This window comes from Apis laboriosa, unplaced genomic scaffold (genome assembly GCF_014066325.1).
Source record: "Apis laboriosa isolate Shangri-la unplaced genomic scaffold, ASM1406632v1 scaffold69_cov144, whole genome shotgun sequence".
In the NCBI taxonomy this organism is placed as follows: domain Eukaryota; kingdom Metazoa; phylum Arthropoda; class Insecta; order Hymenoptera; family Apidae; genus Apis; species Apis laboriosa.
The window spans coordinates 297,822-369,910 of record NW_025224165.1 but is presented as its reverse complement, the minus strand read 5'-3'; positions in this window follow the sequence as shown (position 1 = coordinate 369,910).

The following is a 72,089-nucleotide window of genomic DNA, read 5'->3' as shown; positions in this document are numbered from 1 at the left end:
CATGTTTATTAAATTTTTAATATATTAATAAAATTAAATTAATATTAAATTGATGAAACTAAAATTATTTTATTAAATAATATAATATAATAGAAATATATGTTCAAATTAATGAATATTTGATAATAAATTTATGGACCGACTGAAATATATATTCATTCCCGTAAAAGATATAACTGATATGAAACCGATATGAAATTTTTAATTAAAAAATAATATATTAACTCGAATGAAAGAATATATATGTAAAGATTAAACTCAATCACCATCCATATTTATTCAGAATTATATTTCGTTCAGAACCCATAAAACAAAATGCGATTTTCATTCATCAGATCTATAATAAATAAATTATTTTGAAGTTAAAAATTTTAAGTTTCAAAATAATATATATATTATTAAATTTTTAATCTTTTTTTACTCAATATATATGTTAAAATCTAAACTGAATGAGCTTACCCGAAAAATTACCTATTGTCATATAAAGAATTCTACAATCTTTTATATTATGAACTTTAAGTGAACGAATGATAGTTTACTTTAATTTTTCGCGGCTGATAATGATGATTGTAATGATTCTAATATACTCTGATGTAAACTATTGTTGAATTCTATCTGATCTATCTTCTATTTTATTCTAACTGATATAATCTAAATTCAATCTAAATCAAAATTGTCGCGGGCTTAGTTTTTTTCTCCAATCATTACTTTTCATAAAAATGCGAGGGATTAAAGGGATTAATTAAAAAGAGATTAGAGAGACCAATAGTCTCATTAGAGAAAAGTTTCGAAGGATGGGCCCTCGCGAGGTCACGTCGCAATCCTGGGAATCAGGATCTTTGTATTCAGTTTCATAATGATCCATCGCAAACCACTAGAAAACATGACTTGTGAAATGGCTATTGCAGTTATATCTATTTAAATTAAAGAAAATATTAGGAAGTTATATTCACTCATAAATTATTATTAGATTATTGAAAATAAACTCGAGTTGTTGAAAATAAAATTCAGACTGTCTGATCGTTTCACAAACCTTGAATTTATCCTTAACAATGTGCTATATTGAAGATATGTTATAAATTCAGTATAAACTTTCGATAATTAAAAGATAATTTAATAAAATATAAATCACAACTTTCATTTAAAAAAAACTTTAAAAAAAAAACTGAATGCCTTATATCGTATCTTTCAAGTATTTCGTAAAAGAATTAAATTATTTCGTAAAGTATTATTCAAGAAAATGCATTAAAGATGTATAGAAGAATGAATAAAATATTCAAAGTGCTATTAATTAAAAAATTGATTTTTTAATAATCAATTAGTATATATTCTAGAGATTTCGAATATATATATTTCGGAGATTTCGAACAATAATCAAAAAAACATTCCAAGAAATCAAATTGTCAAAAAGTTACAAAAATTTATTTCAAAGAAATGGATAAAATCACAAGAAATCATTCTAAACAATCATACAAATCATTCAGAAAAATCACACAGAATTAAGTTTATTCAAATCATGTAATTATTTTAATCAACAAAAATATAACAAAAATTATAACAAAAAAGAATTATCTTATAAATAATATATTTACAATTACATTACAATTATATTACAATTTATATTACAAATATAACTATATATAATATAAATATCTAAAGAGTAAAATATTAATGATTGAAATCAAGATCTACATACAATCTAGCTTTCTACAATCTATTTTCATCCACAAAATGTGACATGCTAAAAACTTACGTATGAAGACAGCACGTACATACCATTCATTATATTCTGTACAATATGTTTTCCCAATTTTTAATCTTTATTATAAAAATAAAATTAATATGTAATATATTAAAGTTGAAAAAGTCACTTTGTAGTATTAAAATTAATACTATAAATATCTTAAGAAATTTACATGCTATTTTATTATTTTTAGATATATTATAGTTTTTTTTTAAATCTATTGTTAGTAATATTAATTTTATATTTTAAATATTAATATTTAAAATTTAACAAATGATATAATTTATTAATTAATTTCTTATTTTTTTCAGATATAATTATATGTACAATATATATGCCAATGTTTGTGCTAAAACAATAATCATTTAATCTTTCTTAAAATTGTTACATCATTTGATGAATATTTTATACATCGCGATATCATCAATTTCAATAAAAGAGAGAATGGTATCCGATTAAGAAATTTCGATATAATAATGGAGAATGATATACGATATGTTATGCGACTGAAGTCGATGGGACAGCAACAGCTGTTAGAAATCGTCTGCGGAAATTGGAGTGAGAAAAGATATGTTGCGACCACTATAAGTTACTTCCAGAAGTCCCGTAAAAGATTGAACCGATATGAAATTTGATAACTTTGATTCCTGCTAAGTTAGTCCTTAAATATCTATCTCTTTATGATATATTTTTTTTCGTTTTTTCATGTTTTTATTTATCTTTTTCTTTGTATAATTTTTGTTTTATTTTTATATTTTATTTCTTTGAGTGATTAATCTTATTTAGCCATCTACTTTATATCAAATGAATAATAATATTAAAAATTAATTTTTGTAAATAATGTAAAATTGATTCTTAAAAGTTTTAGTTAAATTATATTTCTAACTAAAATCTGTTTTTTTTTTCTTGAAATATATGATTTCTTTTTATTGATCAGAATTATTGTAAATAAATAAGTTTTTTATTTATTCTATATTATTATGTATTAAATCTTATGTATCTCTAATGTATTAAATGTAAATGTATTAACCTTATGTATTCTTATGTATTAATACTAAAAAACTATAAATAATTTTGTCTGTAGTGGTAAAATAATGATTAATAGAAATAGAATATGTAAATTTCAAAATTCAATTTACACTAAGTAAATTTCAAAAAATCATAGTTATTAGAACATACTTTAAGAGAAGCATACATATTTACGAAAAAAACTCGGAGATTCCGAGCGGTAATCATAAAAATATATTCCAAGAAATCACTTTCTTTTATTTCTAAATGCACAAAATATTAATTTATACACATTTTATATTTTAGATCATATACTAATCTTGTATATACACATACATATATGTATATATATGTTCTCAAATAATTGAAGGAGTATGAAACATATGATATTTTACCCAAATTAAATAGTTGAAAAGATGCGGTTCCATCTTGGAATGATGGAATGAGCAAATGGATTGTCATTAAAGATGATGCGGTAGTATACGAGATCGCTATCTTTTATAAAGATTCACAAAATTATGAATACGTGAATCACTATTCGTATTCGATAGTCAGATAGAGATTTATATAATACTTATAAATATTATTTATATCTGAGGATCAAAATACGACTATATCATATATATAGTCAGAATGCAATGATAAACTCTACAAGTTGTCTTTGGATTAGAGTATGATGTTGATAAATTCTTAATTCATATCATTTTTTATTTGCAAAAGTTAAATTAAAATTAAATTAAAATTAAATTAAATTAAATAAAAATAAAAATTTTAGCTAATTTAAAAGAACGAAAAACATTATAAACATCTCTAAGTCTACAGAAAATCGAACTAAACTTAAAAAGAGTATCGTACAAAGACATATTCATTAAAGATCTATGCATTATCATCTCAAGTAGTGATCATATTAGTTGTCATTGAAACTGCCACTGGCTAAAGTGTATGCCTGAGTCATGTTGTAAATTGAAATATTAAAAATATTGCAAATATTATAAATTTTTCTTAAAAAACAATATTGTCCTAAGCATATAAAATATCATTTCTAGCATCATTACCTTAAGTTTTAGACTTGATAGTAACTAGCGCTCGACAATAATGAAGAAATATATATATATATATATATATATATTGTTTTTTTTTATATTTCTAATGAATATTAATTAATATAATAATCTATATTTTCTCTTCTATTCTTCTATTTTTCATTATATTAAAATAAATTTAATAATCATATTCTTTCTATTTATGCTCTAATTCTCTATTAAACTTTTTATATGAAACTCTCAATTATTTGCATATGTATAGCATTTTTAATATGTATAGATTATTTATTTCTTCTTTACAAAACAATTTCTTTTGAATTTTTAATCTATTTATAATTATATTTATTCTAAATGTTTTATTTATTATCTATTTTATTGAAAACAAATTATATTTTAAATTCTTAATAATAAACATATCAATTATTATTTCTTTATTTTTGATTTCTGCATTCAACTATATCTTTTTATATTATAACATCTTTCTTTCATTTATTATTATTTTTATTAATTTTAACAATTCTTCTATAACATCTTTTTTATGTATGGAGATAAATTTTCTTCCAAAGTGTGTAATTCTACATTTAAAATAAAGATTTCTTTATTTTTTCAACAAATAAAAAAATATATCGTATAAAATATTTTGAATAAGGAGTAAACTTCAACTAACTCTTCTATTCCTTTTGTTCATCTTTATATTTTATAATAACTATCCTTAGATTATCCTTATTTAGATTATCCTTAAAGATTATCCTTATCTATTTTCTTATCGATTTCCTCATTATGATAATTATTTTATATATCATATAATCATATGATTTATGACATATAAATGTTTTAAACATAATTTATTCCAACATAACAATTTTTTTTATTAATATTTAACTCTTCATGATTTTAAAAAATCTAATATGTATTCTCATTGTATGAATTCAATTGTTATTATCATATGCAACATTAAGTTTAATAAATAATATATTTTATTCATATTTTCTATTTTAACAATTGTTAAAGTTCTATTTTAAAAATTATTCCAAAATTGATTGACTTTGAATATTTGCACAAATAGAGTACTTGAACTGATAATATACTCGAAAGACTACCTATTATCATAAAACTATCATATACAATCATTTACATTATAAGTTTAGAATGACTGAATCGTGATTTATTTTAACTATTTGACTTTATTTAATTGGTTGATTAACAATTGACTGTAATGATTCTAATTGTATTTTGAACTATGTCGTTGCTGAATTCTATCTAATTTGAATTCTATTTTATTCTAACTAATCTGATTTAAAAAACTCGTGGACCTTAATTTTTCTTTCAATCATTATTTTCCGTGAAATATAAATTAAGAGAGTTAGAAGAACCAATCACGTCAGAGGACATGGTTTCGAAAGGTGCATCTTCACAGGATTGTAGTAGAGTACGTGAGAGATTCTTCAAGAGATCAAGATTCTTGTTTTTGCTTCATGGTGGTCAATCACAAGATACTAACTGCGCAAATGTGATTTAGCAATTGTTGCTATATTTTTATTTAAATTCTGGAAAACATTAGGAAATTGTATCCGCTCATAAATTATTGTTAGATTATTGAAAATACTCCAGATGTTGAAAATAAAATCTAGGCTATTTGATCGCTTCAAAAGTTTTGATCTATCCTTAATATTAGTTTAATTAAATTAGGATAATTTACGGAAAGCTGAAAAAATTTTATTGTTTTAAAATAACTACATTTATCCTGGAAAAAAACAATTTTAATATAATTATTTCAAAACAATATTACATCATTTTAAGCAAAAATAAATTAATAACAAGATTTTTCAAAAAACATTTATAATTAAATTTTCAAAAAGATTTTCAAAAAATATTTATAATTATATTATAATATATATATATATATATTATATTATAAATTAAAAAAACATAAATGAAGAAATATAAAGAAGTTTAATGTGATATATAGAAATCTGAATATAGAATTTAGTTCTAATTCATTACATTATAAATAAACATTCAACAAACATACAAATTTATAAATACATTCAAACATACAAATAAACATTCGGAGTTTTTTCAAGGAAAATATATATATATAATATATAATATAATATATAATATAATATATAATATATATATATATATATATATATATTTTATTAATATATATTTATATATATTTTCCTTGAAATATATATAATAAGATATACATATAGTATTATATTCTAAAGACCAATCGAGAAAAGTATGTAACTTCTTCATTAAATAGTATCATTTGCAAGCGAAATTTATCGAAACTTTAGACGTTTAATTTGCAAACCGTCATATTTTCATTTATATTCCAATTAAAGAGTTCACCTTAACTCACTATTTCAGCTGCGATATACAATGTTCTAGCTTTCTTTCTATGTCTATACAAATTAAATAAATCAAATTATAGGAATGTTAATACGACTATTAAAAATCTAAAAGTTAAATATAGAATGTATTATATGTGTGTTGAAATTGACAAACATAAACTAATTATAATATATAAAATTTCTATTATCTTCTAATTTTTATTCTATTACATCATAATGTTTATTAAACAACAGAATAATGAATAAATGATATTTCAAATAAGTAAAAATAATACATAATGAATCATAAAATAAAAACAAATTGTATTTGAATTTTAATTTTTTTTCATTCACAATAAAAATAAAAATGGGGAAAGTGCTATATAATATAAGATTAGTAATAATTTGTTTTTTTATATTTTTGTTTTTTTTTAAGTCCCGAAAATATTTACAAATATTTACATTATAATACATTATTATAAAACATTGCATATTATATGAATATGTTATATAAATTACATATTATTTGCACATTTTATCATTTTATCTATTTTTTATTTTTTAAATTGATTTTCTAAAGTGTAAAATCTCAAATTATGTGTATTATTAATTGCATCAAAATTTTTGAAAAATAAAATCTATAAATTAAAATTAAATTTAGAATATCTTAGTAAATGTATTAAGTATCTTTTAAATTAATTTTTCAATTAATTTAAAATGGTTTGTAAAATAAAATAAAAATAATTATTGCAAAATGTTTTTAAAATTTTATAAACATTATTTCAATATGTTCGTATTTAGAAATTTAATATTCATGTAAATAATATGATTTAAAATTATTGCATTAAAAGTTATATAATATATAAATATATACAATCAGATATATACAATACAAATATATGTACAATAATATTTTTTAAAAGATTTAATTTATTTGCATAATATAATTTTTTTTATTATTTATTCTTAATGAATTAAAAATTATGCATTTTAAATCAAATTATGTCATACAAAGCGTTAGAAAAAAAAGATCTAAGATTTTAGAAGTTCATCGAAACAAATAAAAAAATATCTAATTATCATTTGTCAACATAAAATTATTATTAATATTAATAAAAATTATTTCATAGTCACGTACATTTATAAGCAAATTATAAATTTTTCAGTATTCATTTATTAATTGCATTAATATGAATATTATTATTCTCGTTGTTATTAGCAATGTTTGCTTATTATTCAAATATGAGTCTTGCCAATTTATGATTAAGTTTCTATTGATAGTAATAATTGTGACAACTTTAACCTAATGTACTTCTAAATAAATCTGTGTTTTATTTATTTAATATATCACAAAAAAATTTATCCACAATTTTCTATTGATAGTAATAATTGTGACAACTTTAAGTTAATGTACTTCTAAATAAATCTGTGTTTTATTTATTTAATATATCACAAAAAAATTTATCCACAATTTTGAATATTTATAAATGATAAAAGTGAATTTTACATCGAAAAGATTGATAATATGGTTTAAATTAATTAAGCATTTTTTAGTGAATACTATAAATCCTTAAAATTTTAGATTTCCTTTTTATAAACACTCTATATATTATAAAATACTTTTAATAAAAAAAAGATTTTATTATGGATATGTACCAAATTATTCTAAATTGTTTTATTTAATATAAACATTTTAAACTTATATTTAAAAAATAAAATTAACATTAAAGTCTTTAACTTATAAAACAAAATATAATATATGATATAAAGAAAAGTATTTAATTCTTTTATTCCATTAATTGCAGCATTATTTATTTATTTTTAAAGCTACAAGAAATTTTAAATTGATTAAAAGTATAAAAAATTATGGTTATAAGGAAAAAAATATAAAAGAATAAAGAAAAAGCTATAATTGCAATATTTAAATTGTTTACAATAAAACATAATTATAATATAAATGTAAAAATTATTAATGAATATAATTCAATATAATTACTTCAGTTTTTTTATTTAATATTTAAACGATAATGATTGGTATATATATTTCAAACATATTTTTTAACATGATGGTGTTATTATCATGGATTTTATGCTCATAATCAGTGCAAAATAATTTATAAAATTATTTAATGAATAACACGAATAATCTGTAAAATTGTTTTGTGAAAAATATCTAAAATTTTTTTATTTATAAAAATATATATAAATATTTATAAATTTAATCAAAAGAATAAATTAAAATAAATTTTTCTAAAATATAATAATAAATGTGTTGATAGTGATTATATTAGAATATTAGATAGAATATTAGTAATTCATTTTAAATGTTAAAAATCACAAAAATCTATTTTTTAAAGAAAAAGAAATATATAAATATAGATAATAATTTTGAATAATTTAAAAAATTTTATTTTATGCTTTTAGTTGATAAATAACTAAGAAAAATATACTATAATATACTATAATAATATTGTAATCAATTCTTAAAATTATTATAACATATCAGTATCTTTATAGATATTACAAGTAATAGAAAAATAAAATAGGTTTTATTTGTTATATATGTAATTATTAATAGCTATTAATATATCATATATTATATAATATGATATATATAATATGATATATTATATATATCATATATAATATATCATTATTATTTAATATAGCTACTTCTAGAATAAAAAGAAATATCTATAGAATAATAGAAATTATAGAATATAGACTGAAAACGATAATAAGAAAGTCTAACTTAAATATTTCAAATTAATATAATATATAATCTATCAAAAATTTTAAAAAATAATAAATTTTGTTTTAAAAATTTGTTAACATATTTAACATGCACAATATATTTAATTCTGTGAAAAATTATATTTTTTTTTTCGATTCAAGAAGAACATAATTTAATATAATTCTTTTTATTTTTGTTAATATGATGTAATATTATTTATTCAAGATAAATTATAAAGATTTCTATTTTCAAGATTCCTATTAAAGATTATATATATTTCATATTTTAAGTGATTTTATTCTGTTGGTCAAGAAATATTTTTATTATTCCTATAATTCTTTCAACTATGCTACTCTTAGTTATTCGAGGAAAATAAGGAAAGGACGCACGATACTCCTACAGATGTAAAAGGATTTCAGAGGGATTTATATTTCGAATCTGAATCATTTTTCTTTCCGCTCTGACATTCGTGTCCTATATTTTCAAATGTGAGTTGTGACGTTCCAGTCGAGATATTGCATGAACGATCCAAGATACATTCTCTTTTCTCAACTAGGTTATTTCATGTATCTTTTAATATGTAAATCGATTTCCTTTGTGGCAAAAAGAATTGACATGACGCCTAGTCTCGTTCATAAAATTTATTGGACTTTGAATATATATGAGATTACAATCATTTGTTCTTTCACACAAATATTAGGATTATGAACTATGTAGTGTCAATTGATGATTAATTATTATATGTAGATATCTTCGATTCTAAGAACTTAAAATTCAGAAATATATTGTAAAGTGCTAATATATTTGAAAGTGCTGTAATAAAAGTATAATAAAAGTACTATAATAAATTTTCTTATAGAAAATTTTAAAAATCTTATTTTAAAAAAAATTTGAATTTTTCTTTGATTGTAAGACATAATATATATATTATTCAATAGTATTTATATTTAAATATTAAAAAATTTAAAAAATGATTACTATCAAATATAAAGAAGATTGTTTAATTCAATCATTTATTTTTAATAACATATATATTAGAAAATTTATTATATTTTATTATTTATTAAATTTTATATTGGTAACAACGTATATATTAGAAAAAAAAAATGCCGAAATATTATTTTTGCGGATGAAAAAAGATTTAATGTATGATTCAAATGGCTTCCTATTATTTCAATAATTCATAAAAAAGAAAACGAAATAACAACAAATAAATAAACAATTATGTTATAGAATTTAAAGTTCACTGAAATTTTATATGTGATTTTATTATTGAATATTGCCAGCAATATTACTATTTCGTAGATGGTACCTATTTGTTTTTCTTCATACTTCATACACATACTTCAAATGTTTTTGTAAATAGATACGCGCAATCACGTATAATTAATACACATAATTATTCATATATTGATCGTATAATATATTCATTCAGGTAAACCTATACATTTTTTATTTATTGTTTTCACTGCCCAATCAACAGGTTATAGGCCCAGATTGCGAAAGAAACAATAAATAATTAGGTAAAGTACAGTTAAATTGAAAAAGCAGATGGGTTAATTATCCGGCCTTGAGCAAACGTGAAATATAACTCTAATCGTGATGGAGTATAAAACTATCGTATTAATAAGCTGAAAGGATTGAAAAATTGAGCCTCATTTCAAAGTGCGCGTTACTTTGAAATCCTGCGGTGCATGGGAAATAGTTACAGGTAAATCAGTTCTTTCTGTACCAGAAGATGATGCGGCAAATCGAGCATGCGCTGCTTGGATAAAACTCGACAATAGAGTTCAACGCATAATCGCCACATCAGTGGATGAAAAACCACTTTTGCATATTATCAATTGTGAATCGGCTAAGGACATGTGGAAAAAGCTGGAATCTGTTTACGAACAAAAATCTGATACTATTCACATGCTGTTGTAGCAATGATACAATCGAGCGATGATGTCGCTATTCACATCGTAAAAATCGAAAATTTTGCACATCGGCTACAAACTATGGGTGAGAAAATTTCAAATCAAATAATTATTACTAAAATACTCATGACATTACCTCTATCATTCAAATATTTTATTAGTGAGTGGGAATCAACTCAACCCAACGAAAGAACTCTCACAAATCTTATTTCAAGGCTCACCATTGAGGAAACAAGGATAGGAACCGAAGAAAGGGCAGAGAACATTGATTTTATGATGCCAATAAGCATCAATACAAGAAAAATTTCAAAAAAGACAACGTTAAACCAGGCGTATGTCATTATTGCCATAAACCAGGGCATTGGATCAAGGAATATAGAAAAGCAGCAAAGGAAAAATACAAAGGAAGGAAAGAAGAGGCACTCATTGGAGACATGTCTGCAGAATATAATTTAGAAACATCCAATGATGCATGGCACATGGATTCGGGTGCGACTGAGCAAATCGTCACGAATGGTCCTCGTCATATAAAAAATTTGACACAATAGAGAATATTAATGCGTATTCAAAGGAAATTTCCACATAAAATTTTTTTCCATTATTTTTGGTTACTAAACTCATTAAACCAAACAAAGATTTTAAAATAATAAAAATGTCTCAAGAGATAGCAATCCTTGTGAAAGGAATTAACAACCTTTCATCAAAAATTAAGAAAAATCATATCTAATTAAATAATACTTCGTTATGAAAACGTTATATAACTTGAATACGACAAATAATAAATACGCATCATGCTTTGATCATCGAATACAATCACCTATCGTGATATTATGAGAGATCCAATTCTGGTATAGACACGTGCATCGCATTTATAATACAGTTTACTTATCGTTAAAAAAATATATCATTTATTATTTGACATCTGTCGAAAAGCACTTTTACATACTTATTAAGTTTTCATCTACTATCAATACCATCACGGACATGAACAATATCTAATATGTGAAAATAATTTTATTATTATATTATTTATTTCTTTTAATTTTTTTATCATTTAAGATTTTTTTTTGTTTGTTTTTTATTTTTATTTAGTTTTCAATACTATAAACTTTTTGTAATTTAACATAATTTTTTGACCGATATTAATAAAAAAAAATTCATATATACTTATAAGTAAATATTTTTTTAGAAAACATACATATATTTCATACAATATAAAATTAATATAAAATTTATTAATTTTGTACAATNTATATTATTTATATTATTATGTATTGTATATATATATTTTGTATTTATTATAATTTCATTTAATATTATAAAATTTCACTTTATTTATTATTATACTTATTTATACTTATTATTATTATGACGATTTATTTTCGACGATTTCAAAAAAAATTTTTCAGACTTGGAATACTAATAATGAAAAAAAAAAAAACGATAAAAAAAAATGATCAAGTGAGAGCGACAAATAAAAAAGAAAGTAAAGGCTAAATTAAAAGGATAAAAACAAAAAAAATTGGACTGGAAAACTATATAAGCATAGTGAACTCAAAGTAAATAAATAACCAATGATTCAGCATAGTCTATCAAACACATAATAATAAGCATATCATGGAAAAATGTGTTTGTCGATATAAATGATAATAAGTTATCATATCAAAATCCTCTGTTTCAGTTTTCCCATACAAAATTGCCGAAACAAGAAATGGATAAAATAAAATGTGACAAATCCATTGTTATATCATTTTAATTATATTTTCTACATCAATGAATAATTCGGAAACTACTTTATTTTTATTTTGGTTATTGTATATCCACATTCATATTGTTAATGCTATTTATTTTTAAACAAGACGAAATGCAAATTTTTTAGTTAACATTTAGATAATATTATTAATAACTTGTAAACAATATTATGTGCAATATTATTAGCAACATGATAATCTAAAAATGAGAATTAGATAATATAATTAGATTATATTTTTTTCTTTTATTTGTTATATTTCTAAATTTTTTTTCTTTTAGAAAGAATCTTGTTAAAAAACAATGAGAAATTAACTCAAAAAATTATATATTTATAATTATATTTAAAAAAAAAGTTTTTCTCATTGAAATTATAAATATATATTTATATTGAAAATATAATGTAAAATTTATATAGACTAAAGAATAGAAATTTTTTTAAAAATTTTCCAAAAAATAAGATTTATGATTATTATTTTTAATCCAATACTGATAAAAAAAAGAGGCTTTGTTTACTAGAATATCTTTCTGCATTTATTAAAAAATAATCATATACTATTACAATATACTTTATAAAGCTATCATCATATTAATTTCAATATTAATTATTTAAAATTTTAATTTTACAGAATAACATCAATTAATTTAATCAAATCTAATTAGTAGAATTGTTAAATATATTTGACTTTTTTATTTATTATTTTAAATATTTGGCTAATTTTTATAATATTTTTTTTGAAAAAAAAATTATCAAAATACATATATATATATATGCAGATATCCATTTTATTATAGTTATTATTAATAGTTATTATTATATGTATTATATTTAAAATTTTTTTATTGTTGCTTAAATAAATTCGTTTTGTTTTTGATTGATTTAAAATTATTAATTGAATAAGTTTAATAATTGAAATTATAGTTTTTTTCTGAAATATTATATTATATAAAATATATAAAATATTATATTCTAAAAAATATTTGCTAAATGCAATATTGCAAATATTTACAATCTATATGAAAAATGAATAATTATTTATTACTTTTAATGATAAATGCTGTCTCAAAGATGAACAAAAGTATAACATTAATTTCTGAAATGTTGAATATTTTAATACTTTCTGAAATGTTGAATTTTTTAATATTTTTATCATCTTATTGTACATATTGTACATATTGTACATTATATGCATATTATAATAATTATTAAAATAATAATTATTTCTATAATAAAAATTTTATCTAATGAAAAAATCTTTTTATCTAATAAAAAATTATTTCTTTCATGTCTGAAAAAATTTATAATATATAGAAAGAAAAGAATATAAGGAGAACATTTCAGAAAAAACTAATAAAAAAAAGATGAGATATATGATAATAATAATAAAGATTTCTTATCATCTATAATTTCAGGAATGGATAAAATTACAAATTCTTAAGAAAAAAAAAATTTCTAAATAGAATAGAAAGAATATATATTATAAGCAATTATATTATATTATAAGTAATGATCAATTTGGTCAAACATCTGATTCAATTAAAAAGATGTTCGAGATAAATGATATTGCCAATATTCTGATGATAAGAAATTCATCGTATTTAAACTGTTTTTGTTAAATTTTCTATTTGGTCAAGTAGTTTAATAATCCTTTCTGTTATATCTTCTTATTTTTCAAATGAATTAAAAAAAAATATTGGAAAAAAAATATAAATATAAAAAAAGAACAAATCCAATAAATTGAAAATTTATCAGGCTTCAAATAATTGAAACTACATAAAAATTAAATTTAAATTATTAATTAACTTAATAATAATTAACTTATATTTAATAATTATTAACTTAATAACAATTAATTTATAATTAAATTACTAATCAACATAATTTAACTTAATTTATGAGTATATATGTATGAGTATATATGTGTATTAAATATATATATGAAATCGATTTATATATTAACTAAATAACAATAAGCAAATAATAAAAATAAAAAAGTAAAATAATAAACAAATTTTCAATGAAAAAATGTTTAATTAATAGATTTTTATAAATCGCTTATATGCCAATAAAGGATAAGTTGATATAATTGTATAGCAAAAGTATAAAGGAAGATTTGTTAAACACAATATTGATATCGTTAATATCCCGTATTATTCGAATGAGTTTTCATATGCATCCAGTATCTGTATTCTGATACTATATTTTAATTTATATAATTGTATTATAAATACAGGTTTCACAAATGATGTAATCATTTATAACTTTATATTATTCTTTTGGAAATTTAAAACAAAGTTTTTTTAATTAATGTCAATNTATATAATATAATTTTTATTTTTATAAATTTTATTGAATTTTATTTTCAGTTCTAAATGTTCCAAAATCAATCGATATAATAAATGATTGTTATATGTTGTTAGACATATCACGAAATAAAACTGTCGGAAATTATCATTTCTTGGGAAGCACTTTCAAAATGCGATCATGATACATCGTCATCGTCAAATGTAACATTTGAAAAAAATGTCGCATCATTGACAAATAAATATCTTTTTCCTATTTTAAAAATATCTAATAATGATATATGTATAATTAATAGTCAATTTAATATTTAAAATTTCGACAATCATTAAAATATGTTTTAATTCTCGAACTACTATTATGAAATACATTTATTCTGAACAGTTATTATTGTCTTTGAGAAAACATGCAATCCGATTAGTTTACAAAATTTCTTCTTTTATAAAAGAGGAAAGATTAGGTGTTATACAAAATCCATAAGAAGAAAAATACAAAAGAAATCTACATGATAGAACGTCATGAATTATCCTCCAGAAAAAACAATAAAAAGTAATGAATGCGCGGATCGATATGATGTCGCAACAAGATATTATCGTCATATGTCGAGAGATACGATGAAGAAGATAAAGATAAAGAAAATTCTTTAGCTCGCAATATCGATTACTTGAAATCAAAATACAGGTAACTCTTTCGAATATCGAATAAAATATTATCGAAATCACATCATTTCTTTTTTTTTATATGTAATTAAGTACTTTCCTCTAGAAAGAATTCGTAATAGTAGACGAAAAAATTGATTCTTCGTCACTCGTAAAATTTCTATTTATTTGTTACATTCTATATATTTTCATGTAATCTATTCTAGCGTGTATTTAAATTTTTCAAATTTTTATTTGAATGGAACTTTTGAATGAATTGTTTTCACTTCTTTTTCAATTAATGATTAAATGAAAATAAAATATTGATAATAAATTTTTATAAAACAATTGATTAAAATCATATTTTAGCATAAAAAAATATTCGTTTTATATATAAATTATAATTGAATTAAATTTTTTATATATATTTTTTTTATTAATTAGATTTAATTTTTTATAACTGAGAAAAAATTAAAAATTTTAATTAAAATCAAAAAAAAGTATTATTTTACGCAATTAATTGACGTAGACTGGAAACTTAAAAAAGCATCGAATTTCATATAAATGTAGAAAAGAATAAAATTAAAGAAGAAATTTAAAAAATATAAAATTTTTTAAATACGATTTTTCAAATAATTATAAAAATTACATTTTAGTTTAGGAAATAAATGGAAATAGAATAAATAGCATTATATATACACATGCGGTATACATATATTACGTAATCGATACCAGAAAAGTAATTATTCTACTAAAAATAAATAAAAAATGTAGAATATAATTCCTTTATTTAAAACATTCCATTGTTTAAAAAAACAAGATTTGAAAACTTATTAAATAAATACACATAAAAATTACTAATTTTTTATTCAAGAAAATAATATAAAAAGTTATTTTACATACAAAAATAAGTAATCAAATTTGATTTAGCTATTGAAATCTGAAAATTTTTTATTTTATTTTATTGTTATTTGAAATCTTAATTAAAAATTCAATAATTTTTTTTTATAGATAAATTGATTGAAACGATTCCTAAATTTTTGTTCAGAATATGAAAAATTTAACAATGAAAAAATAAATAAAATATAAATATATATATAATAAATAAATAATTTAAAAATTTAATAAATTTTTTATTACACTTTGCACTATCATTATATTTAAATCGATATAGAAATTAGTTAATTTATTGATTTATTTTTATTTATTATTACAAAGATATGTATTCACAAAGATATTCTTTTTAATTAATTGTTTGAAATCATCAATGCATGAAATCATTCTTTATTTAAAAAATAAAAATGAAAAATATTAATTTGTATCAAGTTTCAATTCCAGTCAAAATTTTTTATGAAATGAATTTAAAATTGCCTTTAATACGGTATTTATTATATATTTTTTAGCAAAATTATATTAATTATCTGAAATGAAGATACACATTATATGGTTTTATTATTTGCGAACCACTTAATCTCGTTGCTGGTTATAATTTTAATTAAGAAGTGATGAACGTTAGGAGGGGAGAAGCTCAGCTCATTAGACATATTCGGTAGAATCTGTTCTTCGGAGAAAAAAAGTCCGTTGTACGAGATTGTCGGTGCACAACCTACTTCAGAAGGAAGTACGAGAAGTGTTTCTGGAGTGTGGACATCTTTCACCTAGCGGAGATCGAGTAGCAAGATGGAAGATCTTACCAAGAGTACTATTAACGGGTCTCAAGAAGGCACGCGGTATGAAAAAGGCGACCGAACCTCTCGAGTTTCCCCCGGGTTATCCACTCGACGTTTGCAGAGGCTAGTTCCCCTGGTCTCTTTCAGACTGTTCCACCTCATTCCGTTTTTCTCGCTCCCTTCTCGGTCTCTCTATCCGTAGTAAATAGACACGAGCATTTCTATGAGATATCTTCTACTGTACCTGTGAAAAGATCATGGTACTTATAATGCGACCCTTTGAGGATGCTGCACGTCAAATGAAACCGGTTCAATGCTTCTGAGTATTTCGCGACGCAAAATTTTGCCCTACCATCGTTGCTCCATACCTGTCTTCATCTTTTCTTTTCTCTTTACAGTTGCCACCCTTACTGTTTCAAAGTTTAAATGTTGCTCTCTTGATGAGATGGACGTGTGAGTTTGAAAGTTTTCTACACTAAATCAACTACTGATAAATATGTTAAACTTTACTCTCTCTTAATAATTTATTGAATAAATAAATACATTGATACCTTTCTTTATTATTTTCAATATGTTATTATTTTTAAGATCTTACGGTACTAATAGTTGTTTAAAGTTTGCAATATATGTATAGCTATGCTGATTTACCTATATTTATAAAAATTTTTTATGATATATATTGATTAAACTATCGATAACGGAACGAATAAAACATTCTTTTTAACTATTTTATAAAATTAATATATTTCTATAATTATTTTAATTATTAGTAATTAATTTGAAATATAATATATTAATGCTTTTATTATTTATAGATTCTGGTTATATAATGTTTTAAATTTATACGATTTTGATGATTTACAAGTATTAATAAATTGTATTTAAATATAATAGTATAAAATATCATTTTCGTCAACTCAGAAGTCAAAAACATAGCAAAATTGCAAAAAAAATATTAAATTTTAATAATAATTTTGGTGTTAATTATAAGAATCATAAATTTAAAAATACTTAATAATAATAATGACATTAATATAACTAATAACGAGACATATTTTAATAATTATAAATATACATACATTTTTTGAAATATTTTAAAAACCCTTAAGAATTTATAAAATAATAGTTTAACATAGAAATTTATTAAATACAATTTTCAATAAAATTATAAATTTCAATAAAATTATATCATGTAAATGTACAATATATAGTTATATTTATTATTGAAATGATGATTTCAAAAAATTGTTTAAATAATTTAAATGTTGACGAATTTATATTATTAGATTATTTAACTGACAATGAATATACTTTATGATACAAAAATAAGCTATCCATTAAGAAATATATAACTTTATTTAAAAAAAGAATAAAAGAATCATAATTTCATATATTATATTATATTTTTTAAACTTTTTTATTAAAAAAAAATTGTTTATATCAAAATATATTTATACATTTTCGAAAATATAAAATATAGTAGAATTACTGATGAAAGTGAAAAAAATATATAATAATAATTAATTTTTAAAACAAGATTCAGAAAAACATCATATTAAATTTTTGAAAATAAGAAAAATGTTTTGTTAGCGATAAGAGAAACGATATTTCATATAATTTATTAAAATTATGTTCATGTTACATTATGTAATGTAATTATGTATAGATACGATTGAAATTTAAAAGTACTCATAATCCTATTATATTAATCTGTCAAACCATTGATTACTAAGATCTCACTTCAAGTCGTAATCTGTTAAAAGCACCACCGTATTGGTATAGAAGTGTTTCCTAATCAGTTAGGTCTTTTAACTCCTAGTATAGTTATGTAATTAACATAAAGTAATTTTATGAGAAAATTACATTAGAATGCTATTATAGAATAATAAGAGATATTAACTGAAAAATATTAAATTTATGTATCATGATAAAACTATTCAATCGGTTTCTTGTTTTTATTATTTTTCATTGTAATTTATATTATGTAATTTTTTACTCAATATTATATTATATTAATTTTCAATACAAGTTCATTTGTTATAATTTCATTATTTCCATACATGAGTACAAAAAATATCTATTAAATTTTCATAAGTCTAATAATATATTTTACATCTCCATTTATTAAATTATATTAAATTAATAATAACTTAATAAAACAAGTGATAATTAAATTTTATATAGATTAATTTAATAAAAATTAATTTCTAAACAAATTGTAAGAATTAAAATAAAAAATATTTTTAAAATTGTAATTTTAAAAACTTTGATATTTTGAATTGAAAATTTACATGTCATTTTTAATTTTTAAAGATTTTTAACAGATCATTTCATTAATTTTTATAAGTATTTCCTAAATACAATGAGTTGTAAATTTCTGAAATAATAAATTCTTATTAAATACAATTGTTGCTAGGATAATAATATAATAATTTATAATGTTTACTATAAAGAGTAAAAGATATAAAATTTCTTATTATATTTTAAATTTACTGCAAATATTTCATATAATTTTTCTTAAAAATTTTCTTAAATATATTCTAAGAAATTAAAAATATCAAAATATTGAATAAAATAATTTATAATTATTCAATAATTGTATTTACTATTTGTATTTTTCAATTGTTCATACATATATTATCTTAATCATAAATTTAATTATAAATTATTAATATCCTATAATTATTAATAATTATAATAACTAAGTAAACAATCATATTTACTCTTTTATGATTAAATTTTGTTAATTTATTTGCAAAAAATTTTTTAGTGATTATTTAGATATCGATTTTGAAAGTCTTAAAATATATTTTCAAAATTAAAATTCTGAACAATATTTCTGTACGAACTGTTAATACATTTGTGAAATACATTTGATTTTGAACTTATATAGTATTATATTATAATATATTATATATATAAAGAAATATATATAAAGAAATACAAAACTTAGTATATATATAAGTAATAAATTATTACTTGATATATATAAGTAATAAGTTAAGATTTAATTATTATAATTATTAAGTTATAAGTAATTGAAACAGAATATGATAGGTATAACGAAGATAAAGCGAATTCTTTAGTTTCTCTAAAGTTTCTCTTCTCATAGTCTCTGTCTTAGTTTGTCTAACATAAACTATAATTATTAATTATTATTTAATAAATGAATCTGAATTGATATTTTATTTAATAAATAAGCTTAAATTGTCATTCTCCAAAGATATTCAATAAATATATTAATGTTCTGTATAAATGTAAAAATAATGTCTTATCAATAAAATAAATTTTTTATATTTTAAACGAAATCACGAGAAAGTATATGTATTCAAATTATTTCAAAATTACTCAAGGAAAAAAATAATGCTATCTGCGTAATTAATATATAAATATTACTAATGAAAAAAAATTATTGAGAAAATATAATTATCTTTAAATTAAATTTCTGGACAAATACAATTTATATAGACATAGAATATTTATATATCGATCGACATATTTATATTATTTTGCAAATGGAGATGTAATGGTATTAGATTATATAGATATATATTTACAAACAAAAAAATGAATTTTACAACAGCTCCAGCATTTTCGATAGTCTAGCAATAATTTATTACGAGCGGATATAATTCCTTATCGCTTTCCTTAAAGAATCTCACTCAGTCATTAAAATAGAGATATAACAGCGATGACCACTTCACAAATCATATTTGCACATCTAGTGCCATGATGGATTATCATGGCAATAGTCGCAAAAATTTTGATTCCACGCGTTGCGATACGACTCCGCAAAATTCCATTTTTTGAAATTGTTCTCTAACGCAACTATTAGTCATTCTAACCTTCTCTTAGTTTGTACTTTTACGAAAAATAATGATTGAAGAAAAAATGAAAATATATTAAATATATTAGATCAATAATAGAATAAAATAGAATTCAGACTAAATTAAATTCAACGATTAGGATTAGATAAAAAATTCATATCAGAGTACAGTTAGAATCATTAGCATTACAGTCAGTTAATCAGCTGCAAACAGTTAGAATAAATCACAATTTGTTCATTCCAAACTCATAATATAAACGTAGTCTATAATAATAAATGGTCCTTCAAGTAATATTATCAAAGTCATTAAATTGGATTTTAACAAGAAAAAAAAATAATAAATGAAAAGAAAATAGAAATTCAAATAATAATAAAGAAAGTCAAATAGTATTTCAAATTCATTTAAATTTAATTATACAAATTAGACAAATTAAGAAGATGAAAGTACAAATGAAAATAGAGAAGAAAAAAAACATTTCTTCACTGATTCAAATATAGGCATTAATAAATAATTTATAAATCAATTTGCAATAATAATATAATTAACAAACAAACGTGAAATTAATATAATTGTATTTTCATAATTATAGAAAAAAATAATTATTATATTATTACATTTTATATTAAATATTATTTTATCTATTTGTTTACAAGTTATCATTATATAATGATATAAATTTTACACTTCCTATCAGAAAAAGTATAAAAAAAAAAAATAGAAAGATGCAGACGATTTCCCAGCAGCCTTCTTTTACTAAAAAATTTAAAAAAAAAAAATACAATAATTCATATATTACTAATAATATCAGATTCTATCATTACACAATATAGGAAAAAATATAGGAAAAAGATATTGTATGTTTTTTTAAAAATCTGAAATTAATAGGCCTCCAAAAAATTAAAATTAATAAATTGATAAATTGTAAGTATATATTGATAATTGTATTGTATAAGAGATAATTGTATTATCTCTTTCAATAAAATATTAGGTGCACATATTATGATAAAAAATAAATTCATAATTAATTGTACTTTATTATATTATTATAAATATTTAATTATAAATAATTTAATTATAAATAATTTAAAATATATCGTTTAATTAATAAAAATTTTTATAATTACAATTAAAGATCCATCATACTGCAGCAATTGCTTCATCATCATTTTTAATATATTATACAGCAGATGAGACAAGTATCATCATTGAATATTACATCGTCGCCGTATGTTTTCAAGCTATTTTTAATTTTATATTGAATAAAATTTTATATATTTTATATATTTTATATATTTTATGATTTTATATATTTTATATTTTTATATATATATTTATGTTTTCTTTAGATAAAAAGAGCTTAGTCTTCTCTATTATATGATATGATTAGGATTTTTTATCTAGATTTTTTATTAGAAGCTTTATCAAATTATATTAATAATTCCGACATTCTTTCTACTTTGATCATTATTTCAATATATTTAAATATCTGTTCATAATCTAATAATTTATATCAGTCTATTCTAAGAATCTACAAAATCATTTCGTGTCAAAAACAATTGAATAAGTATTAGATACTGGAAAAATATAAAATACTTTCAAATTTGAAAAATTGTAATTTTTTTAAAATAGATTTCTTCAAACAATGCAAACATTCGAAATAACGATTTTCAGATTCATATTTATATTCAAATATATTAAATATATTAAAATATATTCAAAATATATTTAAATATATTAAAAAAATAAATAATAATAATTAATTAATAATAATTAATAATTAATAAATAATAATATTAAATAAATAAATAAAAAATATATTTAGATTACAAAATAACAAAAAAGTTATTAAGTATTCATATATATCAATTTACGTACATAATATATCTATATTATCTTTATACATATAAGTATATGCATATATTATATGTATAAAGATAATATAGATATATTATGTACGTAAATTGATATATATGAATACTTAATAACTTTTTTGTTATTTTATATAATTTATATCAGATTTGAATTCATTTTAATTGAAAGAATTTTATCAATGCATTGATATTATTTTCATATTTTCATAAAGATGAAAATTAAAGAAAGTAAAATTCACATAATATATCATTTTTCTTTTGTATTTATATATATATATCATTTCACTTATATCTAATCATATCAATATTTTTAAATCAATTATTTAATCAAATTGGAACTATAAAAAAATTAAATTAAAAAAAATATTGCAATTTTAATGTCATTAAAAATGATAATAATTTAAAATAAACAAAGAAGTTAATAAAAATATGCCAACGAAAATATTTATTTGATTTTTTTCATAATTTCATAATTTTCATAAAACTTTTGATAAGCAAGTCGTATCGTATGAATATTTAATTATGTAATACGATTTAGTTATAGAATTTAAAGTTCACTGAAATTTTATATGTGATTTCATTATTGAATGTTGCCAGCAACATTGCTATTTCATAGTTGTAGCTATTTGTTTCTCTTCGATACACGTGTTTCAAATGTTTTATAAACAGATACGCGCAATCACATAAAATCAAATATATTCATTCAGCTAAACCCGTATATTTTTATTTATTGTTTTCCACTGCCAAGTCAATAAGTTACGGGCCCAGATTACGAAAGAAACAATAAATAATTAAGTAAAGTACAATTAAATTGAAAAAGCACGTGGGTTTGTTATCCGGTCTTGAGCAAACATGAAACATAATCCTAATCGTGATGGAGTACGAAACTGTTCGTATTAATAAGCTGAAAGGATTGGAAAATTGGGCCTCATGGAAATTTCAAGTGCGCGTTATTTTGAAATTCTGCGGTGCATGGGAAATAGTTACAAGTGAATCAATTCTTCCTGTACCAAAAGATGATGCGGCAAATCGAGCACGCGCTGCCTGGACAAAACTCGACAGTACAGCTCAACGCATAATCGCCACATCAGTAGACAAAAAACCACTTTTGCATATTATCAATTGTGAATCGGCTAAGGATATGTGGAAAAAGCTGGAATCTGTTTACGAACAAAAATTTGATACTAGTATACACATGCTGTTGCAGCAATGGTACAATTACCAGAAGGAATCGAGCGATGATATCGCTATTCACATCGTAAAAATCGAGAATCTTGCACATCGGCTACAAACTCTGGGTGAGAAAATTCCAAATCAAATGATTATTACTAAAATACGCATGACATTATCTCTATCATTCAAATATTTTATTAGTGCGTGGGAATCAACTTAACCCAACGAAAAAACTCTCACAAATCTTATTTCAAGGCTCACCATTGAGGAAACAAGGATAGGAACCGAAGAAAGGGCAGAGAACATTGATTTTATGATGCCAATAAGCATCAATACAAGAAAAATTTCAAAAAAGACAACGTTAAACCAGGCGTATGTCATTATTGCCATAAACCAGGGCATTGGATCAAGGAATATAGAAACCGAAAAGCAGCAAACGAAAAATACAAAGGAAGGAAAGAAGAGGTACTTATTGGAGCCATGTCTGCAGAATATAATTTAGAAACATTCAATGATGCATGGCACATAGATTCAGGTGCGACTGAGCACATGTCAAATCGTCGCGAATGGTTGTCGTCGTATAAAAAATTTGACACAGTAGAGAATATTAAGATAGACGATGAAAAATATATTCAAGCAATTGGAGCAGGAGATATTGACATTCTTGCTTTCAATGCAAAAAGTGTGGATGCGAAAGTATCTTAGTAATGTTTTTCACGTACCAGAACTAAGTTTCAATTTTTTTTCGGCGGGTGCAGCTCTTGACAAGGGACTATACTCCGATGATATATGCACATTCATGAAGAATGGAAATATTGTTGCAGTGGGAGAAAGAAAAAGTAAGTTATTCGTAATGAAATTTAAAGTCATTACAGACGAGCATCAGGCAAATGTAGCAGTGCGAAGAAATTTCTCTTTTCTCCTGGCACAAACGAATGGCTCATCAGAATGTCGATCAGGTGAAGAAAATTCTAAAATCTGAAAATATCATCTTTAAGGATCAGAAATTTTCTTGCGAAGATTGCATTTTAAGAAAAATGCACAGACTACCATTCCTAAAAAGCGATACAAAATCTGAACGCATTGGAAAACTCATCCATGTAGATCTTTCGAGTCCAATGCAAGAAAATTCGCTTGAAGGAGCTCGATATTTCTTAATGTTGAAAGATGACTACAGCCACTGGAGAAGTTTATATTTTATCAAAAATAAATCAGAGACATAACAATGTCTAGAGGATTTCTTCAAGAAGACTGATAAGCATTTAGAAAAAGGAATCAAGATCTTCAGATCAGATAATGGTCTTGAGTTCATCAATAAAGAAATTGAGGAACTAACACGTCAATATGGTATTACATCAAAAACCATTTACTCCGGAACAGAACGGTTGCGCCGAACGAGAAAACAGAACTGTAATTGACTTAGCGAGAACGTCGTTACATGCAGGAAAATTGCCAATCAAAATGTGGGCTGAAGCAGGTAATTATACTGTTTATACTTTAAATAGAACCGGAACCAGTGTGAAGAAAAGAGTAACACCTATTGAACTGTGGCTCAAAAAAAGACCGAACATTTCAAGTCTCAGAACCTTCGGAGAAGAAGTATACTTTCATATCCCTAAAGAGAAGAGACGAAAATGGGATATCAAAGCCGAAAAAGGCATTTTCGTTGGATATGATGAAAACACAAAAGGATTCCGGATCTGGCTTCCTGAAAGAGGACAAGTTAAAATACATAGAGATGTAAGATTTACAGATCAACTTTACGAAATTAATTCAAATGAAAAATCAGAGTCAATACCATAATCTTTGAACATCAGAAAGATGACATAATAAATGTCGAATCAAAAATCGTTATTCAGTCCGAAAACAACGAACAAGTACATTTAGATGAAGAATCAAACGATCCAGAAGCTAAAAATTAATACGAACAAGACCGACGTTTGAGAGACAGAAATAAAATACGCCGACCAGACAGACTCACATATGGAAATATTGTGATCACAGAACACTATGAACCGGAAAACTATGATGACGCGATCACATGTAGCAACGCAATCAAATGAAAAGAAGCCATGGATGATGAAATTGATTCTTTGAGAAAAACTCGAACATAGACATTAGTAAATCCGCCATCAGACCATCAAGACATAGATCGATGGATTTATAAACTGAAAATAAAGCGATGGAAACATACAACGATTCAAGGCAAGACTCGTTGCTAAGAGGTTTTAAACAAACTGCTGGAGTTGATTATCATGAAACGTTTAGTCCTGTAGCTAGATTCGATTCAATAAGAACTATATTATCTATTATAGCTTCGAAAAAAATGTATTTACAGCAATTTGACGTCAAGACAGCTTTTCTTCATGGAGAACTCGACGAGGTCATCTATATGCAACCAAAGCTTGTTTGCAAGCTGAATCGTAGTTTATATGGTCTAAAGCAAGCATCAAGATGTTGGAATCATCGTTTTACAGCAGTACTGAAGAAGCATGGTCTCACGTCCACCAATGCAGACTATTGTGTATTTACAAATGGAAACGATCGAAACTGACTGATTTTAGCGATTCATATCGATGATGGACTAATTAGTGCAACAAACCAATCATCTATAAAAAAATTGTTAGCTAAACTCCGTAAAGAATTTAAAGTAACATCTTATGAGATTAATACATATTTGGGATTACAAATTGAGCGACTAGCAGATGGTTCTATATTTTTGCATCGGGAGACTTACACCAAGAAAATTTTGCAAGGATTTCGGATGCCAATTCAGTAACAATCTCAGCAGACCAAAACCATTAACTGTGGAGGCATATAAAAGTGGGTACAAGGAAAAATTCGAGTTCCCATATCGACAAGCGGTAGGAAGTTTAATGTATTTGTCAGAGGGCACTAGACCAAACATTACATTTGCAGTAAACAAAGTCAGTCAATATTTAGAAAAACCCAATAAAATTCACTGGAATGCAGTAAAGAGAATTTTCAAGTATCTAATGGGAACAACAAAATACGGTATTCATTATTCAACTCACCAGAATAATCATATTAAAGCATTCAGTGATGCAGATTACACTGGAGACATTGAAACGAGGAAGTCCACTACTGGTTTTGTATTAAAACTAGGCGATTCCGCAATAGCTTGGGGATCAACACGATAGCGAACAGTGGCTCTATCGACTACTGATGCCGAATATATAGCAACTAATCAAATTGTGAAAGAGATTATATGGATGAAAAGTCTGATCAATGATCTAGTTATGTTCAAGAATTTTACAATGACTATTTACGTGGATAACTTGACCGCAATCAAGCTTATTACAAACCCAGATTTTCATCGAAGAAATAAACTCATTGACATACTATCACTTTATACGAGACAAATTCAACGAGGAGTTTCTTCTGCAACATATAGCATCTAAAGATCAGCATGCAGACCTATTAACAAAACCTCTAAGAAGAACAATATTTGAAATACAAAGAAATCGATTGAATATCAAGAGTATCGAAGACATGATAGACACATAGAACCGTAACACTCAAACATAATAAGCATACACACACTAAATAAACTTCAGTTCACTTTTAGTGGGAGTGGTATAGAATTTAAAGTTCACTGAAATTTTATATGTGATTTCATTATTGAATGTTGCCAGCAACATTATTATTTCATAGTTAGTAGCTATTTGTTTCTCTTCGATACATGTATTTCAAATGTTTTATAAACAGATATGCGCAATCACGTATAATCAAATATATTCATTCAGCTAAACCCGTATATTTTCATTTATTATTTTCCACTGCCCAGTCAAGAGATTTATATTATTATTTATATTATGTTATTTATATTATTTATATTATTATTTATATTATATTATTATATTTATTATATTATATTATTTATATTATTATTATATTATTATTTATATTATTATATTTATCATTATATATTTATTAGATTAATTATATTATTTTATTTATATTTTATTTTTATTTATATTTAATATATTATATTATTTATATTTAATATTTATAATAAAATTTACAATCTGGTCTGTTACAATAACAAATTATGCCATATTATTTATCTCTTTCTATTTTTACGTGTTAAAGTGTTTTTCTTTACTCTCTCTACTTTGCATCAATTCTTATGGGAGTCTACAAAGAAAAAGAATATTTAAGCAAAAATTTGCAAGGGATTGAAAGATAAGAAAAAACGGAATTTCCGTTGCATTTTCCTTCTTATTTATTTTATTTTCGTAAATGTATCCGTCGAAAAATGAGGCTTAATTTTCAATCAAAAAAATTTTCATTGGTGAAACAACAATTTCCTTCGATTTACATTTCATGAAATAGGTGAATATGAGAAAAACGTTGCAACGAGAACTTTCCTTTTCGCTAATTTCTTTACCTTCATTTCCTTGTTTTCTCTCTTTTTCTTTCCCTTTCTTAATGCTCGTCACTCTTATTCGTCTTTTTTACATAATTGGACTTTACTGTAAGAAGTTCGTTTTCCATTAAGCATTATGATCAATGACTTTATACTTTTCTGCTATGCATAACGAATCGTTCACCTTTTATGAATACTAATTCGTCTTATCTTTCGAATGAATTTTTAATAATAAATGACAAATAAAAAAAGAAATGCCTATTAAACAATCTTAAGTTGTAAATCTGATTAATAATATCAATTTGTCTAAATCCTAATATTATCTATTATTAGAATAATTTGGATTTATTTTATGTGCTGTTTATTTTTATACAATATATGAGTGACAAGTTCTAATATAATATCTAATTTAAAACTTAATATTAATATTTATTTATTTTTTATTTTTTATTTTATATAACGATTAAGAATATAAGTATCACTACTTATAAAAAAAATGTAGAAAATACATATGTATATATATATATTTATAATATATACATATGTATATATTTGTATATATTTTGTAAAAAAATATATTAAATAAAATATTATAATTATATATATATTATTTCTGTTTAGGTTTTATTTTTTTATGTTATGCTCATAAATATATTAAAAATTACACTACTTATAAAAAAATGTAGAAAATACATATATATATATATTGTAAAAAATATATTAAATAAAATATTATAATGTTTAGATTATTAAATTTCTGTTTAGGTTTTATTTTTTTATGTTATGCTCATAAATATATTAAAAACATTAATTAATTAATATTTTGTTCATAATATATTTATGTTATGTTCATATTAAAAAAATAAACAATAAATAAAATTTAGTAGGATATTAAAAAACTATTTTAAAAAAATAGACGAATTATTTTATTTAAGATTTATTTAAAAAATAATAAATAAATTGTAGATTTATTAAAAATTTATATGAATTTATTAAAAATGTTATGAATCAAAGATCATTTTGAAGTCACTTCTCAATGCATTTTAATATGCAAATTAGTTATAATATATAAAAAAAGAGAATGTACATTTATATGCAAAAAAAAAAAAAATATTAGTGACTTGAACAACTTAAAAAAAATATATATATATTAAGAAATAAGAAAAGTCTTAAGAAAAAAATATTCTTTGCAAAATATATGTAATATGCGTACTGCTATACGTACTATAAATTGCATAAAATATATTTTTTATATCGTCACAATTGAAAGAAATTTATCTTTAAATGAACTATTCTATATAAAAAAATTTATTTAATAAATATTTATTTTTAGAAATCTGTAAAATAAAATCAATTCCAAAAATTTTAATATTTTTTCAAAGAATTCTTCTATTGGAAAGTAAATTTAAATATTAGAAAAGAATTTAAACAAAAATGTTTTTTAATTTAAAAATTTGTTTTATTTTGTTCTATTTTGCACTATTAGAATTATGCAAGAAACAAAGAAAATATTGAATCTTTGAATATTGATTTTAGGTTCTCAAAATGACATTACGTTAAAAAAAATTCTTGAATATATATATAGATATCACAATCTACATACTCATAAAATTTCATAAAAAATATAAAAAAAATTTTAAAGAAATATAAAATAATTTTTTGAGTATGAAATTTTGTGATTATGAAGAGCAAAATCAATTTTATATATATATATGGCAAAGTTCCAATACTTTTTTTTTAATATAACTTTATGATAAATAATAAATATAATTTTGTGAAATATATCAAAAATTTTAATTATAAAATATTTAGTATTTAAAACTTTATCTATTGTGAAAAAAATAAATTTTCTAAATGAAATTGTATCTAAAATTGAGAAATTGCTAAAATTTCATTTCACATTATTAAAAAGATTTTCTATTAAAAAAATTTTAATTATGCAAATTAAAATCTATGTAATTCGTTATTTAACAGAAACTTACCTTAGATAAATTATAGCAAATTCCACAATATTTAGAGTTATATATGATTATATAATATTTCATTTAAAACCATTTAAAATGAATTGTTGTATTTCATTCAACCTGCCATGTTTATCGAAATCCATAAAAGCAAATCAAAACACACTTCTATAGGATTTCGAATTAGAAAGATTGAATGTGTTTTTATATACACAATTGTTTTTTTAATTATTTTCACATGTATAAGAAAGTCCGAAATACTTGAATCAATTTGAATTTTAGATTATTAAATTATCCATTAAATTATCCATTAAATTATCAATCAAATCACTAACAAATATTTATCTTTATTGCACTTAAATATTTTTCATTCTTATACAGAAACAAATAATAATCGATCTAGAAATCATTTATTAATAATATGAAGCAATATTACACATTAATATCACATATCCATAAAAAAAGCATATCTATCGCAATTGTTTTTTTTATGTATACTTGAATGAATATTACAAATTCATTAATTTTATTTTTAGTTTTATACTTGTTTCTCATATACATTACATGAACGTTCTATACTTAAATACATAAACATAATATTCGATTTCGAATATTACTATCTCACTTTTTCTTTCTATCAAGTCTTTCAAGACTCTTTTTCTAACGCCAAACATTCAATTGTTAGCAATTCAGTAACACATTGTCGCATCGCGGAATCAATTTAGAATTTAATGAAATAATATATATTTGAATATTTATTTAAAATAAAATTTTAATTAAATAATTTTCATATAAAATTATATAATAATAAATAATAATCGAAATAATTTTATTCAAAGAAATTAATGTGAATAATGAATAAAAAAAAATCTAATATGTAATAGTAATGTGAAAAAGAAAAATGCAATTCTTATATGATTTTTTTAGTGCATATAAGATAGTGGGATTAATATTATAATTAAATATAAATATTGTAATTATTATAATTAAATATAAATATAAAAAATATTATAATTAAATATAAATATAAAAAATATTATAATTAAATATAAATATAATTATAATTAAAATATAAATATTGAATTTCAACTTTTTTGTTTAGTAATCTCATATCGGAATAAAAAATATTGAATTTAAGTGAAGTAGAAACAAAAGTTATTTTAATTAATGCTTCAATTGGTCTATGAATTTCAAATTGATTCAAGTATCATTAGTGACTTTTTTGTACATGTGAAGATAAATAAGTTTATGTGTAAAAAAATACATTCAATCTTTCTAATTTAAAATCTTATGGGAGAGTTTTGATTTGTTCCTATGGATTTCGATAAATAGGCAGATTGAATGTCATACAATAATTCAACAATGGATTTAAATAATATGTTTGTACCATAAAATAATTTATCTATTATATTGGATTTATATAAAGTGGTGTAATTTATATAAAATGGATTTATATAAAGTGATATTAATATTCTGGAATTTACTAAAACTTATTCCAGGTAAGATTTTGTTAAATAAGAAGTTATATAATACGTACATTATATTACATTACAATAAAATTTATTTAAAATAATCAATTATATATAAAAAAAGTATCAGTATATTTATTTTCATTGAAAGGTTTCGCTACACAAACGACATTGCAATACGGTACTGTCGCGCACATAGCTGAGCGTTCTCGCTCTTTCGCCGTCTCGTTCTATCTAATATTTAACAAACTTAAAATGCTTATAACTCGTTAATTAAGCCTTATTGGACATATATGTATATGAATTTTTTTCATTATTTTGATGTCTAGAATCCATCCTCAAAAGATATCCCATATGTTTATTAATTAAATAAAACCCTGTATATGATATATTAATATATATACAATATTGCTTTCAAATATTACATTCGATATTGACATTAATATTTATATTTCTTTTAGTAATAACGAATATCGTGTTTTCTTTGAATTTAAGGTCATATTTTTTTATATGATTTTTAATTTTGATATACATTGTATATGTTTATATATATATATATATATATATATATATATATTATATTCTATTGATATATATAACTTTCAGTTATTGATAAGTTGAAAATAAATAAAATGAATAAAAAATTAAAATTTAATAAAAAAATATTTATGTAATATACGTAATAATATTTATGTAATAATATTATCTACTATAATGAAATATAATAAATAAATGCTAATATATAAATATAATTATAATTCTTAGATATATTTCTTCATATTTAGAATATACAATTAATTGCATATAAAAAAAATTTCAATAACATATCAATTTATATATATTAACAAAATATCTATTACAAAATCACTGTTTTAAGATATTATATATTATATATTATTATATATATTATTGTTTTATTCTTCCCTTTTCGAATTTAAAATAAATGTAACAATCTAAATCGAATTAAAGTTAAAAAAAATATAAAATAAAAGAAATAGATATAATAGTCACTTCAGAACATACTAAACATTTATTATATATATGCTAAGTACATATGTGTTAAACAGATTCAAAATGCAAAAAAAAAAACATTAATTTTTATGAAATCGAAAAAAAAATTTATAAACTATAATAAATAATTCGTTGAAAATAAATCGTAATAAAAATTTTTTAAGATCTATAGAATTGTTTGAATTTCAAAAATTTCGTTATCTTTTTATATTTTTCCAAATATAAAAAATTTGTTAAAAATTTCAGAATATATAAAATAAAGATTCTAGCCTTTAAAATGAATTTTATTTTAAAATGAATCCAAATGGAGGATAATATATATACATAATATTCAATTTTTTTTTACAAAATTACAATTTAAAAATCAAGATTTTTCAAATAAAATTTAATATTTTCTTTTTGGACGAATATATTATTATAAATGTATCTTATGTAAATGTAAAAACAATTTTCTTAAATTAATTTTTTTTCTTAAATATTTAATTTGATCCAAAAATTATTTTTAAAAAATATAATTAGATAATTTAAAAGATTTAAAGATCTAATTAATTAATATAAATGTAGAACAAAAGATATAAATAGAAAGAATGAAATTATTTTTATAAAAAAAAAAATAACAATTAACTTCCTTTACTATTAAAAAAGATTATCCAACCCGTAAAAATCAAAAAATTATAAAATTTTGGGAATATTTAATGCTTATGTAGCTACATATTATGTAATTTTTTTTTGATATTTGAGATCGATTTAAGAGAATGAAATCAATTTTTGAATATTTGACTATTTTTCGACTTTATATTAACTCGTAAACTATAAGAAATATTATACAAAAAAAAATTTCAGATAAAAATTGTTTCTTTTCATAGGGATTATCTCTGGTAAAAACATTTATTAATTGTTTATACAATTAAAAAAAGTTAAAAACAAAAAAATTATTAACTTTTTTTTTAATTTGTAAAATTTTAATCAGTGAATTTTAATTTAATTATTGATTAATTTATTTGGGATGGTATAAAAAAATATTTTTTATTTTTAATAAAATTTTATATTATATTGCTGTTTTGTTGATAAATTTTCAAAAGTAGGAAAATTTGTATTATATATTTCTATCTTTTATTGAACGTAAAAGAAAAAAAAAAAAGAAACATACATAAAATTACATTTATATATATATATAAGATATAAGATCTTTTTATTTTTAATATAATTGTTCAATTTTATTTTTTTATGTACAATATATTATCAAAAGAATAAAAAGTGTTACAATAATAAGTTAGTTAGTATTACATACAAGTTAGTTAGTTAGTATTACATATAATTATATTATATTAATACATTATACTAATAATATTAGCTACTAATAATTACATTATACTAATAATATTAGCTTATTTCTTCGCTTTCTATTGTTTTAAAGAAAAAAATTCCTGATTATATATAAGTTTCTTTTTTTTTCTTTGTATTCTCATATGTTTGATTCAATGTTTAATAAAAACCAAAAATATAATAATATAAATTTTTAAAAATTCAACAATGAAAGTCAGCAATACAACAAAACTGTATTTATTAAAAAAAATATATTTATTTTGTTTTATTATATTATCATATAATTATTTAAGCTGCTAATTAAAATTTTACATTAAAAAACAAATTTAAAGGAAATTATTAATTTTTTTTAACTTTCTTAAATTATATAAATTATTAATAAATGTTTTATTAGATAATAATCCTCATGAAAAGAAACAACTTTTATTTGAAATTTTTTTTATATTTCATAATTTGCGAATTATAAAAATATTAAAAATAACTGAATTTTCAATTTTCAAAGGTTGATTTTACGCGAAAGTGATTTCAGCGAAAAAAAATTTACGTAATATGTATCTATATAAATAGTATATATTTCCAAAATTTTATAATTTTTTGAATTTCTGAGGAATTCTTTGGAATCTTTTATTGTTAGCTACTAATCGTTCATTTCGAACATTTCTTTTTAATTAATGCGTTTCTTTTTTTTATATTTTTTGTATGAAATATAGAAATGCTAAAAATTGACTTTGAATGGGAAAATTTTTGAAAAAACAGGTATTAAAACAGTTATTAAAATTATATTTTTTCATTTAGTTCTTAAAATATTTCTTAAAAATATTTATGTGTTTAAATATAAGCGAAATAAGTTAAAAAGAAAAAAATATAAGCTTTCTGTATATCTCTATCTCTATTTTCTTTTTTTCTTCGCGTGTACATTTAAATTTCTGCAATATTTAATATATTTTATTAAATGAGAAATATTTAATTAGAAATATGTGTTTTATCATTTATATATTATATATGACGTTAATATATTTGTGAATCTCTTAAATATCAAAAGAAATACTATAATTGAAATATTGTTTAAAATATTGAAATTTTTATATTATAATTTTAAATTTACGTTAAATAAAGAAAGATGAAGAGAAAGTAAAATAATTTTATTTCCATCATACTCATCTTATGAATATATGAACACTCCAATATTATTTGATAAATAGTATAATTGATAAATACAAACAATAAAACTACAGATAAGAACAAAATAATATTATATATAATCGAAATAAAATAATATAATATAATTGAAAAAGTAAGAACATCATAATCATATATTATTGCCATTGTAATAATTAAATATTACTCAATAAATAGCAGCATTAGAAGATTTCTATTCTTAACTTTGCACTTCTGAACATATACTTTGTTTACTACTAGTTTACAAAAGTATTTAAAGCATTATTTTATTATTATTATCTTACTATTATTATTATCAGAGTAATATATGGAACAATTTTTTTGTCTCTTTATGGAGTAAAATTACAAAAAATATTTTCAGCATATTTTGATAATAATATCTATTTTATCAGATAATTTTTATTTTTATCAGATAATTTCTTTTATTTCGTGAATTAATTCTATTTTTTTCTTTGTAATTGATTGATTATTCATAGCCAATTTCTGGATCATTTAATTTAATACAAGATAGGAATATATCAGTATAAGTAAAATATACATTTTCGAAATTATATATCAAATTGTATTGTGCCATCTATATTTCTTTATTGGTTATAATAAACTAAAATTTGTGTAATGGGACATATATTTAACATATTTTTATTATGGCATGTACCTAATTATACGAAATAGGATATATAATTAAAAAAATATCAGTTCTTCTCATTAAAATGTAAAACGCTTTATATTTTACCAATGGTATTTTATCTATAATGGGAACATTTATAACATATATATAACATTATCTTTTTTTAGATAGATTCATCTGAATTCATTCGATATTACATGGCTTTTGAAGAAAAAAAAGAAATATAGACAGAAATATAGAAAATATAATATGGAAAATAAATAACTTAATCTATAATGACACATATGACATTATTCTTTGGTAAAACAAATTGTTGAATATCGATTTTTATATACTTGGGTAATATTTTTAATAAATAATAGAGCATATTTAATAATAAATTCAATAATAAGTAATGAAAATTAAATCATTTCTATGTATTTAATTTTATCATGGATTTTATATTAAATAATTCTTCCATTAATAAGTTATTAGATTAATATTTATAAGTTAATTAATTAAATTTACATTAATAAGTAAACAAACTTCTAATTTTTTATAACTTTTATATTTTCAAAATTAAACTAAATTTATTTTTAGTTTATAGATATTAAGAACAAACCTAAAACTTGTGAAGCGATTAAATAGGATTTTATTTTCAACAGCTCTAATATTTTTAATAGTCTAATGGTAATTTATGAGCGGATTCTTTAACGCTTTTCAGATTCTCAATTTAAACAGAGATATAACAGCAATAGCCACTTCACAAGTCACATTAATGTCTTATGACAAATTACTATGAAAGCAAGCATAAAGATTTTGATCTTCACACATTGCGATGTATCTCATCAAAGCTTATCTTTCGAAACCCCACTTTTCACGACTATTGGTTCTTCTAACTCTCTCTTAGTTTATATTTTCACGGAAAATAATGATTGGAGGAAAAATCAAGGTCAGCGATAGTCCTTTAAATCAGTTCAATTAAAATAAAATAAAATTTAAATTATTTTAAATTTAAATTTAAAATAAAATAGATTTAAATAGAATTTAAATAGAATTCAGCAATGATACGTCAAACTACAGTTAGAATCGTTACAATTGTCAATCAGCTGCAATTAAAATAAACCATCATTCGTTTACTCAAAGCTCATAATATAAATGATTATTACAGCCCTACGATAAGATGGTTATTCAAATAACATCTTTAATCCAAATATTTGTACAATATTCAAAGTCATTAAGTTTAAATTTTACCATAGAAATAGGTTTGTTGTTCCATAATTACAGTTCAAATAATTTACATTAATTTCAATAATTAAACAATTTTTAATTTTTCATAAAAAGATTTTTTTTGAAACAATATACAATACTTAGAATATTGTAAAATTTAATATAAACATTTGTGTTTATTATAAATATTTATTAAATATTATAATTTATTATAAATATTTTTGTTTATTAAATTTTGTGTTTAATTATTTTTATATAATAATAATTTTTTATAATAATATACAAGATATCTCATTTCAATCTTAAAATGTAATCATTTATTAAAAATTATAGATTATATAAAAAAATTTTTCAAATATAATTTAATTATTTAAAATGTTTACAAAATGTTTAAAATATTACAAATCTCTTATAAATGAATGTGCTTTTAATATTTCAAGATAATCTTTGATTTTAAAATGGAATCATAATTATTATTTTATACAAAAGATATATCAAGAAATCATTAATTTTAAAGATATTTTAATTTTACATACGTATTTTGAAACTTCTATATATTAGACTAAATATTACACCTTTCCAACATGGATCAATAAATCTAGTGACAATATATCCGAATATCATGTCGACATTCGTATCATAACAAATATCGAAATAATTATTACTATATTATATTTATTATATTATATTATATTATATTATATTATATTATATTATATTTAGCATTATTTATAATTATTATTTATTACATCTGAATGTAAAATATATTAATGCATTAGTTCAATGACTTGAAAAACAAAAACTAACAGCAAGAGAGTCAATGGTACAGATTGGCAGGCATTGATTAACAAACAAACAATAAACAGTAGTATTTATATCATATATTATATGATATATATATATTTATATCATATATTATATGATATATATATATATATATTACATGACTTAATAATATATGAAAATATTTTATATATTTTAACATATGAAATAATATGAATGTTCATTATGTTTTATATAACTTTTACAAAATTCAAGTTAAAATATCTTATAAATTATTAATATTTCTTCTAAAATAATAATATATATGTAATCCGGATATAAATTCTTTTGTATAGAAAAAAATAAATTACATCAATTAGTATTAAAAATTATATGATTTCATTTAAAAACAAAAGCTATCTTAAAAAATTGAAAGCATGTTTAGTTTGCGACAATGATATGATATAAACAATATAAATTTTATTTGAAACTTTTCTTCAAATAATCTACAATTTAATTGTGTTTGAAAATTAAAATCGAATATCTAATATTAAATATAAAAATTATTATAATGTAAACACAAATAAAAATTAATAGAAAAACAATTTCTCTTAAATAATATTCAATATATATTATTATATATAATATAATTCTTATTTTTCAATTTCTAAATCTTTTTTTTTTTTGATTTTACTTTTTTTAAATTATAACATTTTTAGAAAAATGATATGTATAAAATTTTATAATGATTAAACAAATAAAAAAATTTTATTATTTTAGGATTTAATTAAAAATTTTAAAATTATAATAACTTTACACATCAATATCAAATATAATTGTCTTTATCTATTTTAAAGTGTGATAAAGTATCGTAATAAATTCAAAATATAATGCAAATGTTTATAATGAAACAATGAAGAGAACTGCGAGGATTGTTCCTTCTTATGCCCGTTACCTTATTGTTTTATTATAATCTTGGAATTAGAAATATATATAATTATTTCTTTAAATAAAAATATAATATTTTTAAATAATAATAATAATTATATAATATTTCCAAGAATATATTCAAAATCTTTAGATTTCGCATAAGTATGTAACATCATGTCATTATGTGTATCATAATAATTTGATTATATTAAATCCAATTTAACAAAATAAATTTCTTCCTGTGAAAAATCCTTTTATCATTGTAAAATGAGTCATTATCTGACTGTTAGTAATAATCGTCTATTATTTAGCTGAGAGATCCAGATATATATTTCACAAAGAATACTATTTAAAAAGAGAGTGAATTTTCAAATTAGTAATTTTGATAAAATAAATTTGTTATGACATGACGAAAATCAATTATTATACAACAAAATTTCTCAATAGTAAATAAATTTATGTATGTTATTTTATAATATATAATTTTATAATATATAATTTGCAAGAAATAAAATTGGATTTTCGATCAAGCAATTGAAAGAAATAAAAGCAAAAATGTTTTAGAAAAATTCCCAAAGATATTTATATAATTATATTATAAAATTATTAGAATTATATAAAACTTGACAATAGTTGCAATGACTTTAGAAAATGATGATCTGATAGCGAAAATAGAAATTAAATATTTTTAAAATAAATTTTTATTTTAATTTATTTATAGATTTGTTTAAATTCTTTTCTTAGTACATTAATTATTATATTATTACAATTTTAACCAATTTCATTTAACAATAAATCAAAAAATTTTGATTTCGAAGCAATTTATTATATATATTTGTGCCATATCTATACTTCTATACTACATCTATACTTTTCATACGAAGTCATGTTGAGAATTTTTAAAGAAATATATTTCATATTTCATATTTAAAGAAAAAATATCAACATTCTTAAAATCTATACTTATATCAAAATATTTCAAAAAGCTTAAAAATAAAAATTAATAAATATTTCAAATCAAGTAAAAAAAGAAAATATAGAAAAATGATTCTATTTTATATATGGAAAGATTCAATATATATATTTTAAATTGGACTTAAATATATATAATTAATATATTTAACATGAAAGTATCCAAGTATTCATAAATATTATTTAAAAAATAGGTTTCATATGAAATTTTTTACCATATTATAAATAGATAGTTAAAGAAGAATAAATAATAGAGATCAAATACACATGTACACATTTTAATTAATTTACGTTAAAATGATGTAATGTTTAAGATTTTATAATGGTATTATATTTACACACAAAATTTACAATTTTTATAAAAATTACATATAAATATAAAAATAGTATAGAATATAAAAATATTAATGAAGATATTAAAATAGGGTTTCATAATTTTGATAGACATTTAGCAACAATTTTAATATCTTACAAAAATATTTTATTTTTGTAAATTTTATTATAATTATTAATATTAATATTATAATTAAAGTTTAATTTTTCTTTAATCATAGTTCAATACCTACAATTTTTATAACAATGAGTTCGTAACTATGAAACAGTTCATCAGATTTTATCATTTTCCACATCAATTGGTCTTTTACATAAATGGCATCAACTGCAATATTTCTATATGTATATAATATATAATATATGTCGATAGCTTCATATCCTTAATAAATCATAATAATGATAATAATCATAAATAACGATAATTAATAATGCAAATTTTAAAAACAAAATACTCAATAATGTTAAAGCATATATATATATATACTAATATCAGAATATAATGAATATTAAATTCTTTCGAAAATCGTGATTTTTTAAGACGTATATACGAATATTGATGTGAATGTTTATTTCTTCATATTATATCTATACAAAGAATATATAGATTGTATCAAAAAAGGGAGGACATTCATTAACTGGAAATTCTTGAGTTTTGAAATTTTGAAATAAGTCTTGAAGTAAGTTTTTTTTTTACAAAACTTTTATTACAGCTTTTTTATTAATAAAAAACATTAGCAAATTATGGAAAGCATACTTAACATTAAATCTGAGCTTCTAGAAATACAATCTTCTATTAATAAATCTAATCTATCTTACTATGTAGTAATATTCGATAATTCTTTACAATCATTTTTAATGAACTCATTAAAAAGAAAATTATGTCTCCTAAATTCCTTTTATTAAAGCTGATTTAAATAAAAGTTGACTACATTTATATTATGAGAATTGAAATATCAGATGTGTATTCAATCTCTCCAGTCTCTCCAAATTACCAAATTTTAAATTTTAATAATACAATTTATTAGATATATCTATTCATAGAAAAATTAATATATTTTTTTAAAGAGAAAAAACATATTGTCAAATTCTAAAAATGCAATGTCCGAATTTCTAACTTCAAATAATTGTGAAAGCAACATAGAATCAGCACTTTAAAAGAGATAATATTGATTTCTACTTTATTATTTTCTCAGTTTTTAGACTTACCCACATTACAGACATCAATTTTGTTAAAACTAAACGCAATATATCCTCTAATGTCAAGATAGCTTTCATTTACAAGTTCTTCTAACTTCTATTCTCTTCTCAAATGTGATTAAAAATAGTTTACTACATAAAACACTTCTTAAAATAAATAAAAAACATAGAACTGAATACAGTATCATTCAAGAAGAAATTTCTCAACTTCTGTTTCCTACTAAAAATTAAATTCGGATTTTATTCTTAATCATCTATTGAATTATGATAACTGTTTATTTTTTGTAAAGCATAATAATCTAAAAATTCAGAAATATATCTATATATATAAAGACATTCTTGCTATTAATAAAAATGCTTTCATCTTTAAAAGAATATCTAAAAAAATTTAAAATAAAAAGTTGCATTTTAAGAATTATCAATCAACTCATTAATTCTATTCTCGACAGAATGATGAGTGAAAATTTTAATATTTTTTTATTAAGAAAAAAAATTAAAAAAATTAACGTGATGCAACTATATATGATTATATTTTGCTTCTTTTTTTTTAATTCAAGAACTCTCGAATAACCAAAAATTCAATTTATTTTGGACAACTTTCACATTTTAATCTTCGAAACGAATTGAAATGAATTGATTACAAGAGCTGTATCAATTTTTAGATTTTTTTTAATATTTAAGAATGACAGATTCTATTCAAAAGATATAATTCTCGTTCTTCTATAAACATTTATGTAAATTAAAAATGTCAAATCTTCCGATAATTCAGTTGAATTCTGCGATTCGCATAAATAATTTAAAGCCAGAATTTGAAATATTTGTTTGTTACAGAAATCTGGATTTTATTCTTACATAAGAACGGATTTAATTGTGCATAATATCAATAACAAACATAATTATGTTTTAATAGAGAATTTTAATGTTAATATAATATAATATAATGTAATATATAATATATAATATAATATAATTATAATAGTATAATAGTATAATGTAATGTTTAGTGTAACTATTTATTTTGAAACAAGTTTTCAATTGCGACAATTGAAAGATTCGAAAAGCTTCATGGCAATTTTTTCATAATTTTGAAGAAATGATCAATTAAAAAATAATCTTGGCATTTACAATGAAAAGTTAAAAAAAAAAAAAATGAAAATTTTAAAAAGTTTGCTGCAAATCTCAACTTTCTTTCGGATCCCAATTACATCTACAATTAATGTAAAATTTTCAAAAATAAATAGATTAAAATCCAGTTTATATAATATATAGATAGATAATTATTAATACAATAGTACTATCTTAAATTTAATTTCTTTCTATTTTTCATTGTATATAGTTATGTTTTAATAATATCTTTTTTTTTAAAATATAAATAATATTTCAATAATATAATATTTCATATAAATAATATTTCAAATCTTGCATTATATCAACAACAAGATATAATTAAAGGGCTATTAATAGTTATTATTACTAATATGAATATAATTCATAATAAAAATATATAAATATATAATATATTATATTATATACTATATTATATATATAATATATTTATTATATTATATTATAATATAAATATATAAATATATAATTATATATAAAAATAACCGTATTTATCAATATTAGATAATGGATAATAGATAAATGATATTGTATAAGTTATTTATATTTTTATTAGTGCATATAGTAATATAAATATTTTACTATATAAAATGTTTTCCTTAAAACCATTTAAATTCTATCTGTAAAAATACAAAAAATATTTCACATGTGATTTAAATGATATCAAAAAATGAATCAGATAAAAAATTTTTAAATACCAATGATTTTTGTATAGTATTTATTGAATATACATTTATAAACATATACATTTACATTTACATGTATATATACATATACATATACATTTATATATATATATATATATATATATATATATATACACATATATATACACATTTTTTCTGTTGCATTTTATAATATTACTAACTAACTAACTAATTATAATGTATTTATCCATATATAGTATGATTTTGAAATCATTTGAATTCTAAAATTTTTAAACTATTGGAAAATTTATATTTAACAAAATATCAAATTTTAATGATAACAAAAAATTAATTATTAATTTAATGGTGAACAAATATACTTATTATGATAATAAATGTTCATATAATATCTTATTATGACAATTCGTCAGGCAAAAAACATGTTGCAAAGTTTTTTCAATAACTTCAGATTTAATATCAGTATAAAAAATAATTATTCTCTTTCATATTTTCTGATATTATAGCCTATCCTTCATAAACCTTAGCTTTAATATTTCATAAGAAAAAAATCAAGAGAACAAATGCAAAATCAGATGAATGAACCAGCCGTAATACGGAACCATTGCGTCAATGATTTGAGAATTTTTCATCAAGAATCTTATTTTACAATTATGTGTATAGTACATTGACCATTCATCATATTGATAAAATAAATAATCACAAATTTAATAAATTTTATATATATCACTGGTAACATTTTAAGAATTCAATGTATTTATTTCTATTCAGTTTGAATGTCATTGATAAAGAATCTAATTATCTTATTATTTATAAATTCATATCAAATATTTATAGTTCATGATTTATATCTATTAACTTATTTAAATCATCACAAATTTTCAATTAATAATATACATTTACTGAGATTTATTTGATTCATAAAGATGCCTCATCGGCAAATAACATTTTCTTGGAAAACATTTAATCAAATTGGTATTTTTATATTAAAATTTTTGAAGCATGTAGAATATGATTGTTATCAATTTTACAGTGTAATCAATATCTTAAATTAATTTACTTATATCAATTATGATATAAATTTATATATTTATATCAAGTATTTTAAAATACTTTATAAATTATAAATAATTACTTTATCCTGATTTGCTTTTAAACAATAATAATTTTACAGTTACATACACAAATGTTTTTATCGATATTATCAATTTCATAAAATATTTTAATAATATACAAAATGCCATGATATTTTCAAAATTAGCCTATGTTTATTTTTAACATTATTGAGTTTCATTATAAATAAAAATCATTTCAACTTTTTTCTGTTTTGAATAATACATTTATTAATATATTGAAAGAGATCTAAGCGAACAAATCTTTCAACAAATAAATATTATGTTAATGTTACGTTGATAATATATTATAAATAAATATAAACATATTTTTTTTACGATTTTAAACGATTTCAAATTAGTTTTCTATATATTATAACAAACTGATATCTTAATTAGTGAAATTTCATCATAATTTTAATATTATATTTGTAAACATATATATAAAATATAATATTAATTATACGTTTATATATATAATATTAAGTATAATATATAACAAAAAAGTATGTGCATAAAAAAACTTGTATAATTAATAACATTATAACATAAAAAAAAATTTCTTTTTTATCTCAATTTTTTTTCAATGCCAATTAAATTGTGTAAGAAATATTCTTCATTTTCAATTTTATTTTACAAAGGAATAATATTTTACAAAGGAGGTAATAATTTTTTACAAAGGAAATATTTAGATAATTTGTTTTAAATAAAACATATATCTATTAAATTTAGAGATATAAAACTGAATAATTTTTTATGATATTTTTAAAATAAATAGAAAATATTATTATTGTATCTTTAAAAAATTATTCCTTTATTTAAAAATTTTTTAATATTTCTGAAATATTTAATTATTTATATTCGACATTAATATGAAATTATTGTTTACTAAACTCAAATGTAGGATAAGATTATCTATTTAATCATTTTGTATTTTCATTTATTATTATTATTATTATTATTATTATTATTATTATTATTATTATTATTATTATTTCATTTTGAAATTTTATATCATTTTCTCACTAAATATCATAAATTAAAAGGATATTAAAAAAAATTAATTTGATAGACACATGATGTACTAAAGATAGAAAATTAAATATTCTTGTTTAGTAAAAAAGAATTTAGTAATTATAATTTATAATTTATTCTTGAAAGAAGTTATTGCGATCGTATATTTCGAAAGAATAACATAGCTAATGTTTTATATAATCATTGTGGTAAAAACGGTGTAGTTACATACACAAAATTTAAAAAATATTTGCTGAAACGAGAGAATTGCGGTCACAGATATGATCATTAGCGAATTTTCGTCGACGCGTAATAATTTCGCTCAACGATTTTAGACTCGTTTGTATCTGCTAATTAGTAATTAAATACTATACGAACGGAATCGTGCAAACGAGCTTTTGTCTTCTGATGACAGTTTTTTTCGCTTTATGCTAATTTCATGCAATATTCATTATCAAAGAAACATTTTATATATGTAATTATTAATGTGTAAAATGTAGGAGAAAATTACTAAATATTTTTTCTAAAGACTTGAAATTATTAATAAATAATAAATTGGTAATATTATGTTAAAGAGAAATTTTTAAAAAATTCTAATTTTAATGAAATAAAACTAAAAATAAAATTTTTTTATATTTTGAATATAACTTTATTTGAAAATTCTTTTTTACAACAAAATGATACAATACTATAAATGATTCAATACTAAAATATTACATCTTTTTCGTATGAGAAGTTTTGCTCTTACATTATAAAATTATATTTAAAAAAATCAAAATCATCAAAACTTTGAGCATTGATTTATTTCTTCAAGAAATATTTTGCTAAAAAATTACGCTCTACATTAAATTTCATAAAAAATTAAAAAAATAAGAATTTATATTTACATGAAAACATATATATGTGAAGTTTAATCAATATTTGTAGCATTGATCATTAAAATAAATATTTTCGAATTTGTTTACATCAAGTAAATATCCATAAAAATTAAATTTCAAGCCAATAATTTGTAATTTGATCGAGTTAACTTATGGTCTATTAAAACAAATTGATATCTTAATAAATTGTAAGAAATTGAATGAGAAGTAAGAAAATCTAAAAAAAAATATTAATTACTTTTTATTTTTCTTTCTAAAATCTATTTTTTTTTCGAAAAATCAATAATATTTATATAAAAGTATGATCAACAAGCAAATGAAACTCTAAAAATCAAAACTCAAAAAACAATTGTCGTTTTCGTAATATTATTAATATAAATAATTTTAAAAATATTTTAGAAGAAATAATTTATATTTTATTATAACAGATAAAAATAAAATATTATTATAAAAATAAAAAACTTTTTTATAGCCGATATAAAAATTATACCATAATTATCGTACCATAATTAATTTCAACAAAGTTTTGGAGAATTTCATTTACTGATAAAATTTTGATAAATAAATAATACATATATATATTTAGAAGACTACAGAATAAATTATAAAAAAAAATAAAATCATGAAAAATATAAATATATTTAAAATAATATAAATTATAAATATTGTTAATAAATTAATTATTATTAATTGTAATATTAACAAATATATATGCATATATATATATATATATATTCTGCAAAAATATATATGTAATAAGTATACTAATATTTTGTTAAATATATGATATAATGTAATTTGAATATTTGAAAAAGACAAAAATTTATTTAAAATATCACATGTGATAAAAGAGATGTATAGTTATAAAAAAGAATTTAAAATGCATAGAATATTTATAATTATAAATTATAAAAACTTTACCGAATAATGTGAAGAATAAAAAAGCAAAACAAAAAATTAAAAATTTGATCTAATAATTTTTCCTTCGTTGATTAAAAAAAATTTAACAAAGATTTCAATAAATATTTTTAAAAATAATTTAAATGTTAGATTAATTAATATACATACATAAGTTTTTTATTCAATTAAATGTAATGATAAGATATATTAGTAAATATGATTTATAAAAAATTTCATATATATAAGATAATTAAAAATAAATTTTTTTCAATTATTGGAGATCATTATATTCAATCTTTTTTTATAGCTTATATTATATAATAACATTAATTATTACGTAATATATTATATTATTATATTATATTATATTATATTATAATAAAAAACATTGAATTCAAATAAAGTCAAAGGTTTTTCAACTGATGTTTCAATTAATCTATGAATTTCAAATTTATTCATTAGTAACTTTCTTGTATATGTGAAAATAAGCAAATTTTTGTGTAGAAACACAATAATTCAATTTAAAATCTTATGGGAGTATGTTTTGATTTGCTCTTATGAATTTCGATAAGTAGGCAGATACTGAGATATCATATAATTCAACTTAGATTTAAATAATATTGTACCATAATAATTTTTATTGTACATAAATAATTTGTACCATAATATGATTTATTTATGAATTTAAATAAAGTGATGTATGTGATATTAATATTTTGGAATTTACTAAAACTTATTCGAGGTAAGTCTTTGTTAAATAAAGAGTTATATAATACATATATTATATTACATTATATTGAATTTAATTTAAAATAATCAATTGTATATAAAAAAAATATCAATGTATTTACTTTCATTAAGGGATTCTGTTACACAAGCGGCATTGCAATACGGTACTACCGCGTATTTAGATAAGCGTTCTTATTTTTTCACCATCTCATTCTATCTAATATAAACTTAAAATGGTTATAATTCGTTAATTAAGCCTTATTGGACATATGTGTATATAAACTTTTTTTATCATTTTGTTATCCACTCTCCAAAAGTGTTCCACATTTTTTTGAACATCTTGTATATGTATATATATGTATATATAGCATAATTATATATATAATTATTATATTATATTATATATTATATTATATATTATATTATTATATTATATACAATATTTATTATATACAAATTTTTGTCATTTTTTATCATATTTTTTAAATTTTAATAATAATGGATATTTGTCAATATTTTAACAATAAATTTTCATTTATAAATTTTTCTATAAGATTTTAAAGATATACATTATTTATTTCTTAATTTTTTATCAATAAACGAACTTTTACAATATTTATGTTGAAATTAATTAATTGACTATTGTTTAATAATATTACTATATGAAAATTTTTTAACATACTGATTATATATTGATTTAATATAGGCATTACAAAATTTCAAAATATTCAATATAAAGAAAAAATATTAAGTTAGAATCATTTGTTGTATTAAAAATGTAATCCTTCATTTAAATGAAATTGATGAAATTCATTAACGGAAAGATACATAAACTATATCACATTTATTCTTTCTCTATTATTAATTGAAATTAAAACGTGTTAAATGTCATTAAAAATTAAAAAAGCATTAAAAAATCATTAATAGAATTAAAAAAGCAATTAAAAAAGCATCTATACAAATAATAAGTAAATTGATTTGGTTTGACAAGTTTCAAGATATTCATTAGTATAAAACCACGATCAATACAAAATTTATGAAAATATGAAAGACAGATTTTCATATTGAAGTAACTGGAAAATGAAAAATATATACATCTATATATAAATATGTACATCCATAACATAAGGTGTACGATTGTAGAAGGCAGAATTATATCGCGATCCCGTTTCATTTATTCGCTGTCTGAACAACCTCATGCATATATACATGTTACATATATGTGTTTGCTTATATGCATACATACTATATTATTGTTTTTTTCCAAGACAAACATTCAACTTACACAAGCATGGATTTTTTAAATATCATTGTATTCTTTTTTACTTTGTGTTACTGTAATATTCTATTAATAATAATATATGAAATTTTAGTAGCAATTTTTTTCTAGATATTTTGAAATATTCAAATATATTTTTAAACATATTATATATATATATATATATAATTTAATCAAATCTTATATAATGAGTATGATGTGATATTGATTATCCAGACATAATTTCAAATTTATAAGTACTTTATAATTTGATAAAATTGATACTTAAATTAATAGAATAAAAAAAATTTGATAGATTATTTATTATATTATTATAAATTATAATATATTATAATAAACATATTATTTGAAAAGTCTAAAATATAGAGTCTATTTTACTTATTAGGTTGTACATATTTATAAATTACAATCTAAAAGTATGAATAAGATTCAAACATTATGAATAAGATCTAAACAAATTGTAAAATATTAAAAAATATATTAGTTTTAAACAATTGTTTGAAAAAAATATTATGTGTTAAATGAATGCTATGTAAATAATATATAATAAATATATAATAAAATATTATATACGTTTCGTGTATTACTTTGTTAGTGCAATGCAATATATTTCATTTTCTCGCATTTTCTTTTTGCTTTTTTGATAAAATTTTTAATTTTACAATTTTAGCTGATGTTGTATATGTTTTAACCAAATAAATTAAAAATAATAAAAAATAATACAATAATAATTATTTCTATTTATTTGATCATGATTAGTTTCTTGGCTAGCCTATATTATATGTAACAGACTATATAATATAATATATAATATATAATATATAATAGTCTATAATATATTATATTATATATAAACAATGGCTACAACTTGTGGCTTGATCGAAACTGAGAAAGAAAAGAACTTTTAATATTTTTTTTAAAATAAATAATATTTTTATTAATTTCAGTAAAATAGAATAACGAATATAATATCAGAGCTTCATATTTTCCAAATAGAAATCAATATAAATAAAAAAATTAAAAGATATAAAACGTTAAGATTTATTTTCTAATTGAAAAATTATGAGAGTGAATCTATCTCATTTTTTTCTGGTTATGATAATTAATCTTAAAATAAAAATGACATATATTATTACGTATGTTATATAAATATAAAAATTTTTTTGTAACTACAATTGACTTGCAAAAATATTCTCTATTAAAGAAGAAACTTATAAGAAAAAAATATGCGTTATGATTTGAAAATAATTTTAATAAAATTCTTGAGTGATTCTTAATTTTAAATTTTTAAAAGCAATTAATAATTTAATTTTTACAAGTACTTTGAATTGTAATAAAATAATCTTCAGAATATGTAATCTGTTGTAATATGTTATGTGATATGTTTATTATATTATTTTTAATCATTTAACATAGCTTTTCCATGAAATATTTTATAATAATTATCTTATAATTTCATTTAATAAAATTCATCAATAGGAGATAATAAAATATTTTTCAAAATAAAATCAATACGAAGATTATTTTTTCATTTTGCAAATAAAGTGAGCATCAAAATCGTTTTATTATATCTTTCCAATAGTTTATTGATTTAGTTTATTGATTTTATTATCAATTCATTTTTGCTAAAATAATAATAATGTTAAGAATTACTTTTTTCTTTATTTGCAGCATATAATCTTATTCTATTGCAAGAAATTTGTTTTTTGTATTGCAAGAAAAACAAAGAATACATTGCTTTATAGAAAACGTACATGTTTTAATAAAAATTTTACTTATATATTTCGTTTTGTCGAATGAAACTTTTATAATTGATATTGATAAAATATTTTGATAAAATAATTTTAACAATATTAATACAAAAATCGTCAAAGTCACTTATAATATTTTTTCTTCCTTCATGGAAAAGAAAAATAAATCTTCATGGAAAGAGAATAAATCATTGAGTTCCTAATATTATTTTAAATGCTTTGAAAATTTATATAATGCGACTTTGAAAATAAATTAGATATTTAATCAGATTTTGATATTTTAAAAAACAATATTTCTAACCACAGTGGTTGAATATATTTCAATATTTTTAAAATTAATTATTCTGTTATCGCAATTCGAAATTTTCAAGACGTTGAAACTTTAATTAACAATTTTTAAGATATCGCTTTATATAATATAAATACAATTATCTAAGTTGAATGGACATTTCATTATTTTAATCTCATTTTTATAATTGTAGAAGCTATTATGAGGATATATTCAAGCAAATAATGATAGATAAAAAAACAAAAAATAATAAACTTTGATTGAAAATATAATTGAATTGCGCTAAAGAATAATATACTATAATACATATGAAAAAATAATATCTAAAATTTTATAAAAAATAATAAAAAGAATTCCATTACAAATTACAAAGAGTTTTTCAATAATAAAATATATGTTAAAAAGAATATCTTTTTTTCTTTTTATTCTCCTTCTCTTTTTTTTTTTTCTTATACACACACAAAATTGGTTTTTTTTAGAACCAATCGCATAAAAGTTGAGTCTCTTCGCAGTTATTAATTCAAGAACGGTTTTAAAAAAATATATGTAAATGATTTAATAATAACAATAAATAGTATTTTAAAAACGTCTTCATATAGACTATAAGAATATATAGAATATAATATAAAATATTATATTATATTATAAGAATATACTATAAGAATATAATAAAAAATATAGAATTTTATTCAATATCATATAACCTTAATATGATATAAGTTTTATCGAAATTTTTTCATATTTCTGATATTTATTAAAAATCGCATATATACAGGATATTCCACAAATATTAAAACATTCGTAAATGAAAACTGAAGATTTCTGAGATACTTTCAAGTAACACTTTCTTTTGCAAAAACTTTCGTTACGGCTTTATTAATTAATTATTAACTAAAAATACTGGCCAATTATCAAAAACATAGTCTACTTGAGCCGCGATAATGGTATTGTTGCCAATTATATTTATTTAATTATGTAATTGTTCGTGATGCAATTCGTGATATAATTTTTTATTGATAAAAAAATATTTCTTATATATATTTCTTCGAGATTTATTGCATGAATTTGTTCGTATTCAGTCGGCAACACATAGCCAACGCTATGTCGCGGCTTGACTATATAACGTTCCGTGATTGACAAGTATTATTTGTTAATAATTCATTAACAAAGCCATAACGAAAATTTTTATAAAGAAAAATGTTGTTTGAAATTATCTCAGGAATCTTCAGTTTATGAATGTTCCAACATTCTTGAGATATTTTGTATACCTAAAACGGATATACTATATACATATTATTAGCCAATAAGTTGCTATAATTATTCTTATAATTTTACATTATTTTGATATTTTTTCCTATAGTGATTTAAGATTTTTTTTTATTTTTAATATTATGGAATGTAAAATAATAATATATAAAGTTTTTGGCTATTGAACTTTAATTTTAGTTAAATTTGTAACTCGTTATTGTTATGTCTCATAATGGCCATAATACCATATATCTATATAGATTTAATTATTGATTTGTAAATTTAATATTTGTTATTTAAAATACTTATTAATCTATTGAAGATATTTGCTTTCTTTTTTAGCCAAATTTATACAATGTTTGTAACAATCTATTATCGAAATTAGTCCTAAATCGAGATTTTAAATATTTAATTGTTTTTATATTTCTATTTTACATTTAATTTTTTCAATAATAAATGTGATATATTTGCATTCAATTTTATTTGATATTGATATCAAAAAGAATATCTACACGTCGCGACGTGATGCGAACTACAAGCGGATCGCGGATCATAAACCGTTAATTTGATATTCCTTCTATTATAATGATATTTTCTATCCTCGATTGAATGTTTTATTGTAATTTTATGCAATGAATTTAATATTTGATTGGAAAAAATCTTCCCATTTATTTGCCATAATTTTAAATTTTGAAGATGCATAAATTATTGAAATTTAAAATAGATTCGAGATATAAAGTTAGGAATGTTATGGAATTAACTATCTAAACAATATTATAAACAAAATATTAATAATAAAATACTAATAAGCGGATTATTATTATAGTTCCATCCATTCCATCTTTAACAAAATACGATGTATCAAAGATTTACGAAGATTACAATTGAATTAATAATAAAAAAAATATAGCAGAAAATATCTCTAATAAAAATATAACACAGATAAAATGTAGAAGCATAGAAAATAGCGTTTGTCACTTAAACAGAATAGATAAAAAATCAATAAAAAAATTGATATTTAATTTTGAATAATGATATAATTATTTGCACTGGAATGATTTGCATAAATTTATTTATGATAAAAAAATTTATATCGTTCAAAAAGAGGATTTGATCGTAGAAAAAATTAAAATATGAATTAATATGGAAATTTTGCATACATAAAAGCAATACAGAAATCATAACTTAAGTGCAATTGTATCAAATAAGAAAAGTAGTTAATAAATATAGTTAACTGTATTATATTATATTATACTATACATATGTTATGTAGAAAATAATTAATCAAGAAGAATCAAAGAAGAAGCGCTCATTTAATATATTATAGATGACGATAAATTTTTAATAAATTAAATAAAATAAGATATTGCAAGATATTAAGATTTCTATAATTCACTAATAATATATATACATAAAATAATACATATAATAAAATACATATAATAATATACATAAAAAAAATTTAGAAATATATATGAGTGAAAGAGAAAATAAATCAGAAAAAAAAAATATTAAAAAAAAATGGAAAGAAAGAAAAAGCTATCAGCAAAAAAATGCAGATTCAAAAAATATATATCTATAGTTCAAACAAATGTTCGATAAAAAAAATGTAATAAATCTATAACATTTTAATGAATTCGGATTTAGATAAAGTTACAAACAAAAAAAAAAGAAAAAACAATAATAAATTAAATGTCAATCATAATTCATATTCAGTTGAAATAAATAATGCGGTATAGTAGATATAGAAAGTGATCTGAATTTGATTCTACAATTTGATTTTCATTTGCAATAAAAGATTTTTGATTGGGCATTTGAGATTTAAGACTCCAATCAATTTTAAATGTTTATATTACTTTATTATTTTAATTGTGCAAATTTTAATTTTTTACACATAGTTGAATGTATACTTTTCCTGATTATAAACCTTAATCTTCTTCTTGCGAAGTTATTGTGCAAAAGTATTTGTATCGCATGTGAAATATTCAGATTCCACGTAATCAGTTCATATAATCAATCATGATCGTTTTGTTCAAAAAATTAATTTATAAAAAATAATTAATTATAAAAAATAATTAATAAAGTTGATTTTGTTCTTATTCTCAATAATCTTATATTATATGTCTTTTCTTAAATTCTTTATGTCAATTTCTCAAGTATAAGTATAAATTTTTCTAAGTATTCCAAGTATTATGATATAATTTCGAGATTATTGTCACAAAAAGATGATAAATAAAAATTTGTTTAAATCTAACAAAAATGATAATAAAATGGAAAACATTAAACACTAATGAGAAACACAATATATATATACAATATAGACACAATATAGAGCAAAATATATCAAATCACAGTAATCTAATAAAAGTCTAATAAAACACATAAATAAAAAAATTTGTTATCGTGCTTTAATTTGAATAGAAAATAATTTTAGATGTAATAATACACTCCAGAAATAAAAGATATATATTCGATTATTTTTCGATTTTTGTATTTGGCGCAATTTTTTAGATCAAATCTTCACAAATTTGAAAAATTTATGAATCAAAATGATCGAACAAATATACAAATATTTAGATTTGAAAAGATTCCAATCCGCAATTTATATTTTGACGATATTGATATTCGTATCAAAAGATAAAATATTGATCGATTGATATAAAGTTCAAGATATAAAGATCGATTGGATAATTTTATTAATATTATCAAAAATTGTACTCATCTTTTAAATGCTTCAGACAGTAGTATATATCATTATTCATTATAAAAATAGCAAATTTAAAAAGTTGAGTAAAGATAATCTGTACATGTTTAATAATTTTTAAACTAAAAATTAAATTTTAAAATATATAATATTCAAATATAATCAAAAATTTTGAATTGTGCTAATATTTAATAATGCAAGTATTAACTCATACGGGAATTCTCTTTGTTTGAGCATGCATAATATAATTAACTATATTATTAAGAAAAAAACGAATATCTCTAAGCATAGGGATTTCAAACAAAATAATTTAATATAAAAAAAAAATCAAAAAGCTATATTATATTATAATATATCATTCTATATCACTCTATATATAGTAATAATGATTAATATATATCTTAAAGATACAACTATAGTTAACAAGCATTATAGAAAAGCTATATTCATAACCGATTATATCAACATTATAAAAAAAATAACAGATATAATAATAAAACTTGCCATGTTTATTTTTGAAAAACATTAAGATATTTATTGCAATTTGTTTTTCTAGCATTCCTAATTTTGTTCTAAAAATCGGTCTAAAAACTGATTTAGAAAATATAAATTTTTTTTTAAAATATAAATTGAAAATTATTTATAATTATAATTTATAATAATTTATATTTTTTTTTAATTATTTATAATTTATAATAATTTATAATATTTATAATATTTAATATTTAATATTTATTTAGTATTTATAATAATTTTCAATGAACTATAATAAACTATCACATCCATATTTAGATTCATCTCAAATGTCGCCATGTCTATATATATATATATATATATATATATATATATATATATATATAATGAACATGAAACTATTATTAAATTATATTGACACAATTGACTAGAAAATGACAAAATAAAAACATTTAACTACTATCAATTATTTTATTATTATTATTAAGTTCAATTTGTCAAAATATTATATTATTAAACATTATGTAATTAAGCATTCCATTTCCGAAGGAATATTAATCAATAGTAAAAAAAATTAACAACAAATTAGAAACATATGTAAGAATGTATAAAAGAGAGAACTCTATTAATTAACTCTATTAATTCATAAAACTGGTACCAAGAACTAAATTAATTTAAGCATGAAAAATTGCTTGATTATATAGTTAATATAGATAAGCTATAAATTTCTCAATTTGAAGATAAACAGTTATATGAACAGAAATTAAAAAAATATTTAAATATATAACTGTTCTAAGTTTTAAATTTGTTCTAAATTTTGTTTTTTTATTCAAACTTATATTTATTATGTTTGTTGTAATATAATATTGTAATACATAGAATTATATAGAAAAATATATTTTTCTATAATTTTATTTTAAATTATTTATATTTTATTTGTTATTTGAAATTTTTATATTTCAATTTTAATAAATTAATATAATTAATTCTTATTATTAACTAATTTTAGAATTCATTTTGCAATAAATCATTTTGAATGTTTACTAGAAGATGTTAAATATTTTTGCCTATTTGATAATGGAAATTATAACATTCTTTTGAAGTCTTTTAGGTAAATCAGCATTCAATGGTAGATAGACTGTTCATTAATTCGGGCTTATGATGTAAGTCCGAAAGATTGTTACTGAAAAGATAGTACAAAATTATTTTATTATTTATTTTTTTATTATTTTATTATTAGTCATTAAAATTTGAATTAGTTTGATTTATTATTATTTATCTATTATTTATTATTTATTATTTATCATATATATATTATATCATAATCTGATCTACTGAGGTAAATTGTAATTGAGTAAAAATATATAAAATATAAAATAAGTAATGGCCGAAAGTTACTTTTTATTTCGATGTTCAATTACTTATATGATTTACCCGATTATAATTAATTTCTTATCTTTAAAATCAAAGCATTGCGAGAAACTCAAGATTATTTTATTATTAATCACCGAAAATTTGAATGAATTTAATTTATTATATCCTTATATTTATTTATTATATATTTATTATAAATCCTAAGATTCATTATAAAAGTATGGAAAATATAAAATAATAATATAAAAATAATTTAAAATAATAATATAAAATTATATAAAATAATATAAATAATTACAGCCGAATTATTTATTTATCGAAATTTGATTATTCTTTACTATTAAAATATAGAAAATGAATTTATTAAGAGAATTTTTATTAAAATAATATTTTATTAAAAAAATTTTTTTAATAAAAAAAAATAAAACATTTTTGTATAAATAAAATTTTTATTTTTAATATTTAAATATTTATAGATCTAATTAGTTTAGAATGAATATAATTTTGATATCTTTCAAATTCTTAATCATATATATTTCAATATTAAACAAATTCATCAGTTTCTATCAAAATAATTATTTAATTATAAAATAGTTACAAGTAATAACATCACTAATCGTCCTGTTACAAAAATTAATATTTGTATAAATTATAAAACTGTATATATTAAATGAATATATTATATATATATATTCAATATATAATATATTGAAAAGATTTATTTTTTTAAGAATACATTTTCACAGAAAATATCAGATTGAATTCCAAATAAAATTTTTTAAATTGTATTTAATAACCTGAATTTAGTCATGTTAAAAATTTTAAAAAATAAATGTAAATCTTAGAAATAATTAATTAATTTTTAATTAATTACGATAACACAATATTGTATATTTATTTAAAAAAAATGGATATGTAATAAATTTTATATAAAAAGCACACAAACAATGTAATATATAATGAACAATAAATTCACAGATTATCACTAATTCAGAACCAACAAAACAAATAATATAACATCAAGAATTTCACGGAATTTTTCTAACAAAGAATTTTCACTTATCATAAAAAAAAATTATTTAATAATCAAAGAACATAAATACAAATCTGAAAAAGATTTATATTACAAATTATTGAAAAAGATATTATTACAAATATATTTAAATTACAATAAAATTATAATAATTTAAAAGAAAATAACAATCTTTTTTTCACATCAACAATATATACAAGAATTCTAATTAATATAAACAAAGCAACAAGTACATATGAAAAAACGAAAATAGATAAAAACCGAAAATTAAGAAACAATGTTAAAATCATAATCAATTTAATAAACATATTTAATAAATTATCTATTTACTAACAAAGTAAACTTTCTTTCGAATTGGATACATATAATAACATTCAATTATGTGTTGAATTTAAATATAACAAATTTTTTATCGATAAAAAAACTTGTATCAAATTATATCATAAAACAATAAATAAATAAATAAATATAATATTCAATAGACTTTCTTCAAAATGTTACCTGGAATTGTTCGTATTCAGTCGGCAGTACATAGCTAACGCTATTGTTGCAATTCGATTACGCACTTCAAGATTAGCCAATTTTCTTTATTAATAATTTGTTAACAAAATTGTAACAAAAGTTTGCAAAAGAAAATGTTATTTGAAATTAACTCAGAAATATCTAGTTTACTAATTTCCAAATTTTTAGAATATATATATATATATTTATTTGATATAATAATTAATATAATATTATATATATATATATAATATAATTATAATATAATAATTAATATATATATATATTATTTCAAATTCAATTATAAATCGGATAATGAAGAAAAATAATAAAAAGTAACATACATACGTTTAGGAAATAAAATAATTTAAATAATGATATACATTATTTTATAGTGTATCTAAATGGTTCTTTTTCTTTATTTCAAATACAAATATTATTAAATCAATAAATATAAATTATAAATTATATTATAAATCAATTAATTGTAGTATGCCTTAAAAAAAACAAATTTTAAATAATAAAAACTTTTAATAACAAAAACCAAGATTTGAAACTGAAGATTTGAATAAAACGGTCAGATAACTTGAATTTTATTTTCAGATCCAGTATTTTCAATAGTTTAGGAGTAATTTACAAGCAAGTATAGTTCTTTAACGTTTTCCAAACTTTCAATTTGAACAAAGATATGCAACAATGATCATTTCACAAATCACATTTGCGCAGTTAGTGCCTTGCGATAGACTATTATGGAAGGGAGCACAAAAATTTTTATCCCCACGCGCTGCGACACGATCTGCCAGGACCCATCCTTCGAAAACGTCCTCCAACACGACTATTGGTTTTCTCCTACCTTTTCTTAGTTTGCATTTTTACGAAAAATAATGATTGAAAAAACGAAAGCCTGCGATAGAGGCTTTTAAAATAAAATAAAAATAGAATTTAGCAATAATATAATTCACATCAATGTACAGTTAGAATCATTATAGTCAATCGTCAATCAACCGTAAACCATTAAAGTAAATTATCATTCATTTATAATACTAATAACTATATAATAATAAGTTCATACTACAAACAATTGTACAATCATATAACTGTAAGTGATCTTTCGAGTAACATCAGTTCAGATATGTGTATAATATTGTGTGTGTAATATTCAAAATCATTAAATTAGATTTTAATAGATATAAATTTTGAAATAACCAAATATAAAAATATCCATGAGAATATGTTATAATTTAATTAATATATAATTTAATATATATAATTTAAAATATATATAATATATATAATAATATATAATATAATATAATATAATAATATATAATATATATAATATATATTATATATAATATATATATAATATATTATATAATTTAATATATAATTTAAAAAATTTTAAATAAGATAGATAAGAACGAAAATAAATATATTATAAAACCAAAAACAGAATTCCACAAAAGTTCTCACAGAATTACCATTATTTTTAAACGGGAACAATAATAATTCAATCAAAATCAATTTGTTAATAATTTTGTAACTATGGAATCTAAATGAACATATGATAACAAAAAATGTGATTTAGTTTTAATAAGAATTTAGTTTGTGATTAAAAAAATTGTGATTAATTTAAATCAAATCTTTTTAATTTCTAATTTCACGTTTATTTTAATAAAATGGTGTAATCTTTAATCATTGAAAGTTATAATAATCTTTTATCAAGTTAATGACAATGATCTCAATATTTGTCAAAAGCAAAGTTATAACAAGATAGTCCAAAGTAGTGTTTTCTTCAAAAAATAATAATATGAATCAAGCGATAATGAAATCAAATATCAATTTCAATTAACAAATTACGTTTTTGTATTGGTCAAAATATTAAATTTATGTCATGAATATTTAATAATAGAATGTGTTTTGTTAGCAAAAATACATATATGTGAGTGTATGTGTAAAATACTAAATAATCTTTAATATTTAATAAAATTTTATAATCAAATGTGAATAACTTTAAAACACAAACTAAATTCTTATTAAAACTAATTTATGATTATGTATTTTATATTTGCAAAAACAAATTTAAAGCAAACAAGTCTTTTGTTTTTAATGTTAAAAATTTAAACATTAGTTTAAAAAAAAGAAAACGAAGAAAAAACACTCTGAATGCGAACGGTAGAATTTCAATTTATCTAAAATAAAACATTAATTATACTGATTTGAAATATTAATATCAAAGCAATTGCAAATTTAATTATTTTAAATTAACATTTTAAATATATATATATCTGTGAAATATTAAACATATATTATACATATATTTTCAGTAATTATGATTTTGAAAGCTAAGATAATCAAACTTATTTAGTAATTATATAAGTTTACTTTTTTATTAATAGACTTTAACACAATATGTTATGGAAATTATGGGAATAACACTGATATTAAAAAAAAGAAAATTAAAAATTTAATATTCAAATCAGAAATCATTTTACTAAATACATTCAAATTTATTTATTTAACATCACATGATTTTTATAATTCCATAAATTTTATACTTTATACTATTTTCAATTTCAAGTTCACAATTTTAATCAATATAGATAATTTATATAATAATAATTAATAATATAATAATAATAATTATTCAATGAGTTTATTCCTTATATTTATAGAATTAATAGGTAAAACCACTAAAATGATTTGATAACTCAATCCAGATAGAAATTTCAAAAAATTGATTGATTATATAAACATAGAATGATTTAAAATTTTTCATCGCTATAAATCCTAAAAAATTTTTAAATTATAGAAAAATTAATCAAATATTGGATAAAAAAATTTAAAGATTTAATTACTTAGGAATAAAATAACATGAAACAGAATTAAAATTATAAGTTATTATTGTAAAATTTTAAAAAATCCATCTAATCGAAAAAACACAGTTCGACAAAATATTTAAAATCAATAATAATTTAGAAAGCTATTAGCAATTAACTAAAAAAATAATCGAGAATGATAAATGAGAACGCATTTATATACATTTACATTTTATGCACATTTACAAACGATTCAATCTATTTCAATCTAAATTCATCTATTTCAGACACAGAATATTTATGATTCTATAATGTTAAAAAATTATCATAAATTATCATCAATTATTATCATCAAATATTATCATAAATTATCAAACAAAATGTCAATAACACGCAGTGATAAAAAGTCAATTTTCGATTGCAAGACAGTTGTGATGGGTAACATGCTGAATTATTAGAATATTGAACTTTTCAAGAAGGAAGATATTGAATATCTTATAAAAACATTACTGGAAAAATGGATATGCACTATACATGGACTATATACAATTAATGATTGATTTGAACAAATTGTTACGTACTGAACAATCTAATAAATGCATGATATAGTGGATATTTCTTGCAAATAATAATTTCATTTTTTATCAAATACACACTATATATATTTTCGGCTCCTTTCTGACTTTTCCGCAGAATTTATTGATTATTATGTACATTATGTATATTTAAATATTTCTTTCAAAACTCAACAATTACCATAAAAATATTCACTAATTCGCTTAGAATAAGACAAGAATTAAAAAAACAGTTTCAGAAATAATATTTTAAATTATTTTAAATTGATTTTAACAAACAGTTTTAAAAATCGAAATCTTATTTTGAAATAATTATGGATGAAAATTTGATTTATATGTATTTTAATTTTGATTCTATAAAATTTTCGATTCCATATCAGTTTTATTATGTCGTCAAATCGGATTGATTTTAATTTAAATTTGTTTATTTTTACTTTTATAAGTATAAATTGATTTTAATATCATATTTTGAATTTGTGTGATTGTAAAAGAAAAGAATTTGATCAGAAAAATATTCGGAAGATTAAATACTGTACGTTCTGAGGAAATTAGAGATATTAGAAATAGAGTTTTGCTTCTTCTCATCAGTTATCTAAAAGAATCAATGGAAAAGAATATAAGAAAAGAGTCCAACCTATGTCTTGGACCATGAATAAATATTGATTTCATATAAAAATGCTTATATTTTATATATTATATATTATGTGTGAATTGGGTATCACTGGTGATTGTTGCTTCAATTCTATTTTATTTTTTTCCTTTTTGAATCATAGGAATAAAGTCAATATAGAACAAAGGCATCGGATCACATTTATATAAAATAGTTTATTTCTAATCTTCCTTATTAAATACATTCTTACTATATACATTCTTACTGTATACTCTTCTAATCAAATTATTTCATAGCCTATTCCCTAATAGATTATGAATCCAGTATCTTTCATTATTGTGCAGTGTGCAGAGTGATTTGATATTATAGGAATAGTAAGAAATTTATTAATATTGTTATTATTATTAATTTATTAATATTGTAATTAATAAATTTATTAATATAATTTGAAGTTTTGTGGTTCAGTGCAAAAGTGTGTTTTGTGTGCTAATTAAAATTAAAATTAAAAATAAAATAAAAGTGGCTGAAACAAAATTATATCATCTTCATTATTTCAATGGACAAAATTATCAGTTATGGAAACGACAATAGAAATTTAGAATAATAGAAATTTATATGGTGTAGAATAAATTGAAGATATATATCGATGATTCAATTTTCAGATCTGAAAATGAAGAAGATGCAGCATTATGGATTCAAAAGGATGCTGAAGTTGTTTTCTTTCTTTTTCTTTAGAAGAGAATTAGATCAATTAAGACATTTATCGGACTGTTCTATTGCTATACAGATCTGGATAAAGATTGCATACTATATACAATGAGAAAAATGATTAATCAGTACAAATACTTTTGAATCAATTTATAAATGCAAAATTGAATCCAAAAAAATCCATCGTAGATCATATTTCGAAAATAGTTTCGTTGGTAAAAAGCAAAATACAAATATGAAAAAATCCCATTATCATCGCAAAAATTTTATCAAGTTTAACAACAAAATATGATAATGTTCACATATCTGATTTACCACGAATTGTTACAGATTGAGTAATTAACAGATTACTTAAACGAAAAAATACTGTTGAAAATGTGAAATATCCAATCGAAAGAAGAAGAAACGGAAGAGACTTACTATGCGAAATAACATCGAAAGAATCATATTTGCCGTGATTCTCATAATTCTCATGATCCTGATATAAACATAAAAAGAAATAATACGTCATTTTTGCTGAAAACCCGAACATTGGGCTCATAAATATATATTGAAAAAAGTAAGTGGAAAAGAACAATCCTCGATAGCTCAAAAAAATGAAAAAGAAAACAAAGGAAAAACATATTCCTTTGATGCAAAGGAATTCTTTCAAAAAAGAATTGGTTCAAAAATATGAAAATATATGTAGAAAATACATATACGACTTATATGGGCAATGACAATATATTGTGCAATATATTGTGTGACAATATATATTAAAGATAAAGAAGACATCGATGTTGAGATAATAAATATTGATAAAACGTATATGCATAACCGATGGAGTAATATATGTACTGTAATTAAAGAATTTGTTGTCATTAGGATGCGTTTTTAAAAAAGAAATAAAAATCCATTTTCGAGAAGACGAATAAAGTGTATATAAAAAGCAATGAAAGAAGTAACATGATCGAGATGAATTCTTGCAGAGTTGTTTTCAAAATTTATCAACCCCAATTTATTGTGATAATCAAACTGTAATTATTTTAATTATATAATAAAAGAATCCAGAGTCATGTAAAAAATCTAAACGTATAGATACAATATCATTTTATTTGCGAAAAATATAGAATAGGAGGAATAAATGTTAAATATATTAAAAATTGATAAACAATTAACTAATTCGTTTACAAAAGCATTACCGAAGCAAAAATTTTAGAATTTGTCAAAAAGAGAGAATTTTAGAATTTTTCTCAAAAAGAGTATTAAAGGATATAAATATTATTAGATATATATTTATAGATATATATTTGTAGATCTTAAAGGAATATTGATTTGTTCGACATGAATTTATAATTTTAAAAATATTCATCAAATTTATATATAAAGATGTAAAAATATAATTCATATCTTGTATATTTATATATGAATTGATTACTTTTTCAATTCTGTTTTTATTTTTTCCTTTTTGAATCATCGTATTGCGCGACGAATAAACTTAGTATAGTAAAACAAAGACATCGGCATTATACGCATTTAGATAAAATAGTTTATATAGATTATTCCTTTATTCTTAAATATTTCTTTCTTACTGTATATTCTTTATTTTAATCAAATTATTTCACAATCTATTTTCTAATAATAATCATTGAGACGATACTTTGATTTTATATTTTGATTTGATATCGAATATATTTTACTATATATATTGTATACTATCGAGTTATACATTACATTATATAAAATATATTTTAATATATAGGATGTCCCAAAAATGTTGAAATGTCCGTAAACTGAAAATTTCTGAAGTAATTTTAAGCAATATTTTTCTTTATAAAAATTTTCGTTACGCCTTTCTTAACGAGTTATTAACAAAAAACTAATGTGATTAATCGTAGAGCACATAATCTAGTCGAACTAAGACAATAACGTTAGATACGTGCTACCGACCGAATATAAAAAAATCCAAGCAATATGTATTGAAAATATATTGAATATGAAATGTAATATATGAATATGAATATTTTATCGATAAAAGATTATATTGAATTATATCACAAAAAAAACTATAATATTCAACACATTTTCTGTGACATATGAACTTGTTCGTATTCAGTGCCCGACATGTTTCCTATGGTAATGTGTTCTATATCATAGTTTGAGTAGACTATATATATATATGCTTCTTAATTGGCCAATATTTTTTCAATAATTCGTTAATAAAATCGTAATGAAAGTTTTTGCAAAAGAAAAGATTTGAAATTACTCTAAAAATCTCCAGTTTATAAATATTTCAACATTTTTGGGATACTCTATATAATCATTTCATATTATAATATAATATAATACATATTGTATTACAATATATTATAATATAAGTCACAATATAACGAGGTCATAAATTAAATCATTAAAAATTGGCACAAATCAGAAGTACGATATGCGATATTTAAAACTATGTATTGTATTTTCTTCCAAGTTTCCGAAATCTATAATTATCTATAATTATCTGATTATAAATTTTTCAAAATACTATTCATTATTTTATATTTAACTTGTTAAATATTATAAAACTTAACTGATTTTATAATCTCACTATATTGTGACTCATACAATATTATGTACTATCATTATCAATATTATGTAATATCATTTTTGTGAATCAAAATATTTGAAATTCAATATGTTTATATTTTATCGCTTAATTCTTTCGTTTAATTTTGTTATTTTGAGTATTAATATAGAAATATTAATGAAGAATATTTTTTTGAAATGTAAATTTATATATATCTCTATATATATACATCTCTCCATATATATACATATATACATATATACATATAATTTATCCATATTGTAGTATTATGAAAAGAGATTTAATTAATATTTTTATAATTAATATTGTTAATTGGGCAGTGAAAACAATAAATAAAAAATGTACGGGTTTAGCTGAATGAATATATTTAATTATACGTGATTGCGCGTATGTGTTTACAAAACATTTGAAGAAAAATAAATAGGTACCAACTATGAAATAGTGATGTTATTGTGATTACCTTATTATGATGTTGCTAGCAATATTCAATAATAAAACCACATATAAAATTTCACTGAACTTTAAATTCTATAACAAATATTTTGTGAAATTATGTAATATTATGTAATATTATGTCGTATTCTGACTAGATATGATAAATAAATAGTTTCTTTATAATTATGCATCGTGTTCTAATCGAATTACTTACTGTAACATTGTGAGATTCAGTTCTCGTATAAATACTTGTAATACAATTCACTTATTGTTAAGAAAATACATCACCGGTTACAAGCATTATAATTTTCTATAAATACAAATATATATTTAAGCCATTTGACACATATATACATGTACTTAATGAGTATCTATACCACCATCAACATTATCGTGGGCACGAAGATACAAGCAAAATAAATAATAAAAAAATAATTTTAAAATTAGTGGTAACAAATGGATATTTATATATGCATTGTATTTTAGTTAATGTTATATATAATATAATAATATTATATATAATATAATAATAATGTTATATGTTATATATATATATATATATAAAAATGTTATATTATATTGTATTACAAAGTGATACTTTAAATATGTTAAAGTGATACTTTCAATATGTTAGACGAACTATTTAAATTAAAACATTATTGTCAATCAATTACACATAAAAATTATTATTTAAAATTATCATGAGTATTATCAATAAAAATCAAAATATTGCTTAATATTTTGAAATCTGCTATGCTTGTGTAGGCATTGATTCAACTGTGATCAAATGACAAAGCAAAAAGAATGATTGAATTTGTGTATAGTTTGATATATAATATGAAAAAAACGATATTATGTTGATATATTTTTTAGAATAAAAACAGTAAGTGATATAAATTGTAAAAATTTGAAAATATGATTCTCATCTATGCGAATGAATGTAGAATAATTATTTCCAGGATTAAAGTTTATTTAGTTAACACATCAATCTAAACGAGAATTCAAACGTTAATTATTAATTATATATTTAAATTATAAGAAAATTATCAATGAATAACAAGCAATACATATTATTAAAAAATGACAATCAAATATTAATTTAATAGTACCTAATATAAAATCAATATACAATCGATATCGATATATGTATTATAATTTATAATGTCTATATAAATATACATATATATAATCGTTATAGAATCGTTATAACATCAATATAATATTGATTCTGTAAAACAGGAATCAAAATCTTTAATGTATATAAGTAGATATATAAGTCAAAATTTTTTTCATTCATAATTAATTTAAGATTATTTCCGAAATTAATATTATAACCATTTTTAATTTCTGAAATAAAACTTGTTCGATCATTGAAAAAAAGTTATATATGTTAATAATAGATATCATATAATAAATAGTAGCATTCAATAGTTTTCTGTAAGTTTTCTTCAAAATTAAAATTTCAAACATAATCTTTACTTATTATTATTATCGGCAACATTTATCTTTACTCTCAGAAGTTAAGATAATTGGAAAATTCTAAACATTATTTTGCTTGAGAGTAAGAAAAAAAATGTAGATATATTATATAAGAAATAAAATCATATTAAATATAATATAAGAATAAATATAATATAAGAATAATGATAAATATGGTGTAATAAATTGCATTCGCTTTTAATGTTTAATGATAACATTAAAAAAGAAAACATATCTAATAACTTGAGAGCTAAAATAACTATTAAGCAGGAAGTCAAAATTCTAAAGTTTTTTAATTATTTACAATTATCAAATAACACTTGAAGACGAATTCTCAGAACTCTTCTCTAACAAATGGATATTTGTATATGCATTATATTTTTGAAAATTAATCTGATCGAGAATATACTATATTCAGATTTCCTTAGAAATGGTGAAACTCTTAAGAGAGAAACTTCAATGTTTGATTTCAAATAAATAATTACATTCAATGCATAGATTTTTCTATTGACATCAATTGTGCTTTTTACACTTATCAACAATCATATAAGATAATATATAATATCATTAATATATCATATCATATAATATCATTGATAAGATAATGTTTAAGTTAAATAAAAACTTTTTTTTTTTTACTTGGAGTTGGATATTTTCTTTTAAATTGATTAAGAAAAACATCAGAAAGTCATTATTAGAATTCTTATGGAATTCTTATGTTCTAATTTAAAAGATTTGAAAATAAAGCGAAAACAAATCTAATCTAATCTAACCTAAACCTAATCTTTCAACAAATTATAGATTTCGAACTATTCGAACTGAAAGAAGTATATATTATATAGTTTAGAAATAAAAGGATAAGATAGCTTTTTATTTTTAGAATATGTCTTTAGTTAAATACTAATCTAGAGTTATTATCTCAAGTATAGAATTATTTATTTAATTAAATTTATTAATTTATCTAAATTTTACATGTATAAAATTTCTTATAAAATATTCCTTATTTAATAACTACAAGATTTATTTATTAATTATAAGAAAATTAATTGCAATTAACATTTTTGTTATAAATTTGAATCATTTTTGTAAAAAATATTGAACAAAATAATGAGATACGTATTAAAAAAAAGAAAGAAAAAGAATTTTTTTTTGTTTAAAAATAAAAAGATTTTTGATACATTTTTATATATTGAATTTGAATCTGGTTTTAAAGTTATCTTTAGTTTTAAGAGATAAATGGATATGGAATATCGATTTTTGTTATATTAATGGAATGTAATCAAAACAAATTTTTTTTTATGTCAATTGAATAATTCTTCTTCTGTTTTTTTATTTATATGCTTTATAAATGGAATAAATTCAAAGCGATCTTAATGAGTCTATAAATCAAATTTGATTATAAAAAAGGATTATGATACAATTGACAAAAATATTAAAAATAATTAATACTTTCTTTTGCTACATCTCCAGATTCAATGCATCCAAAAAAATTTTTTCATTTTCAAATCAAAAAAACTTATTCATTTATTATCTTTATATCTTTGTATGTGTCTTTTCATTTTATTTAATTTATTTTCCATAAAAACAGTTTAAATTTGTAGAAAAACATATTAACTACAATTGATCTTTTTCTATATTACTATACAAGGAACATCTTATAAAAAATATTATAATATATATATATTATAATATATAGAATATATATATATCATAATATATAAAATTTAGATACTTAAACTGATTTCGAGAAATCCTAAAAATGAGAATATTCTATCTCTAATTATTTATTTTATCTTTAATTATAAACAACAAAATAAAATTCTCATATTACTAAGCATAATACGTAATTATATCAAAGTCAATTATGCAAGAGTCAAAATGCAAAGTTCAATTAAATAAATACATTTTTACATAAAAAAAATCAATTTTGATCTGATTGTGAACTCAAATAGCATATCAATTTAAAAATTATTCGAATTATTGTTAATATGTTCAAAATCCACAAACATCGTGAACTTAAAGATTATTTGGATATATAATTGATTATAAGAAATTTATTCTTCATTTACATCACTTCAAACAATCATTTGACTACTTAATGGATTTAGACTCGTAATACAAAAAAACATTGTAAAACATAACATCAGTAATATTCAAATTTCTTTTGCTAGAGTATTTTGATCGTTCAAAAATATTAATTGTAGCGTGTAAAAATATTAATTGGATATAAAGATATTCTTAAAAAGAGACTATTCAGACGATCATAAAAAAACACATATCTCACAACAATGCTCAATATTTCCTCTTTCGAAAAATTCAAAAAAAAAGTAAAAAATATTTCTTTTGATATTAAAACATTTTCATAAGTTTGTATGTGATAAAGGAAGATTTATTTTATACATAGATCATAAATCTCTGTTTACTCTTTTAGAAAATATTAAAAGATATCAAAAGTTTAACAAAAGATAGCAGATAGATTCAAATGCAATTTTTGCTTAGATTATTTAAAATTTGTCTTAATCATTACAAAAGATGCCGAACTTATATTAATTATTGACACGAGAATAGAAAATTAATTTTAATTCAATTATTATTATTCAATACAAAAAATACTTTTAACATTATAACAACAATTTCATTTCTGAGCAATAGATTATTCTTTCTTTTAATCAAATATATTAAAATCATTTTGGAATGAGACATATGAAACAGTTGATCCACAAATATTGATTCTGTATATTGAAAAACATGAAACATTTCTCAAAAGATGCAATCCTTGTGCTCTCTCACCAGAAATTTGTCAAAAAACACAGCCATTTATCTTTAACTAAATACAAAAAAGTAAACATATGTATGTCAATTTCGTAAAATCATCTGCTTGTAATTTTTGTAAACATATTTTCGAAGTTCTTAGATATTATTATAGTATTATCAGTTTTTATCAACAACATAGTTAATATTTATCGAAAATTCTTTTTTGCAAAAATGAGTATTTGTTACTAATTATAAAATGCAATTCATTTGTTGATTTATACATGAAATTTCATGTTTTTCATTTGTTTTTTCTGTTTAAGCATCTGTTATTAGATGAAACGAATGATTAACATTACCAAGAGAACGATAACCAAATATTTCTCAACAAGAATTCCTATATAAATATCGCTATACTTACTATATATTATAAATAACAGGATGCTTCTAATCGAATTCTTTTTGGAAGGAAAATAAAAATTTCGTTCTTAACAAAATTTCGAAAAAAACTGTCTTAAAGAAATACATCTTATAAAATTAAAATTCTTCACAGCATTGAATACATTAACTAAATGAATTATTCAGAAATAATGAAAGAATATTAGTTGCAAGCCATATCTTATGGATCAAATTTAAAAATAGATATGAGATATAATAATAAAATAATTCGATATCTAAACTTCAGCAGTTATTGCATAGATTCAATTTTTGATAGATGATTGATTTTTCTATGATTTTAAAATTAACTAAACCAAATCTAACTTTGTTTCAGATTCTGTTTTAGTATTTGCCGAATGTGTAGTAATGAATTTAATACAACAGAATGCACCAATTTAATAATTAATGAATTTCAATTAGAAACTTTAGCTATTGTAGATCAAAGCTCCGACCATATTATATGTAATCAGGATTTATTTCCAATGATAAATTTTTCAAAAAGAAAGATGTTTGATATTTTATGAACGTATTGCCAAAGTGTGAATGTGCTCATCAATTGACATTTGCATTAGGCAATTGAATAGTAGCTAGATAACCTACGTATACAATTATGAACATTTCTTATATATTATACATATTATACGGTATTCTACGTATGTTTTTCAATATATTTTCGTCTTGTTGGTAGAATTTAATTATTATGCATATATAATATTATTATATATAATATAATATATAAAAAAATATAAATAAAAATATTTTTTTTAAAATTCGATATAATTCAAAATCATGATTTTTAAATAGATATTTCTCTGAAATATTTATTTTGATAAGTCGCTGTAAAGTTGATTATTATAGTGTTACCGTTTGTTTAAAAAAGTAAATTTGTTGAAAATCAATATATTCAAACTTAATCATAAAGTACTAAATTAAAATATCACATAATATTAACGTTATCTTTCTTAATAAATAGTTGTAGTTTATGGATACATGTTACCATTTATTTCTAATATTCTTTTGTAATATTTTTTTATCTAATATTCTTCTTCTTTTCTATTTTTCTAAAATTTTATTGTATTGTTTTCTATGCATCTTAACAAATAAAATTATTAGTAAATGCTTTTATTTATTATTAGATAAAAGTAAAATTTATTTTTATTTTTCATTAAAATTTGATGAATAATCTAAGTTATTCATATGGGAATTATAATAAAAAATTAATAAATAAATGTTATT